The 70,370-nt window shown below is 35.2% G+C and overlaps 8 protein-coding genes and 1 long non-coding RNA gene across 12 annotated transcripts in view; 6 read left to right on the top strand and 3 right to left on the bottom strand.

Moving 5' to 3' along the window:
* Positions 1–736: 736 nt before the first annotated feature.
* On the bottom strand, positions 737–2,585 carry LOC132052343 (protein MIZU-KUSSEI 1-like). Its single transcript, XM_059443835.1, has one exon. The coding sequence runs from the start codon at positions 1,898–1,900 to the stop codon at positions 971–973; it is 930 nt and encodes a 309-aa protein (XP_059299818.1). The 5' UTR covers positions 1,901–2,585; the 3' UTR covers positions 737–970.
* A 996-nt stretch (positions 2,586–3,581) lies between these two features.
* LOC132052344 (protein Dr1 homolog) lies at positions 3,582–7,641 on the bottom strand. Of its 2 annotated transcripts, none has more exons than XM_059443837.1 (6): positions 7,335–7,641; positions 6,858–6,919; positions 5,282–5,371; positions 4,835–4,929; positions 4,216–4,284; positions 3,582–3,942 (listed from the first exon to the last, which is right to left on the bottom strand). In XM_059443837.1, the coding sequence occupies exons 2-6, from the start codon at positions 6,910–6,912 to the stop codon at positions 3,775–3,777; spliced, it is 477 nt and encodes a 158-aa protein (XP_059299820.1). In that variant the 5' UTR covers positions 6,913–6,919; positions 7,335–7,641; the 3' UTR covers positions 3,582–3,774. The 2 variants fall into 2 exon arrangements, with proteins under 2 accessions (XP_059299820.1, XP_059299819.1); XM_059443836.1 differs by having other exon boundaries at positions 7,330–7,641.
* A 4,429-nt stretch (positions 7,642–12,070) lies between these two features.
* Positions 12,071–14,402, top strand: LOC132052345 (uncharacterized). The gene is made up of 2 exons (XR_009413977.1): positions 12,071–12,221; positions 13,936–14,402. It is a non-coding gene; the product is annotated as an uncharacterized LOC132052345 (long non-coding RNA).
* A 7,557-nt stretch (positions 14,403–21,959) lies between these two features.
* On the bottom strand, positions 21,960–24,208 carry LOC132054603 (tetraspanin-8-like). The gene is made up of 2 exons (XM_059446578.1): positions 23,401–24,208; positions 21,960–22,453 (listed from the first exon to the last, which is right to left on the bottom strand). Exons 1-2 carry the CDS (start codon positions 23,896–23,898, stop codon positions 22,145–22,147), a joined length of 807 nt encoding a protein of 268 aa, XP_059302561.1. The 5' UTR covers positions 23,899–24,208; the 3' UTR covers positions 21,960–22,144.
* Positions 24,209–26,431: 2,223 nt separating this feature from the next.
* Positions 26,432–31,552, top strand: LOC132052346 (uncharacterized). 2 transcript variants are annotated; one of them, XM_059443840.1, is made up of 6 exons: positions 26,434–26,673; positions 27,323–27,465; positions 28,404–28,547; positions 28,663–28,848; positions 29,070–29,194; positions 30,870–31,552. In XM_059443840.1, exons 1-6 carry the CDS (start codon positions 26,469–26,471, stop codon positions 31,093–31,095), a joined length of 1,029 nt encoding a protein of 342 aa, XP_059299823.1. In that variant the 5' UTR covers positions 26,434–26,468; the 3' UTR covers positions 31,096–31,552. The 2 variants fall into 2 exon arrangements, with proteins under 2 accessions (XP_059299824.1, XP_059299823.1); XM_059443841.1 differs by lacking the exon at positions 27,323–27,465 and having other exon boundaries at positions 26,432–26,673.
* An 11,707-nt stretch (positions 31,553–43,259) lies between these two features.
* LOC132054604 (protein SOB FIVE-LIKE 4-like) lies at positions 43,260–44,313 on the top strand. Its single transcript, XM_059446579.1, has one exon. It carries the CDS (start codon positions 43,589–43,591, stop codon positions 44,066–44,068), a length of 480 nt encoding a protein of 159 aa, XP_059302562.1. The 5' UTR covers positions 43,260–43,588; the 3' UTR covers positions 44,069–44,313.
* An 8,030-nt stretch (positions 44,314–52,343) lies between these two features.
* LOC132052347 (uncharacterized) lies at positions 52,344–60,688 on the top strand. 2 transcript variants are annotated; one of them, XM_059443843.1, is made up of 6 exons: positions 52,344–54,929; positions 55,724–55,896; positions 56,557–56,611; positions 56,718–56,791; positions 60,205–60,247; positions 60,357–60,688. In XM_059443843.1, exons 2-6 carry the CDS (start codon positions 55,728–55,730, stop codon positions 60,430–60,432), a joined length of 417 nt encoding a protein of 138 aa, XP_059299826.1. In that variant the 5' UTR covers positions 52,344–54,929; positions 55,724–55,727; the 3' UTR covers positions 60,433–60,688. The 2 variants fall into 2 exon arrangements, with proteins under 2 accessions (XP_059299826.1, XP_059299825.1); XM_059443842.1 differs by lacking the exon at positions 52,344–54,929 and having other exon boundaries at positions 55,271–55,896.
* A 3,067-nt stretch (positions 60,689–63,755) lies between these two features.
* On the top strand, positions 63,756–65,013 carry LOC132054605 (uncharacterized). The gene is made up of 4 exons (XM_059446580.1): positions 63,756–63,811; positions 64,052–64,188; positions 64,319–64,377; positions 64,519–65,013. Exons 1-4 carry the CDS (start codon positions 63,807–63,809, stop codon positions 64,807–64,809), a joined length of 492 nt encoding a protein of 163 aa, XP_059302563.1. The 5' UTR covers positions 63,756–63,806; the 3' UTR covers positions 64,810–65,013.
* A 3,134-nt stretch (positions 65,014–68,147) lies between these two features.
* Positions 68,148–70,370, top strand: part of LOC132052348 (uncharacterized) — a 5,607-nt gene continuing 3,384 nt past the window's right edge. The window contains exon 1 of the mRNA XM_059443844.1: positions 68,148–68,617. Coding sequence (XP_059299827.1) covers positions 68,237–68,617 — 381 coding nt within the window. The 5' untranslated portion in view covers positions 68,148–68,236. The remainder of the gene's footprint in view (positions 68,618–70,370) is intronic.

The following is a 70,370-nucleotide window of genomic DNA, read 5'->3' on the forward strand; positions in this document are numbered from 1 at the left end:
CCGGTTCAGATTAAAAATACAATAGGTTCATTATTAAAATTTTTAAAGGTTGAACCTATAGACTACAGAATTTAAATCTTGGATTTGCCTCTGATATCTACTACCTCCTACAAACACAAATACTGTTATAATATGAACGAGATGTTATCAAGATTTATCAGTTCTTAGTGGTGTGCAGTGACAGAAAACAACAATTAGGATCAGAATGTGCTGCAGAGGACTTCCCACAATCACAAACTTGGCCATGCCAAATAGTAATGTGGGAAGATAAGCAAGCAGTAGGGTAATACACACTTTGGTGAACATACAAGTTTATGAAGCCAAGCACAGTGACATCAACTGAGAATTAAGAATACAAACACAATGATGAATGAACAAGTAGGCACTTGTCATTTTGGGATATTATGCTTGGTGAACTGAAGTATAATATGGTTATATCAGTAATATATATCTCCCATTCCACCCAAGAAAGAAAAAAGAAATACATCAACCAGTCCCCATTCTCCTACCGGATATTCTTCTGCAAACAGAAACAAAAAGTAAGGACATAACATGGCTATATCTCCATGTATTTGGCTTAAGAAAAACTCCATATTAACAACATACGTCTCAATCCCCAACAACTTGGGGTCGGCTATATGTATCCTCCTAGCTATATCGCTTCATTTAAGTCCGTCTAAGTCGGACTACAAATTAACAGAAAAGAAAAAGGAAACAAATTTATATAAGACTCAAAGTGGTCGAGCCTACGCATGGCTACTTAATTAAAGGGGCTGATCTAGTAGTATAACTGTGGATCCATTTGAGCCCATTACTTTCTGCCTAGACCTGGATTTGTCTGCTTAAAATCCACTGAAATTGCTGAAAATATTGAACGACGAACCCATAACTCAAACAAGATGATGGTTCAGTGGTTGAAACCCGAGTCGTGAGCCCATAAAATTAAAATCCTGGACCTGTCTTTGCTTAATTAGACTCTGAGCAAGTAGATACTAAGTTCAGCAGCTCCATCACAATCAGGGTTCATCATGTAGAATGCCTCTGAATCTCTAGACCCCACAACTCTCTCAAACTTAGCCCTCATGTACATCATATCCCCTGAATCACCTTCACCACTCTCTTCTGAATTCCCTGGCAAAACACCAGCACCCGTAGAGATAGGCTCCACAGCTTTCAGAATCTGCAATTCTTTCGGACCACATTCCCTTGTTGTTGCAAAGCCACACTTCTTGCCATTGCAACAAGTCCTCCACAGAGGCTCATCTATGAGTCTAGTTGATTTCTTCTCGTCTGCCTTGTCACATTCCAATGCAATCCTAACCAAGCCCGATTCCATTTCGTGGACTAATCCACTTATGGGAGCTGCTAGTTCTACCAAGAAGGCTGGTTGTGAATTGGGATCTTTCTGAAATGCAAAATGTACATGCCCATGCTTGTGTCCGAAAAGGGTACCTATAACTTTGGTTCCTAAGCCTTGTTGGGAATTTCCTCTGTTTCTACCAAGTGATGTTAGTACTGATTTCAGCCTGGCCACTGCTTTCCTCTTTGCTGAAGCTGATTCTTGATTTATCTTCTTGTCCTGTGTCTTGTCTTCATGAGTAGTGTTTAAGGAAGAAGATTTGGAGGTTGAGAGTTCTGGAAGTTTCAAAGTAGATAACTTTATGTTGTCTGATTTTCCATCTTCAGTGTTGTTTGTGTTTGAGACTTCTGGGGGTTTCAAAGGAGACAACTTTGTGTTGTCTGTTTTTCTATCTTCAGTGTTGGTTGTGTTTGAGGAGGCTTTAAGGGATGGATCTTTTGCTACTTCTTCTTCTTGTTCTTCATTGCTGACTTTAGTTGTCCAGTTGAACTGTTTCTTGGAGGACAAATCTTGGAAACTCTTTGCCATGCTTGTCTTCATGTGAGAAAGTAAAGCAAAGTAGGCCGCACCTTTAAAGTGTTGTTGGGTAGGAGAATGATTTTTTTTTTTTTTTTTTTGCTAATTTGTTTTGCTTCTAGTAGTACACTGTCAGAGTTCAAGAACCTGATAAATAGATAAGATAAGCTAACCCCCCAACTATCATGGGAACTGGGAGTAAGGACAGGTTTGAGGTAAGAAATACTCCCAGAATAATGTTTTGAATAAAAGGAATCTCAAACATAGGATAGTGTTATTTCACTTTCTTGTGGGGTATATGGTGTGAAAAACAATGGCTTTGACTGGGTCTTTCTTGTCTCAACCCAAACACAGATGAAAAAAAGGGAGGTGGTCACAAAGTTGCTGAGAACCAAAGAACCATTGATATTTAATTACAGTAGACATCCTCAACATAACATTCTGCTTGATGTCTTTTATGATGACACTGCAAATTATACCCAGAGGACCAGATCCAATGATGATGTTGGGCTTAGTTCAACAATCACTTAGATTCTCTACTCAAGACACAATTATTTGTAATATATAAACAAAGCCACAAAGCTGACCATGAAAATTCAGTCTCTCTCTTTCTTATCCTCTTTCATTGAAAAAGTGATCATGGGCCTAAAGTAAACAGAAGAGCCATTTTCCATTCAAATTTCCGGAAAGGGAAATAAAGGAATTGTACCAGCAACAAATAGTGGTGATCTGGTGGATCCAAGTAAACAAGGAATGCCCATTTAAGCAAATTTACAATGACCCCTATAGCCGTAGCCACTAAGCTCAGTCATCATTCTTTCCCACTAGCTCAGTGTTATGGCCATTTTTTATTTGGGTAAAATACAACTTTCCTCCCAGTGGTTTGAGTGTCAAGACTATTTTTAATTTGGGCAAATTGGAAAGAGACACATCCAAATAAATCCATCACATTGGTTCCTCCACAAGTGTGAGTAGAGCTGTCAATATGGGCTTGGCCAGCGAGGCCGGCCCAACTCAACCCTTTATTTAAGTAGAGTTAGGCTAAAATTTCTTTGGCCCATATAGAAATAAGGCTCAAAAGCCCAGCTTCTCTTAGCCCGCCGGCCTCAAGGATTGAGCTGAGGCCAGCCCTTGAGGTCAGAAAAAAATAATAAATTAATTAATTTAAAAAAAAATATAAGTAAATTAAATAAAAAAATAAAAAGTAATGAGAAAAAAGAATATACTTACTACAAAGTAGTAATTAGAAAATGGAGTAATACTTTTTAGTCTTAGAATTTATATTATAGTTAATTTCTTTTGAATGTGATCTAAATTAGTGATTAAAAATAATAATTTATATTTGTTCTTTTGAATTTTTTCTTCTATGATATGAATTAACGCAAGAATGGGTGATGGAAGATTCTATTTTACAAAAATTTTATGTTCAAATTATGCCAAAATTCACTTAGAAAATGTTATTTCGAAAGACAAAAAAATTTAAAGGGCTTGCCTCACAGCCCTAACCGATTAGGCTGGGTTCAGGTAACCCAATTTTGCAAGCCCTTCCATTAAAAGGGCCGGCCCATCCTAACCCATTTAATTCTTTAGCCCTTTAGGGTTGGGCTGGGCCAGCCCATTTTGACACCTCTAGGTGTGAGCTAATGGCCATTGTAGTGACAATGACAACTTTAGGACAAACACAGACAAGAGACTTTAGAGGAAATTCTGAAGCAAATTCTTACTTATTTACAGAATATATGAACATAATGCATCCGAGTACAAACTGAACTAGAGCCCTCACAAGCAGACACATGCACCAGGGGCCTTTTGTACACAATACAAGAGAGATCCTGCTACTAAAACAGACTAAAGATGCTAGTAAAGATGCTTTTTTCCTACAGAACAACAGAGTGAAGTTAGCTATTCAAGGTTTGCTCCGCTTCTGAATCTTGCTGCTTGGGGGGACCTGTCACACCGCCATTCATCCTTGCACGCGCCTCAGCAAACATCCTCTGTTGCTCAGCTAATGCTTCTTCTTCAGTCATTTCAGCTCCATTACTGCACTTTCCAGCTCTTACAGTGTCCTATAGTAGAAAAATACAGCATGAGGCAGTACAGATAGAAATTATCGCACTTTGAAATCACTTCAGATGGTTTAGCTACATGTTGTGGAGACAAGAGGAGGAGAAACTGACTAGGAGGAAAAAAAAATGAAAAGAAACCGGTAAGATGAGACCTCTATGAGAAATAGAAAGAGATGGTAGCTCAATGGATGATACATATTCAACAGCGAAGCTGATATAACAGGTCATCCAGATGTTACACTAAAGTAAGACGACAAAGAAAAGAGAACTTACCATGGTCTCTAGCTTGTGTTGTTCATATGCAGCATATACTTCTTCAATATACTCCCCAAAACCAAGAACCTGCGAGATCATCACTTAATATAAACTGCCATTGGCAAACACAATGCAAGAAATTTATTTTCCATTCACAATTCAAAGCAAGGATATCATATAAAATTCACTAGCAGATAATATCAATAGGTTAACATGGAAAGGACAATACATGATTCAAATGTCTGGTTGGTATTTATTAAGGTAGGAAAAAAAAAAGATTTCTCGATGATCAGTGATGAAAATAAATTGTTTTCCTGTTATATAACATAGTTTAAAGCTGGTTCCTTGAGACGCAGACATCAGTCAAAATCATAAAGAGTATTTGCATTGGTCATTGATAACACCTGACATCACTTCTGGGGCATTAGAGAACAGACTTCATAGTCAAGAAGCAAATAGTTTGTTATCCTTATGGGCCTAGCTTTAGCTTAGAGGAAAACTAGAGTATGAACTGACCTTTTCATTTTGGAGTAAACTGATAAATCGTACAGTATGAATTGCCAGCAGAGAATTGGAAAACAGAACTAACTTGAAGCAGATAAACATAGAAGCAATATTACAGGATCAGATCAAGCACCTGTAAAGCCTTGAGTACATGTTCTGGTGCAATTGTTCGTTTCTCTTCTCTATTACAAACTTCATTGGATTCTGATGAGATAAGATTAATGAACTCTGCAGGACACACAAAAGTCACAAATACTTAGTTAATGAGAAAGAGGGACGAACCATAAGAAATTAATTTAAATAATAATGAAGCTAATTTAAGTACTCGTGTCTAGTAGAAGGCTAGAAGCTATAATTTTTCTATTTACTTAATATAATTAGAAAGATGATATTCAACTATCCATAGAGGGAGAACAGGAACAGACGATAGATTAACCATGTTCAAATAGCAAAGACACATCACCAGCCAGAACATCTATGGAAATAGCAGCTCAGCACCAATACTGAACAATAATCATAGTCGTCATGATAACTTAGCTGAAGTCAAAAAATTAAATTGGACGAATAAAAATCAACTCACCTACACAACATTCAATCAGAAGATCCTGAGTATCTCGGGCTACACGAACATCTGGTGGCAACATTTCTTTAATAATTTTTGTCATTGTTGCTGAGAAGAGATACAATGGTCAGTATAGCCAATCAAATAGCAAATTTGCTAAAACAAAATGAGCTTCAGAGCTTCAAATAGCAAATTTCAATGTCATTGTTCAGTATTGGAATCATCAAGCTCATCATTCTATGTCACAGATCTTTTCTCAATAAGAAGCAGCTTTTTTTTTTTTTTTTAATCGCTGATGAGATGGACTGATGTTACTCTGGCTATTGATATGCAATGTGATGGGAACTTAAGAAATTTCACACCAAATATCCTACTATGTAAACTTTAGACAGCACAGCGAATCAAGCTATTAGCTAACTGAAATTGATTTTAAAATTTAGGAGGTTGTGCACTGCTCGCTCAAACATTTTTTTTCGACTTAAAAACTCAACCGTGAGACAAGACAATTGACGACCACCCCGCTAATTAGGGCATCTTTTGGACAACCGATGAGGAAAAAAATACTGCATCCTGCAAATGAAGCCACATCAGGGATGGTGACTAACACACCTTGTCCTGGCTAATATATAAGAAAAGCTTTAATATTTTTTAAAGAATAATAAATTAAGCTAAAATACAATTTTCAACACTAAATATCATAAGAAACTCGTTCAATTTGGTGCAAAGCAATCCAAACAATAATTAAGTCTAGATATGTTGGCTACAAATTAATACTTTCAAGTGCCAGCCATCACTTGTTTTTTATGACAAGGGAACCTGCAGCGGTAAACCGCACTAGACAAGCCCTGTGCGACGAGCTTGACTGAGAAATCATGCAGGGAGTTTTGAACCTAATACCCCCCATTTTGGGAGATCCCCCGCTCAACCAACTCAGCCACCCTTACAGGTAAGTGTCAACCATCACCTAGAAGAGATATTTTCACATTTTCATTACTCCAATCACTCAAAAATCGATTTTTACCCTCTTCAAACATTTAAAAAACGCATCTTCTCCAATTCTGGAGAAAAGGTCCCCCTCCCTTGCCTCATGAAAAAGTTCCAAAAGCATGCCACTTAATTGACATTTAATTACCCTAAACTCTACCTCAGAAGTAATTAATCATCACTCTAAGCTTATTATCTGTTCATCCCCTAAAAAATCTCGTAGCTAGGTCAACTAAATAAGAAAGGAGTAACAAGAGGAAAATACACCCCAAAGAAAAAAGGAAAAATTTCAGAAATATACAAGTTGGTCACTATACAAACATATTCAGACATCTACAGACATATACACACATATACAGACACTTATACCAACATATACAAACATATAAGAAGGCAGAGAGAGAGCGCGAGAGAGAGAGAAAAGTTTGGGTCATTTTTTGTAAGAATTAAAAAAATGGGTCAATTTTGGTAGCATTGTTGCCCCAATTAACATACAGTGTAATTTTCTCAAGAAAAAAACTGCAACACAAATTAATAATCCGAAATTTGCAGTACACGAACGGCAAGACAACATAGTACAAAGGAAAACGAGGCAAGGATAAGAAGAAACCTTTGGGAAGTGAAGCATCTTCCTTTGTTTTACCAACTATGTCCATAGCTTCCATTTTAACCCTTCAAAAAAACAAAATTATCAGGAATTCAAATTCAACAATCAAAAGCTTAGACATGTAAACAAAATTAAAAATAACAAATTCGGACATAGAATCTTTAAGTCTGTTGAAAAATAATTTACATAATAGTATAAGTCACAATAATTAACAATTTAAAATAGGTTCCCTTTAAAATATTTAAAGGACATACAAATAAATCGGGTCAAAGTTTTCTTATTTGACTCTCGAGATCACATAAATTGGGACGGAGGGAGGGAGTAATTAACATATAAAAAAGAAAGATCTAGAGCTTTGAAAAAACAAAATTAACAAATTCTTAAAAATAAGATCATAAATCCTTCAATTTTGCAGGAAAAACAAAAAGGAAAAGATCTAGAGCTACGAAGATAGAACAAATAAAATTATACTGACCTTACGAGGAGAAAATCGAGAATCTAGAAAATTGAAGGGGCGAAATTGGAATTAAACAAACTTAGGGGCAATTCAGCCGATTGGAAAAGATAGAAAAGATACGGAAGTAGGTGATCGGAGTCGCAAACGGTGGTTGTTCATGGTGCATATAGAACAAGGGAAGTGGTCTAGGGCTAATTTTCTGCAAAGCGCGTTGAACAGATGGATTCACCACGCGCATATAGTGACGTGTGGCTCACGAAGGAATAGGTCGTGAATGTTAAGTGAGGAGTGGTTTGCACGTAGAGGTTAAGAGTGTGGGAATGTGTGAGAAGATAAATATAGTAATATATTATGTTGTTGTTATATAGTACGTCAAAATTCGTCTTTTAAGGCAAGTGATGTGATTTGATGAATTGGCAATGGGAGCGAAAGGAACGGAAGGGAGAGTTACCGATTCTAATGGATCTGCTAATTGAGGCCTAACTCCGGAGGGGAAAGGGCCATTCGCACAAATGGGCCTACTTCGGATTGGTCTTTAATTTTTGGGCAATTCGCAGGAACGTCCTTATTTTAGGATGGTTTTTAATTTTTGTCGCTCAATAAAATCTTTAACTTTTGTTCTTTGCTAAAAATTCTTTAGTTTCGAATTTGAATCTCTGCTCAGTCAAAAATAAAAAAAATTATAAGATAGAGTTTGAATTCGCAAGGCATAATTTTGCCTTCAAAACTCTGCCTGCAGGGAGAGTTTTGCACCAAAATTCTGCCTGCAGGTAGACTTTTGCATGCAAAAATCTACCTTGCGAATCCAAACCTGTCCATTTTTTTTTTAACTGAGATGGGATTCGAATCCAGAACCTTGAGGTATTAGGCGAAGGGCAAAAATTAAAGACCACCAATTTGAGGGGCAAAAATTAACGACCAGTGCTTTTGAAGGGCAATCCGTGAAAAAAAAAAAAAAATTGGCCCTCAAATTTGTGGTCTTTAACTTTTTCCCTTCATTACTTTTGGTGTGGTATAATTTAGATTTTGAAAGACATAATTTACGTTTAACTTCAACATATGAATCATAATATTACACAAATCATGTCGGACAAGATAAAACTTTCAAAACTCAACATAATCTGAAAAATACTACAGAACTTATGCGCATAACTTAATTCTTACAAAATTTGTTAAGCGAGGCAAAATTTAAATTTCCGAAGATAAAATTGATACAAAAATTATGCTTTGTGAAGTAGGTTTGGATATTTTTATTAAATAAGTAGCAGGGACAAAAACTACAGAGCACATATATGAGGGATAAAAATTAAAGACCAGTGTGTTTGAAGGCCAATCCACGCAAAAAAATGATGCACAAAATCCGACATATTTGCCTTATCTATTACGTTCAAACTTTAAATAATTTGAAAACAAGCAAACTCAACAAAAAATGTAGTCCGAAACCTGGCGAACGACTTTACTATAGTATAGGTCGGATGTTTCCATGAGCAGTAAGCAGCAGATCTCCCCTTATTTTGGGAAAGCTGGTGGCCGCGTGTGAATTCTTTCAAGGCAAAGGGCGGCCTGATTCGACATTGTTGTTTACTCTGATCCGGTCGAGGTGGTTTTCGTTTACCAGCACGTAGGTGGTCTAAATTCCTATGACCTCAACATTTATGTTAAATTAGCCTATTCATGTGTGTACTAATTGAAGTATTTTAAGAGATTAGGAAATGAACTAAAGTATTCATGCTTTCTCAGTAGGAGGAAAAAAAATGCAAAAATCCTCTTTTACCTATAACATAATTTTAGGGCTGGCAAAAATGGCCCAAGCCCATTTGACCCGCCCAATCCGCCCTACATCTCACAGTTTGGGCTGAGCATAATTTTCTGACGGGCTGATTTGGGCTTAGCCCATCTTGACCCGCGAAATAAAGTAGCCCAAACGTAACCCGTGAAGTAGCCCAAATACAACCCGTGACAAATTTTAACCGTTGCTGTGTCGTGAACAATATTGATTGATTAGTAAGCAAATTAGGCCAGCAAAATGGAAGTCATCATTGTTTATTCTATTTGAAGCCCTTTTTTAAGTGAAAAACAAAACAAAAAAATGATTGAATAAAGTAATATGTCAATTGTCCAAAAACAAAGCGTTTGTCCACGTATCAACCTTGTATCATTGTGTGAGAACTTGTACAATTGTGAAGACACTTCTATTGCATTCTTTTAACTTAAATGGTAACATAAAGTAAAACCTATATATACCTATTTTTCTTTCCTTAAAAATGAAATCAAAGGCAAAAATGTCCGACACAAAAGAGTGAAGAACACAAATATTTCCAAAGGCAGTAAATGTTCTGGTTAAGAATACTTGAGTATTCATTAAATTGCAAGAAAATGAAAAAGAAAAGAAAAATTCTATTTAATACATTTTTTCATTCAGATGTTAGTAATAAAACACTCAGTTTAAAAAAAAAAAATTGAATGCTCTCTTAGTTGAAGTGACAATGTAAGTACCACTGCAATCTGGTAAAATCAGATAATTTATATGATTATGGTGAATTTCTGGGTTTAATTTATAAGAAAAGAAAAAAATGAAAAGAAAATATCCTGAAAAAATCGCAATTCATGTTTTGGTGACGCAATTTTTTGAGAATAAGTTATAAGATTTACAAACTAGTTAAATAAATAGTTTGAAAAATCGTAAATGAGAAGATAGAATTTGTATTATTGATTAGTAATAAATAAGGTTGATGAGGATGTTTATTAATATCTTCGAAAGAAAAAAATGTTGGGCCAAGTTGGGCGGGTTGAGTTATAACCCATTATTTAGCCTATGTTGACCCAACCCATCTTACCCAAACAACTTTGGGTAGGGTTGGGCGTTGACTCATTTTTTTATTCAACCCATCTTGACCCGCCCAATTTCAGCCCAAACCGCCCATTTGCCACCTCTAATAATTTAACAGAAGTCTTGTTAGAATGTTTATCAAGTAAAGAAAAAATTATATGAAAAAACCATAATATTAAACTATTTTTAAATTTTTATGTGTCTCCAAATTCACACAATTCAATAACAAATAAAAAACAAAATAATAAATGTATCTTAGATGGCAAATCATTTTGAAAGGAATTTTTTTTTTACTTTTCTTTTAGTTTAATATTTATTGAAAATTTGAAATTGACACTTTAGATCCGCAAAGATCGTATCTTGTAAATTAAAATTCTTTCTTTCTTTTTATCTTTCGTTTTGTATTTTTAATGACTTACAATTAGATTTCTTAATTAAATAATGAGAATTAACCAATTTATCTTTTATCGGTCTTTTTTTTTTCATCGCAATATGTTTCTCTCAATTATTCTATTCTTGGCTATGAATAATCATTGACTTTTTCTTATCAAAATATTGGATATTTTGATAGATTTTTTCGTTTGAAAATTGGAAAACATTTATTATTTAAAGCGGTTGTTTCAATTATTCATTACAAGGAGACACTAGATTTCAAATTTGACCAATTTAGATATCAGAAAATAGTATTCTGAATTTATTTATTCAGAGTGAATTATTAGCTTATTAGTTATTTCTGTATTTTTTCTAGATTCGAAGGCTAACCACAAAATCACAAAAAAGAAATCATAAGTTCAATACTATGTGTAAAACTAATAATAAGATAAATAGCTATGAGATGTACATAAGATGTGTAGTACTCCCTCCGGATAAAAAAGAGTGTCCACTTAGCCATTTACACACCTCTTAAGAATTAAGAAAATACTAACTCCTAGACAAAAATAGGTAATTTGACTAAATTGCCCCTAATTAAATAGACATTGAGATTTGATCACATAGCACTTAATAGGGGCAAATCTGAAAAAATAAGGTTAATTCTTTCTTGATTTGATAAGTGAACACTCTTTTTGACCCAAAAAAAAAAAAAGACTAAGTAGACACTTTTTTTTATCCGGAGGGATTACAAAATAACTATGAGAAAAATAAGATAAATACTAATCTAAAAGAGTCCTAACAAGTGAAAGGAGAAATAAAGATAAATGCTAATCTAAGAGTCCTAATTAATGGTAATGATTGAGAAATGAATCACTTTGTATTAGGTTAATATTGATTTTTTGGTTCGATAAAATAAAATAGAAAAAACAATTAAAAGAAATATGGGCCACTAAAAGCATAGACTAAACTGTATATTTGAGAAAACCATAAAGTCATCACTTTCTTTGCTTCCTCCCATTTTTGGTTTTAAATATCAAATCTCACATACATATATAATCTTGTAGACAGAAGCGAATTCAGGATTTCAAAAGAATAAGTTCACTTTGAAATTTTGTTAAAAAAAGCGCAAAAATGCATTTAGTAGGGTTCAATCCCACAACCTTAAGGATTAAACCCAACATTTAACCAGTACTTCACTCAGTCTAGTTTGACCATGTGTTCCTTCAGTTAATAGTAAATATATTTTAAGGATTATATACATAATATACAAAGTTTAGTCGAGTGACCATGTATGTGTTCACGTGACCCATTTTTGATGCATACATTCACCCACATTTAATTTGATAAAACTACTTAAATGTAGCTAGTTTAAAATCAACAACTTGTAACACCAGTTCGTATGATAATCTTTTTTTTGTTTCCCCATATATCATTTTCGCCTCTGCCAATCCACTGGACTAATTACCCTTTCTGAAACAAAATATCAAATATATGATTAGCTGACGCATTTAATATGGAGGGCTAAAGAAGTAAATTAGTAATCGACCTATAGTCACCGCAGGTTTGTCTATATTTACCAGACAGCTGCTCTCCCCAAGATTACACACAATGCCGCACGGTAGCAAAATAGAGAGAAGTGGGTCACAGTTTCATCTGCACTTATCCTCTGGTTTTATGTCCTCTCTCTAGTCAACTTTCAGTATTTTCGGTAGATTTTTGCTACTAAATCTATACATAAGTACATAGCATATATATACTGTATGTATTAATATTTACTAAGGTCTATGTACAATCTACCTTCACCATACTCCACTTGTGAGATTATACTGGATATGTTGTTATTGTTGTTACATTCACAAACTTCTATTCTGAGTTTGGTGAGATCTGTGTATACATATTATACTAGTATGATTTATGAGCAATGTCCGGCAGATTGTATTTTGAATATGTGGAAATCAGATCTGTGATGACACGGCATACCTGAGAACTTTGATTATCTGGAGAAGTTTCTCGTGGATGTTGTTAGAGACGGATTCTAGATTTAAACTTTATGGGTTACATCTTTAATGTTTTTATGATTGAACTACCTACTATTTGTTGTAACTTTAATGAATTTTTATATATAAATTTATAAAGTCACTAGACTCAGATGAATCCGGTGATATAAGGCTTCATACACCTCTAGATATTGTTTGAGTATTTGATGCATCATTTTGCATTGTACATATATTGCCTTGTTTTCATCATCATCATCATCGTCTGTTTGGTTTTTGTGTTTGTGGTTGAGGACACTGGAGGCAGCGGTTCATCGATCTGTTCCCTGAACGCTGATATGACAGCAAGAGAATCGGTCGATAAACCTCTGCATCCAGCGCTTAACCCCAGTAATTGGTCTATTAATCCTCCTTCTCCAAAGTGTTGGAAGTATTTCCTATCATGTTTTTTTTTTCTCGCTTTCTTGTCAAAATGTGAAGTACTAGAATATTTTTGTGAATCTGATGCTTTGGGCTGTCTTTTCTTGAATAATCTTGCCCTTAATTTGTACACTGCTATAACACTTGCTTTACATATTCAGGTTAACTCTCATGGTACTTGTTCTGATTGACATGGGAATTTTCCTATTTTTCTTTCTTTGTATTTGTTGAATTTTCCTGTCAATCAAATTAATTCAGCTCTTTGATTCTATTTGCTTGGTACTTCCAATAATTAGCCCAATTGGTTATGTATGAAATTTCAGATGACAAATACAAAAATCAAATCCCTTTCACTATCCCTATTAGTTAGTCAAAAGAGTTATTCACTCTCTAGTGAGAAAAGTTGCAGTCAAAAGGAAGTTTTGAAAGTGGAAACATGTTCTCCAGTCATTACCTTAGGGAAGTAGCTCTCTTAGGCAAAGAAAGTTGTCAAGAAGTACCAGCTTGCCAGAGAATCTATGCAACACTTTTAGGCATCTGGCAGTACCTTTTGCCAAGCTACTAACCTAATCAAATTTTTTAATACATATTCTTTCTCAAAGATGTAGCATACTTTCATTTAGTTTGTACTAGAAAAAGTGTCACATGCTTATAATTAGAAGTAATTTAACTTCAAAATTCTCGTTTTAATCTTTATGAGATAATGTATATTCACCCAAATATCTAAAGCTTATTTCAATTTTTGTTTAAAAATTAAATTTCATGCCTCGTGAAATAGTGACTCAAATTGAGACGGAGTAGGTCAGATTCTTTTTTTTTTTTTTTTTTTCATAGAAACGATATGTAATGATTAAATACTAGTCATTCGTACAAAGCAGGAGGAAGCCTCATTGACAACCCATGTTGGGAAGTCAGACTTCATGAAGTAGTGATAAAGAAAACGCAGCTGATTCTATGGCTACATGTGTTAGCACGCCTACTTATATAGATAAAGGTTACATTTTTCAGGTGAAGTCTGAGATGCCAGCCATCCTCACAAATAGTAATCACATCCCAAGAAGTAGCTATTCTCCTATTTAGCACCGTCGATGAGTCTGACAATATTTGAATGTTCTTCCATCCTTGCTTCATCGCAATTTGGATTGTTTTCCGAATTGCTAACGCTTCAGCTATCACGGCTTTTCCAACAAAAGGAAGTGGACTACCATGGGCATGAAGCACCTGACCATTAGCCTTCAAAGCTACCACTCACTTTCCGAGTATTTGGAACCAAGTTGCATCAACATAAAGCAACATACTTTCTGAAGGAAAGGTCAGTGAAGTTGGGCTAGTCACAACATGTCACTCTTGACGCATAGGGCTTGCACTATTTATTTCACCTGTAAACTCCTTAAAATCGGATAAAGCTTTTGATAAAATTTCAGTATCACTCCACTATAAGGAACTAAATAAATAGTCTTTTCTAGCTTTCCAAATCATCCATAAAATAGATACTGACAATTGCAACAAAATATTTGTTTTTGGATATTTTTTAGTATCAGAATATAGTTTATGGCACCATGCAGGAAAATCTGAAATGGTGTGCAAGTCAGGCCAATGATCATGACTGCTTTTCCACACCTTAACAGATCTTGAACATTTTAAAAACATGTGCTCTAAAGTTTCAGGTTCCATAGCACAAACAGGGCAAGTCGAATCTACGGTCCTGAATCTTTTTGCAATAATATTTCTAACAGGTAAAGTATTTAAGACACATTTTCTTAAAAAGTGTTTCAATTTTTTTTTAATCTTTAAGGACCAGAGATGATTCCAGAGGGATTTAGGAAAACATTGAGAACTACTTTCTGATCGACTAGCCAAATTTCTGTCATTTGGTAAGACTAATTTTGCAAGATGATTACTAGATTTCACTTCATAGTTATCAGAATTTGTAAAGTGCCAAAGAGGTCTGTCATTACTTCCCCTCAGATATATGGGAATGGCTAGAATTGTATTGACATCATCCTCATTAAATAAAGGCCAAACCCATCGGTAGACATCTGTGGTCGTCCACTTCTTTCACTTGAGCACCTAAAGTGGACCTTGTTTCATTTAGACACCCCAGGTGGGCAATACCTGTTCCAGTTAGACAATTTTTGCACCAGATTTTTTAAATCCCAAGCGCGTGTATATCAGTTGTATCCTAAGTGGATTAAGTGACCAATTACATTGTGCCAGCTCATTTAAATTTTGCCAACTCAATTAATAATGTGCCAACTCATTTGCCAACTCAATTAATGATGTGCCAACTCATATGCCAACTCATTTTAATTGGCCACATCACTGCACACACGGGCAAATCAACTAAAGACCAAATTAGGGCTCAAAATTACCCATTTCCATATGCACACTTCAGATGCAAACGATCAGGCGATTTCTACGAAAATCGAGGTAAAGTTTTCGTCGATTTCGTTCAATATCTTCTCCATTTTCAGTTAATTCTTAGTTAATAATCACTCATAAGGTATTATTTTCATTTATTTGCAGATTTTAGTCTGAAAATCGACCCTTTGGACTTTGTTCGTTTCAACTTCATTTGCGACATTGGAGAAATTTAAGGTTCTACTGAACTTTTCTCGTGTTTGTATGCTATATTGTGTTTAAATTAGGGTGTTTTGGTACGAAACTGGTTGTTATCACTTTATTTGTTTACTAGGGTTTATTTGGGAATTTCAGTGTCAAAGTTAGGGTTTTTTTGGGTATTTCGTATTGCTTGTGTGTTGTGGGTTGTTGGGGAATAAAATGGACGACTATATTTTTACTTGTTTTCACCATGGGGGTACAGTTGTGGAAGACCCTGTAGTGGGTCCCACGTACAAAGGGGAATTAGAGGTCTTTGGTGCTGCTATCGATAAAGACCATTTTAGTCTTGTTGAGTTGGAAGCATACACTAAAGATCTTGGGTACACAAATGTCCTTGGATTCTACTGCAAAAAGGTTGATGATAGTGCCTTTGTTCAGCTTACTTCTGATAGACAATTACTAGGGCTTGTGAATGATTTAAAACATGGTGATGAGTTTGATGTGTTTGTGGTCCATGGCATTGATGAAGTGGATGAGTTGCCACAACCAATTGGTTTGTTGGTAGGGCCAGAGGGTGATGACTGTATTAATGACCCATGTGGCACTGATGAAGCTAGGGCAACACATGTGGGTGGAAGGGGTATAAATATTGATGTAAATGTTCCAGATGGGGCTGAAACATTTCCAAAGGAGGCTGAAACACCTCCAAAGGAGGCTGAAACATTTCCAACTCCAAATGTGGGTGAAACAGATCCAAATAGGGGTGAAACGGTCCTAATGGGGGTGAAACAGATCCAAATGGGGGTGAAACAAATTTGAATGGGGTGAAACGGTCGAGAATGGTCTTTGAAACGGATACGAATGGGGAAACGACAAATGGGGATCAATCGGATGTTGCTAGTAGTTAGAATCGATTTTTCGGATCTTGATGATTCGGATGTTGATGAAGAATTGAGAAACCTTAGAGCTGAAAGAGGAGTAAAAGGAACCCCGATCCTAGAAAGAAAAAAAATAACACGGAGGAAATACCATTAGGTGGTTTGGTGTTGATAGAGCTTTGAAGATATTGGTAGAAATAAGTACGCATAGGTATGTGGGAAGATTAGGTAGAGATGAGGATTATATTGACGGTTCGGATTGTGGTAGTGATGACGGTAATGATGAGTTAGATGCGTCTTGTAAGGGGTGTTGATACCGGCAAGAAGGAAGAGCACGAAAAGGTCGGGTATGATCCGGCTTGTGTAGTTGCTATTTTTGAACTTGGTATGGTTTTTGAAAATGAAAAAGTATTTAGGAAAGCATTGGCTGATTATACAATAGAATACAAAGCTAGTCTTAAGTTAAGGCCTAATCCACCTGGTAAAGTAAGGGCTCAGTGTAAGGGTAACAAACAGTGCAAGTGGTTGTGTTATGCTGCAACAAATAGAGATTACGAGTGACTTTATGATTAAGAGCTACCATCACGTACACAAGTGTACAACTTCTAACAAGAACAAAATGTGCAACACCAAATGGCTTCTGCTAGATTTAAGGATGAAATAATTAAGCGACCATCTTTGAGAATATGGGAAATACAAGACATGTGCGGGGATAAGTTAGGACTTTATGTTGGTAGGACAATTTGCTACGAGCTAAAATGCGGATACTAAGAGAGTCTATGGGTGATTGGAATTTAGAGTTTGCAAGATTGTGTGACTATTACGATATGATAAAACGGACAAATCCTGGTAGTTGTTTGGGTGAGGATGGACGAGAGAAAGTTGTCCGGGGAAGAATTTGTTTATGTACTTCTATGTCTGCTTGGATGCATTGAAGAAGGGGTGGATAGAAGGTTGTAGGAGAATAATAGGTTTTGATGGGTGTTTTCTAAAGGGTGCTTGTAAAGGTGAGCGCTAGTAGCGGTTGGCAAGAATGGAAACAATCGGATGTTTCCCCTACAGGCGGTTGTTGACTCGGAAACTAAGCATAGTTGGAGTTTTTTCATTAATTACTTGAAAGAGGATCTACGGTTGATGCTTGGAGAAGGTCTTCTTGTGATGGTAGACATGCAAAAGGTAATGTACATAGTAACTTGTTTAATTTCTCACTTGTTTCTTCTTGTTAAGTGTTTATTTAATAATTTCTTTTCTTTGAAGGGTTTTCATCTTTCTTTGTAGAAGAATTGTTACCCGATCGAGCATAGGAGATGTGCAAGACACATACGGTCCGATTGGCATCAAGAATGGAAGGGTGAAGAGAGAAGAAAACAATTTTGGAGATGTTCTAAGGCCGGTTTTGAAGTGAAATTCGGTCGAGAGCTTGATAAAATGAGCAAACTTGATAAAGATATTTGTCTTGATTTATTGCATTATCCGGAAAAATCATGGGTGAGGGCATACTTTAAAGAGCATTCTAAGTGTGATGTTGTTGAGAATAACATGTGTGAAACCTTGATTCATGGATCTTGTCTTGTAGACACAAATCAATTATAACTATGTTGGAGGAAATTAGGAGAAAGATAATGACTAGACAATGTGATATGATTAAGTTTGCCAACACTTGAATATCTGAGATTTCACCTATGGCTAGACTTACCTTAGAGGATAATAAGGAAATGGCTAGGGGTGCAAGGTTCTTTGGAATGCGATGTTGGATTTGAGATTGGAGAGAGTGAGTATAGGCATACGATTAACATGAGTACTAAGAGTTATAGTTGTAGAACTTGCAATCGAGAGGAATTCCATGCCCAGACATCTTTGTTTGTGCATACTACCACGTAGAACTAGAGCACGAACACTTTGTGGAGCATTGGTATAAGAAGGATACATTCTTAAAGGCATATAGTCATTTCATCCAACCAATTCCAAATATGAAGATGTGGCCTGAAACAAACAATCCAAAGATTGAGCCTCCTGCACCTAAACCAACGCCTGGCAGGCCGAAGAAGAAAAAAACAAAAGGCAAAGATGAACCAAAAAAGATGAGGTATGGAAAGGTGTGCAGAAAAGGGGGGAAAATAACTTGTTCAAAGTGTCATCAACAAGGACATAACAAGAAATATTGCAAGGTAAAATAGTTTTCTTTGAGTTGGTTAACTTGTTTATCATGTATTTTTGGGTTTTTAAGTTGGTTTCTTGCCTTTAAATATGCGAGGTTGTGCCAGTGCGAGAAGCACTAGCCAAAGTTTACAAAACCTGTGAGCACCTAACCAAAGCGCACCTACGAAGCTTCGCCGCCCTACGCCTTTAGCGACGTTTGTGATGATACAACTAGAGTTAGGAGGGTGAATCAATCAAAAAGAGTTAGAAGCTCAAGCGGCCCACCCCCCCCTACGGTACAAGTATTCCTATTACAAGAGGAATAACAAGTCAACTACCTCTGAGAGAAGACAAGTTCTTTGGACGAGAAGAGAGCCGAGGTTGCAGGCGGAGAGGAACACAAGTAGGGGACACGAGAGGCGGTGATGTTGGATTTGGCATATACACAAGTACAAGTGGAACTCAAATACTAAATGTAAGTCAATTCTAACTTTGGTCTCTAAAACACAACTACGTGTAACAAAAGCTGACTATGCTTCATTTTTTGCTAAAATGCGATTAGAACATCAACCAAAGGATTCTAGAAAGCGGTTCGACTTACAAGGATGCAAGTCCAACGGCATAGACCTTGGTTATAAAGCTAGAGGATTGAGATGGAAAAACAAGGAAGGCCATCAACTGGCCCCCAGGTTGAAGCGAGATGGCAAACAAGAAGAAGAAGAAGAAGCTGGCGGTATTAGGATAGGATGTAGTATTTAATTGGCAATGTAATATGGCACCAAACAATTTCTCTCTTTGGATGGTTATTTTGGCAATCTGATACTTGTATGTAGCAGTAAACAATTTGCAGTATTTTAATGTTTGCTTTTGGCTACTTGTATGCTAACTTTGAGCTCATTCTTGAGCATGTTAATATATTAGCTACTATTTGGGGTTACTTTGTGCCCATTATATACCTGTTGTTGGTGTTTAAACAGTTCTGCTAATGTAATTATAGCTGCTGTTGGTGTTAAATAACATTGACCTACCTGTTGTTGGCAATAATATGTAGCATAAACTTATTGGAAGCAGGCCAGGTTTTTATGCAACTGTGTGAGCTCAAAACAGAGCATTGTTGGCAAATACAGTATAGACAAAACAACATTTCATTTCATTTCATTCAAAATCTTTGGTTTACATGGTATTTGTTGGCCAAAGTTAAGCCATGCCAAAATACAAAATTGTCACAACAATGCAGTAACCAAATTACATTCCAAGAATCCTAACAATATTACAACTACACAACTTAGCAAAAGGTAAGTACTTAAGGTGCACGTATTGTACTGCTCCATCTAACAATTTGGCTTGATTTTCCATATCCCGAGCATCACAAAACCAGCAACAATGGCAGCAACAATGAGCATATTTCTTGCTCGAATTCTTTTCTCTTCAAAAGCCTTCACTTTCTTCAACAAACCCCACATCACCCTATTTGCTTGCGCAGGGTGCCTATCTTCCATCCAAAAGAAATAATCACAACCACCCATTTTCTACAAAACCAATTTTCAACCCACTAATTAATCATCTAATAAATAATTAAATAAGGAATGAATGAAGATATAAGTTTACCTTTGGTATTTTACAACATAAAAATGCGACCTAGGTTTAATTGGGTCCAAGAAGTCTTGATAATGCTTCACTACCACATCTACAATATCGGGCATGTTCATCAAAAAACTCCATGAAAGAGTCGGATAAGCTCGACATAATAGTAACAACAACGGAAGAACGAACGTGATGAACCAGAAAATATTAGCAAGAAGCAGAAAATATTAGCTTGAATTTGAGGGAAAAAATTGATCGTGAAAAGGGGCTAAAATTAGGGCTAAATTGGATTTAATTTTGAAGTGGGGAAGATGATATATATAAAAGGGGAAGTAATAATACCGTTGGCTGCCACATAGGATTAAAAAAAAAAAGGTTACACGCGCGTGTTTTTGATAACACGCGACACACCGCCAACGGTGCAAAAATTGTCTAACTGGAACAGGTATTGCACACCTGGGGTGTCTAAATGAAACAAGGTCCACTTTAGGTGCTCAAGTGAAAGAAGTGGACGATCACAGATGTCTACCGATGGGTTTGGCCTTAAATAAAATATTCAGAAGATGTGTGTTTCAAGATTTAGTATTATCATGTATCAAATCTGAAACATTTAAGTTTTGTGCAACACTACTAATCATACTAAACGGATAAAAAGAACTTTCTCTAGGCAATCATGGGTCCTTCCACACTCTAATTGATGTACCATTTGAGATATTTCATCTAACACCTTTAAGTAATAGATCACGCGCCCATAAAATGGGGTCTTGATCACTTTCAAGATAGAGATGAGTGTGCTCACAGTTCCTCTGCAATCCACTCAAACATAGAGTAACTTACAAAATGGATAAAGCATTTACTTTAGTACTTTCTTTCGTTGAAAATAAGTGTCTACTTACCTTTTTTATTTTGATTTAAAATAAGTACACTTACATAATCAGAAAGGAATTAACTTTGTTTTTGTAGATTTGTTCTTCTTTACTCAGGACAATTAATAATCAAGAGTCTTATTAATTAAGAATAGTTTAGTCTAAATACCTATTTTTTTTCTAGGAGCTGGTATTTTCTTAAGAATATGTTAAAGGCTAAGTGAATACTTATTTGAAATAGGAGGGAATACTTATTAGACTTCTAGCTTTCAAAGACTTTTCGTAAGCAATTGAAAACCTCTGCTTTTGGAATTCCCATACTATAATTGCATAGCTTGTGTAATGACAGAGACAGACAATTGTTTCATTATTGCAAAATTGAAACTTACTGAGTATGAAGATATTATTCACGAGCATAAGATTTTGGTTTCAAAAGGAGCCTAATTTGATGCCTGATCCCCAAAATACAGCACGCGGAGTTCATGCCATTGATTAAAAAGGTGACTATGATAATAACAATAATAATGAACATTGAACATTAAGCAATCAATGATTCCATTAATTGAATGTAGCTTATAGTGACAAAAAAGTATCCATCTTAAGTGGCTTCCAGATGGTGAGTTACTAACTGTCTACAAACATATGCGAGACGATAATTATTAGGGAATGGTAGCAAATTAGCAATTGTCAAAGTGATGTTGATTATTAGTAATTATTATTAGTATGATGGTGATTGATGAATACAGGCGGAGACACCTCACATCAAAATGGTGTCACGCTTGATTGGAGACAAAAAATAAATGTAGAATAAATTGACTCTTTTTTTTTTTTTTTGGTCTCTAATTGCTACTTGGTTCCCTGTCAAGCGCCTCTAATGTTACACTTTGATATTTTTTTGAATCCCTCAAAAGACTAGATTCAATTAATAGTGAAACGCCAGAACCTAATACATAACTTATCCTGTTCAGGAAATATTTATTGGCTGAGAGAAGACTTAGTATCATCAGTACAAAAGTGAAGATTGAATAACATTCCTAAATTGACAAATCAATACAAATTGGAATTTACAAAATGTTTAACAAAGTGGTACTCAAGTCCTTCTCACAAATTAACAAAAATGCAGCATTAATATCATAGTTAGCCAAGCCAAATAATAATTAAGCTCCTTCTTATCACTTAGAAAATAAATTATGGGTAGGGTTTGTAGGAGTATCCCTTTGATCTGTTGTTCCTCAAAGCACAGCAACCAACAGAGTAAATGATGATGATAAAAACAAATATACAAAAGTTTAAAAGTGCCATTTTGTTCCAATTTTTCTGGATAGTATCAATGTATGAGGCCTTGCATGATTGACAATTGAAGCAGAGCTCGTTCTGTGTATTGCTCCAAGTCTTGCAGTCACTGTCTGGCACGGCTGGTCCTGCTTTCGGCATAGTCCAGTATGTTGCATTTGTGAACTCAAAGCCGCAGTAAGTAGGTGGTTTACAGCAACTCGACTGCACCAAGAAAAACAATTAGCATGCATGTTTAAAGTTAGTGGTAGCAAAAGGTAACCCCCATAAAATCTATTCAAGTTTAAACGAGTTGAGTTATGACTTATTTATTGAATTGATCTAATTGGTTGAACGCGAAATGACCCATTAAACTATTGGGTCAAATCACGTTGATTTCCGCTAATGTCTCCTTTTTAGGCGTTCGTTTAGATTTTGTCTCCATTTTTAAAAGTTGTGTAAATTTAGGTTTCAGGAAATTATCCTTCTGAAAAACGTTAGACTCAGAACTAATTTTGCTCATATATTTCTCAACCTTACAATAAAATATTAGACTACAAAATTTAAAAATCATGGTCTTATTCTTACATTTTCTCAGAAAACTTTTAGTTTGTTTAAAAGAAATTTCTTTCGACCGGTCTAAAATTTTCATAAGTTGCAAGAGAAATTAAAAAAAGGTCATTTACTAAACAATTTGTCGAAAAAAAAAGGGATAACTCGTGAGAATTTCTGGTCAAAACAGGTCAAACAGTGTTGCCAAAAGGTTGAAATGCAATCTGAACTAAAAATTACAAAATCAAATTTGGAGATTGAAAATATATTAATGTAAAAGAACTTAGGTTTTGTTTCTTATAAATTTAAAAGAAATTAAGCTTCTTATTTCCCTCTTTCAAAAATAAAAATAAAAAGGAGGGGAAGTTAGGTCATGTTGGACGGATTGAATTATGATTCGTTATTTGGTTCATCTAGAATTAATCATTGAATTATGATTCGTTATTTGGTTCATCTAGAATTAATCTATCTTGAATCGAATAAACTTTAAATAATTTGGGTCATGACATCGTGACCCTCGATTTTGACCCATCCAAATTCAATCTAATTAGCCTGGTGACCAATAGAGTAGCACCCAACACAGAGAAAACAAATGAAAGGGTAAAGACAAAAAATAAAACCTGAGCAGTGGAGAGGCTATATTTGTAAAAATCAGCGGATTTGCCACGAGGAATCATTTGACAATATTTGAAAGTAGCCATACAACTCTTAATTTCTGCCCAATGTTTTTCATCCACAACATGTTTCTCCAACCAATTCTGCCAATCTCCAAATTTAGCTTCATTTCCTCCTTTACCAGACAAAGCCTTTCCCACTCCCTTATTAGTAACCAAAATGGTGAAAACAGATAAACAAATCATCCCCACAATTAACAAAAACAGAAAAAACAAATATATCCACAAGAAAAATGAGGTCCTACAACAAGATCCAATTAATCCCATTAATGAAAGCACTAAAAGTGACCCCCCAAATATTATTAAAGGCATGTATAATGATTTTTGACAGAGGCTTTTGCCTTCATCTGCTTTAAACCAAAGGCCAAATCCTAAGGCCATAATTGCAACCATAAAGGTTAACACGTTCACAAATGAGATCAAGAAGTTGCTTACACGAACCATTTTTTTTTTTTTTTTTTTTTTTTTTACGTTTCTTTATGTATATGGGAAAAAATGATAGTAATGTGAATAGTATGAAAGATCAGATTCCTAAGGGTTGAGAAAGAATCAACCCCAGAAATCTGATCAGTCTATGTTCTTTGTTATTTATTTCTCTTTTTGTTATTTTTTGGTTTGTGTATTGTTGGGTAGCTGTGGAGGATGTCAAATAATGTGCAGAAAAAGGTGGAAAATGAAAGAAGCCTGTCTGGTTGAAATGATTTTACTTTTTACTGTTTCATTTCATTAGTAAAGAGTCCACGGTTAATTAATCAAAGCGTGTGCATTGCGATGTTTTTAATTTTTTCAGTTACTTCTCATGTTAATTAATGCAATATAGTACATGGGTGGTTTATGAATTTGATAGATTTCCTCGTACAGGGAACTGCCACATAAGATAGTTTGTTTAAAAGAAGAAATGTCATTGGCTGAATCACATAGTTTTAGAAAAACTTCAACGGTTACGCTTTTTTTGTTTTGGTATAAACGAAAAAAACACATAAGTGTGGAAGTAGCAGAGCTATGATTTTTATTAAGAAAATTTAAAATACTATAATTTATGTAACATGTAGTTCTATTTATATATTAGTAAAAAAATAGTTCTGGCAAGCAAGAAGGAAACAGCAGCTGCTATGTATGGAGCTCTAATTTACCATAACTAGCAAGCAAGAAACTGGAAACAGTTTAGGCAAATAAATGTAAATATAGAGTTTTTGATTACACAGATCAAAAAGGAATTAAAGGAGAGATTAGAATTGGTTATAGGTTCTAGGAAGGCCAAGCATTGCCAAGGTTTGATTCATAGGTTATGTACTTAGTTTACATACAGTATGTTTTTTGTTTTGGCTTTCGCTGGGTCTGGAGCTCTTAACATCTTTCCTAGGAAGTGGTTTAGACTTCTGGATCCTCTTTAGTTTGTAAATACTTTGTTTTGGCATGGTCAAAATTCACAGTTTATTGCCAAAAAAAATATATATATATATAACAAAAATTCTGCTCCTCAGTTGAAGAGTGACTTGATAAAAGAACTAAACACAATTCAAAACAGATATTCACTTCTGAGTTCTGAGGCACGAGTAAGTCTCTATGTAACATTGATCACGTCAGATGGAGACATCTCATGGTAGAGTGTTCTACATATTTGTTTTTAGTATTTTATTTGAAGTTAACCTTGGAAGAAAATTATTTGCCGTTGTGAAATTGGTATTTTGTTTTGTTTTGTTTTTATTTGGGAAAAATGTTAGGGATTTTTGCGCTGATTTTCTCATCAAATTTGAGTTTTACTTTTCTTTTGAAGGAAAGTCAAAGCATTATCATAATTGCTTTTACTTTTCCTAAAAGAAAAATATGATTCTCTTCCATATTGGACATTCCTTTGTCACGGAGGAAAAGATTTGGATATCTATAAATTAAAGACCTTCTTCCCACAACTAGAACACAATAGCATCCACAATGTAGGGTTCAAAGTTTTGTTTAGGGGGAGATTTTTCTCTCTACAATTTTTATAGTTTTTTTATATTAGTTTTTCAATATGTAGATCACTTGATCAAATTAATATTATAATATTATGTCTTTTTAGTATATTTTTCTATGTTGTCTGATTTATCGTCGTTCAAGGTTTGCAATTATTAGCTTCTGCATAACGTCCTGATTATTTTCGACCCCAACAAGTGATATCCGAGCCAATGTTAAACGAGATAAATACAGGTTCAAGGCGGGTTCAAATCAAGAGCAACCAATTTGGCGATAATGAAGAGTTTTGTCAAAAAAGAAGAAGAAGAGGTTTATGATGTTCCATTTGCGCCCTTTTTCTCTTCTTTTCTTATTTGGAAAAACATTAAGATTTAAGGGTACCTTTGGTACAAGGAAAGTATTTTTCATGAAAAATGTTTTTCAGGAAAATAAACGTTTACTTATTTTCTTGTGTTTGGTGGCAAAAATATTATCCTAAAAATATTTGCATATAATCTAGATAAATATTATGGTGCGTGGTGATGGGCTTGGGTGGGGGACTTGGGGTTGGGGTTCTGAGTTCAAGAGTGAAGAGGAACAATCAATGTAGAATGCCCTTGTTTTTCCTGTTTTCACGTGAAGTCATTTTTAAGAAAATTTTTTTCCGAAGAATATGTATTTTTTAAAATTTTGACGAATATTTATACATGTATTAGCTATTCCACTTTTTGCTTTGCATAAAATAATATATAGATTTCCTTATAATTAATACATATATTAATTATGTGGATTTCTAAATTATAACCAAATATTATACTAATTTTATACATAAATTACTCAATTCATAACTAGCTACCAAACACAATATTACTCATATACAATTTTAATACATAAATAATTTACGACAAAAAATACATGTTAAAAACTGCCATACGTTCAAGTCAACAAGTAAGTGAAGAAAACGGTACGCATACATGCGCACCCAAAAGTATGGAAAAACTGAAAAATTGTATACTCCTAAACTAAACAAATAAAAAAAGAAGAACAAACAAAACTTGTTTGGATGAGAGTAGAAGGAGAAAATGGGATGCTCGTTGTCAGGTTTGAATGGCTTATACGACGCCGTTAATGGTGGAGGTGATGTTTGGATCAATGATAACCGCTTCAAGATCATTCGCCAGCTTGGTGAAGGTGGTTTTGCTTATGTTTTCCTTGTTAAAGAAGTACTTTCTGACCCTTCTAATCCTGGTGTTTCCAAGAAATGCAACGACCCTTCTCACATCTCAGGTACTCAATCCATTACCTGATTCAGCGTTCCATTTTTTTGCCATCTTTTTCTCATTCTTGTCATCTGAAAATTGGGTGAGTTATGATTTTTTGGTTGGGCATATTAATTTATAATTACACGGGTAAGTTCAATATCAGATATTGATATGAGTCTTATGTATTGTTTTCGTTTACTTGCGCTGAGTGGTCTGAAAATTGTGAAAAGCTAGGGTAGTTTGGGTTTTTAATTCGGGTCCAATCCGACCCGCTAGCTTTTCTAGGAATACTGAGACTTTTCTTGCACCAGAGTGATGATGTTTCCATAGAGTGGTCATTCTTGAAAATTGAATCTTTGATGCATAGGCTGATAATAAAGGATTATAACTCCAGAATGCGCTTATTCTCTGAGCAATTGGATGTTTAACTCCTATAGCTCGGCAGTTCTGCAATATTTTTAGGTCAAGTCAGTAGACCATATTTTCGTTACTTATGAGCCTGGTCCAACCTGATCGTAAATTTTTTCTTTTGGAAAATAGTGCATGTTATAAGCTTTGTCTGTTGTATATTGTTTGCGTGATCTGTTATTCTATATTGAATTATTGAAAGTTTGTCATTTTTCCATGGATTTGGTAATTTTTTGATGTTCAAAGTTCACTGTTTGAATGTGTAGACGATGGAACTTATGCCATGAAAAAAGTTCTTATTCAGAATAGTGAACAACTGGAGATGGTGAGGGAGGAGATCCGTGTTTCATCTCTATTTAGTCATCCCAACCTGCTTCCTCTACTTGATCATGCTATCATTTCGGTCAAGGTAATTGCTGCAAGCGCCTTAGGTTTGTTTTAATTTGCCCATGGAATGAAAGATCTGCACTTCTCTCTAATCACTCTGATTATCTGTGGGCTTCAAACAATTAGGTTGTGGTAGTATTATGTTGAGATTGCACTATCATGCGTAGCAGGTGATGCATGGTATAATTGTTTATCATTGGTACTGAATCCTATCATAAGAAGTTGTTGCTCCTACACTTTGCTTTTAGATGAGGGTGGAAAACGGTGTTATTAAAGACCATCGCTTCGTCGCTTAAAAAGATGAGGCTATACGAAGCGAGGGGTTATTGCATCATGGGCGTAGCCATGCGCTTCAAACTATGACACACAAATTTATCCTAACCAGAGGCGATTTGATTGAATCTCAACTTTGAGGAGTTGGATTAACATTAACATTATTGTAAAATGGATGCTAAAATTAGTTTTTTAGATTGCAATTTGATTGTTATTGTGCTAAATGTGCATATGTTTGGTATTTCTGTTTTTAATTTTCCATGACTTGTGCGCTTCACTTAAACAAGTGTACTTCATTTCTCACTTCTTGCGTTTAGCCCCATGGACTTTATTGCTTTTTTGCTTTTGAAAACACTGGGAACACTAAACAAAAAGTAGCTTGAACATTCATGCAAGTTGTCAAAAGAAGTGTTCTCCTGTATCTCGTTTCTTTTGCAGAAGGGTGGGGGGTGGGGTATGTACTTGAGGAGTCCTACATGTTTAGAAGTATTTAAATATTAATCTTTGAACTCTTTCTGCTTTTTGGGCACGATACTCATGTTTGACAAGCTTCCGTTGTCATTTACGAAAATTGAAAAGACACGCCATAACTGCGATGACTGATGAATGATGCCGCTTTGTGTTTTCCTAGTTGCTTTCACATCTTAAGCCATTGGATTTTATCTAAATAACTTATTTATTGGATAGGTCTCACAGGATCAGTCTTTGAAGCATGAAGCTTATTTATTATTTCCAGTGCATTTGGATGGGACATTACTGGATAATGCCAAGGCGATGAAAGCTAAGAAAGACTTCTTTTCCACTTCAGATGTGCTTCAAATATTTCGTCAGGTGAACAAGAAATAGTATATTCAGCAAAGTAGGCGCATTTTTCACGGTTTTCTGAGATACAACTGTGACGCCAATAAATGCTTTGTTGAAACTTGAAAGAAAAGTTTTTGTGCAGCTTTGTGCAGGACTCAAGCATATGCATAGCTTGGATCCCCCCTATGCACATAACGATGTCAAACCTGGTAATGTCCTTTTAACACATAGAAAAGGACAGCCACCACTTGCAATGTTAATGGATTTTGGAAGTGCACGTCCTGCAAGAAGGCAAATTCGCTCTCGTTCAGAGGCCCTACAATTACAGGTATTTCTTGGTTCTGATTCTTCTATTATGTTATGCTATTTGTATGCCTGTAGACTTCTCATGTTTGCTTCTTCGAACCTTGCCAAAGTGATTTTGCAAATTTCAATTAGTTGTAACGGGTGTTATCTTCATTATTGAATTCTATTTCTTTATATCTCATACCTAACCCATTTTATTGCAATTTCTTGATCTGCTTTCAATTTTTGGCACTGGTTATGTAGGAATGGGCAGCTGAGCATGTGTCAGCACCTTTCCGAGCACCTGAATTATGGGATTGCCCAAGCCAATGTGACATTGATGAAAGGACTGATATCTGGTCATTAGGTTGCACTTTGTATGCAATAATGTAAGACTTCTATATACTCTTGTGCAGATAGTTGTAGCTTTTCTTGTGAACAGAAAAATAAAATTATTCTCTTGTTTATGTAGCTGTTAGTTGCATCAAGATTGTCCAATAATTTTTTGTTGATGTGATTAAGACTATTGGCCTGTTTAGATCCACCATGCAATTTCCGGCATTTGACATGCATTCTGTGAATTTAGTAATTAGGTGCTTGTACCGAGGCATGGTACTGGTATGGTCTTGTGGGGAGTTGACCTGTTTAATAGAATAGTTAATCTGTAGTTTTGGGCTAAGTTATTTGGACTCTTCACTTTTGATGCCGCACCCATGTCGACACGACGTGGGTGTGGGATCTGTACCCGATTTGGTCAAATGATTTTGGGTACTTTGACCAAAATCGATAGAGGAATTTGAGACAGGCAAAGATTCCTGAAATCAACACAAAAGCTAGGGCTATTGCAATAGCCATGTTACACCTCTATATCATTTGCAATAGCCATGTTACACCAAAAAATAGTAAGGAGATACATCTATACTTAATAACAATTACAGATTCAAACTTGCTCTCAAAAATCCGTGCATTCTTTTCCGTCGAAATAGTCCACTCTATTTTGGGCATACTTGTATAACTCTATTTTTTAAAATATTTGAATTATTATTAGCCGAATCCCAGCACCCGTGTCCATACCTGGATCCGTACCCCCGAATCTTAAAATGAAGATCATGAAGGATCCAACCTCTAGATCCGCACCCGTATCGGACAGCCGCACCCGAGTCCGAGCAACTTAGGTTTTGGGAGGTCTAGTGAACAGCCAGGCTGGCTTAACAAGCATTATATGGGGAAATCAAACATAAAATAACACTTTCTGTTGTACAAATAAGTTGGTAACATTGGTGCCCGACCAGCTTGTGCTTAGACTACTCCACTGGGAGCCTCTTATAGGCAACAATTACAGGTGCCTGCTAATCATGCCCTCCCAAGATGGAGCAGATATGTTCACATAGAGTGTGATAGATCGGATTCGAACCTGGGACCTCCTGGTCAACACCCTATGCCTTGACCACTCAGTCATCCCGTGGTCATCCCTCGGAGACTAGATAGCTGTCTGTCTTACGAGCAGATGGTTAGGGTTGAATTTATATATGTCATGAGTCTCGATTTTATCATGCTAGTACTTCTCAGGCATCGTTTTACTGATATACGAGCCTTGATCATTAGACAAGGACGTGCCATAGGAGTAGCCCATTACCTTCAGGTGGAATTGCCACAACTTGGGCGTTCTTCTTAGCAAGAATTATTGCGGTAGGATAATGGCTAGGAGGATTCAAAAAGCCAATTTTTATCAGCAACCAAGGGTGTGGTCTAGTGGTCAATAAATTGGGAGGAAATGCATAAGGTCTCAGGTTCAAATCCTACCGGAGGCCAAAAGACACTATGTAGTTTCTTTCCATCTATCTAAGCCTTGGTGGATAGAGTTACCTGATACCTGTGCTGGGGGAAGGTAACCGGTGAAACACTAGAGGTGCAGCCCCACCTGAACGCGAGATACTTGGTGCACCAGGCTGTCCTTTTTAATATATGATTTGTCTGCATACATATTTAACTATGAAATTGATTTTGATGTGGTCACTCCCAATAAAAAGTAATCATATTTACACTTCGTGTATTTAACTGCAGGTATGGCGTATCTCCTTTCGAGCATGCACTTGGGGAATCTGGTGGAAGTTTGCAGCTGGCCATTGTAAATGCACAAATAAAGTGGCCAACTGGGCCTAATCCTCCATATCCAGAGGCCCTACACCAGTTTGTAACATGGATGCTTCAGCCTCAAGCAATAGTTCGACCTCGAATAGATGATATCCTAATTCATGTTGACAAATTGATCTCAAAGTTTTCCCATTAAAAGGACGAGAGGAGAGATGTTGGGTTAGTTTACATATGCGCGATCCATATATCTTTGCATGTTATGTAATATACCATTCACCTCTTTCCTATCAAAATGTGATAGAAGAAGCAATAGTTCTCTGTTATTTAGTGATAGAAGAAGCAATATACGTGTGGCTCGAGTTTTATGGAAGTTTTCTGTTCATTTACAAGTAAATCTTGAATTCGGTATCTCTTTCCCTATGTAGAAGGATCTTACACCGTAGTTGCATAGTCAGATTGCTGTTGATAGTCTATTTAACCAACCTTTTGAGGTTAGACTTTTCCAATGTATGAATACAGGCAGATCTCAGAGTCTAAGTACTTGATTAGGCTGTGGTTTTCTTATTTTTATCAATATTCTGGGGTTCGTAATTTTTTTTTTTTTTTTTTAAAAAGGCCTTCAGGCCGTTGAATCTCAAAGCTTTTCGCTCTAATGGTTTTCATCCTATTAATCTTAGTGAAAGCTAATTTAGATGTCCAATTTAGATCATCCAATTTAAGTATGGACGTGTTGGAAGATTACGGGTCAAATTGAACACAATCATTGTTCAATAAAATTGCCAATAACCAAGAGCTCTGAAGATTTAATGGATGAATTTCCAGATTGACTCTTTGAATTGTTGATCTTCTTCCACTTTAAGCATCCCTTTTATGTCTGTTCTTAGTGTGCTGATTTTCAATCATCACCCCTTTAGCCGATCCCTGTGCGTAGCAGGAGCTTAGTGTATCAAACTGCCCTTTTTCTTTATGCCTTGTATGGCCTTCATCAGGGGTAAAACTCCAGATATCAGTTCTCAGATATCAGAAAAACAAAGAAATAGGGAATTTTGATTTTTGTAACATTATTAATGTGCTGAAGAAAGGGGAAGAAGTGAACAAACACCGGAGAAATACAAAAATCCTGGAGCAAGGTTCTTTTAACTGAAGCAACTATCTGCTAAAGCTTTCCATCTTAAGATTCTTTCCAATTCAATGAAGAATGAACTTGGTTACATTTTTTTGTGTGTATAAAATGAATTAAAAAACATTCAGGAAGAGCACAGTATAACGAAGCGGATGATGATTAAGCAAATTGAAGCAGACATTGTGGAGGAAAATTCTTAAAATTCTTATTCGCAATCATACTCTCAGAATGATTAACAACTAAATTCATATGCTTTTTTCTTGAAATGTGAAATCTTGAACTTGTCCTCTCATATTGGAAGCTTTGTCTTAGATTCATTTGAGGCTAAGTGGATTGATGGAAACAACCGTAAGTATGTTAGGAAAGTCTGCAACTACCTATAAAAAAATTAAAAAAGAACACTACGTATTAGAGAAGTCGGCAACTTAGTCAATGTTATAAGAGAAAAGAGTCAAATTTACCCCTGTCCTTTGAACGAAGGGGCAAATTTGCCCCTAATACTTTAAACTTTTCACCTCTATTCCCACCGTTATCAAACTTTGCAAAAATATCCCCAGCCCTAACGGCATGCGGCGGGCCGGGTGGCTTGCCATGTCGAGTACTTTTGGGTCGGCATGCCACGTGGAAAGTATTTTTTTATTTTAAAAAAAGTATTGTATAATTCTTTTTTAAAACGTATGTTTTTTATAGGATTTGTAATGTTATATTTTGTAAATAGAAAACTATCGTCACGTTTCGTAAATATTTCTCCTTAATATGTACATATACGTACTTTATCCTTCCGAAAATTCAATATCTCCTCATAGGGAATTCAATTATTTATCAAATATTTCTTTATTAGGCATTAATTTTTTTCCCTACATTTTAATTCATTCTACTGTAAAAATGAAGAAAACATAGTAAATTTGTACAGAAAAATCATGGTATAGAGAAGACAAAATGATGATAGGTCCCTATAAAAAACATACTTTTTAAAAAGAATTATACAAATATTTTTTTTAATAAAATATTTTTTATTTCTTTAAAGAATCAATTTTTTTATTTTTTAAAAAATAATTTTTTTAAAAATATTTTCCACATGGCATCTTGTTCAAGCCGCCTGTGGTGACATGGCAAGCCACCTGGGCAGCGATAAAATCCAAGATGCTGTTAGGCGGGGATATTTTTACAAAGTTTAATAACGGTAGGGTGAAAAATTTAAAGTATTAGGGGTAAATTTGCCCCTTAGTTCAAAGTACAGGGGTAAATTTGACCCTTTTTCCATGTTATAAAGGACCAGCAGCAAACAGGAGGCTTACGTTCAAATATAGGCCAGACAGGTTTCATTTTTTTGCGCAGATTGACCTTCATTTGGGGTGGTCTTTAATTTTTGCCCTTCAAATTGGTGGTCTTTAAGTTTTGCCCTTCGCCTAATATCCCGAGGTTGTAGGTTCGAACCCCAGCTCAGTAAAAAAAAAAATAAAAAAAAATCGCAAGGCAGAATTTTACAAAATTTTGCTACAAATTCTGCCTTAAAGCCAAAATTCTGCGCAGAATTTGCAAAACTTTGTCTTGCGAATTTTTTTAAAATTTTGACTGAGCGGGGGTTCGAACCCCAAACTAAGAAATTTTTAGCGAAGGACAAAAGTTAAAAACTACCAATTTGAGAGACAGAAATTAAAGACCACCCCCCGCGAAGGCCATTCCTGCAAATTGCCCGACGGGTTTTATGACATGCATCTCAAATTCACCTCAGGGCAAGAGGAGATTATCCAGTTGTCAATTTCTTACATGATATGACTACATACATATAAATTCCATATTCTGAGACCTTCCCTCTTTGATTCGTTTCAAATTTGTCCCTGATCATCACTAGATGCTATAATGTCCATTCTTTCCACGAAGACATTCTTTGGCATATTAAAACAGTGAGGCATAATTCACATTCCCTAAGTAGATTACTAGCAATTTAAGCGTGCCTTGTTCGTAAATCATAACTGTGGGTGACACCAAAGCAATAGCCCTGGAGAAGCTTGAGCAGCAGATTCTGGGGTTTCCCTTGTGGATTTTGAAATTTTAAACAGTAACTATATTTTAAATACAGGGCCGAAAAGTGGCTATTTGTGATTTTCCGGATATATACGTTATGAACCATGAAAAATAGCATAAATATTAAGTTTAGGATCCATAATTCTTAAAACCTTAAACCTATAACGTTTAAATCTCGGATACACCTCGGCTGGCAGGGAAACCCTTCCTACCTAAAAATTCGTGTGTTATTTTAGCATACTGATGAACAAGTGTGTTTAGGACTGAAGGTTAATGGGAATGTTTTATCTACCTTATGCTAGTATGCTTTCTAGTTAGTATTTGGCACTGTTAAAACCATTGCCACTCACTAGTAATGTGATTCTTCTTGCTATTGATTGTTTTGCAATCTCCATTTCTGCATTGATTGAACGTGTGAGCGTAATATTCAGATTCTGCTCTCCATCTAGTTATATATGGTCAACAAAATTCATTCTCGTATGCAAAGTGAAGTCTATTCAGATTCATCCAGAAGCTACAAGGCAGCTCGGTGCACTAAGCTCCCGCTATACCGGGGTCCAGGAAAGGACCGGATCACCTGGGCAGCCAGTCAGCATACCGGATCACAAAACTGGCATCCGGAAGCTACAGTTTTACTTTTTATTCTTTTTCCTTCTTTTTTCAACTCCTGAATGTGATAAATGAATTTTCAATTCTAGGGATCTAAGCACACTGCTTGAATTTTTAATATAGCCCCTAATGGCCTAATCGATTACGGATAAGTTTCATGGAAGTATAAAGGAAGAGAACAAGAATAATTTATTTAGTACGTTTAATATTTTCCCCAAGATTTAAACAAATATACGTGATATTTGGAACCAGGTGAAGGAATAAAGAGAGAGCAAGTAGCAAGGCTACTGAAAATTCTCAGGATTAGAAAACGTAACGAGAATATTAAAATACCCACCTTTTAAACATGTAATTGAGAAGTGGCCACGTACCCAAATTCATAAATAAGATTCATCTTCTGGTCCTAGTTTGTTTCTTTATTTATATATTCCACATACAGAACCGTTGTAGGAGATACGATTCTCCAAAGAGATCAGTCCAGTTAGATATTCAAATATTCTTATGTTAACAATACATACCAAAACGTGCAAAAAAGAAAATTGTTTGATGCACTCATTTATTGTATCTAATAGGATGATATGATTCCTTGCCGTATTCCCTCTAAATCACAATATTTAATTGGGTACTTTGTCTATAAAAGCAGATAATTCATCCAGATTCATTCATAAACCAAACAAATTACACTGTAAAGAGAAATGCAGCCAGGTGCAGAATGGGAGACAGTGAAGTTTATAAAAACTTCCGCTGAATTATGGCAATGGAATTCACCAATTCCATACTTATATTGTGCTCTTGGGTTTATTTGCGCTGCCATTGCTTTTGCATTATTCTATCGGTTACAAATTCGACAAAATTCTATTTCAGTATCCGAGCCCTTATTTCTGGAGGTAGATGAGGAAAATAAAAGGCATCAAATACGTGCACTAGATGCAGAGCCTAAATTTGTGGTAGTGTTTTCTGGAAATGATAAATTACCCTTGTATCTTGCAAAGCCTACGTATACTCTTTCTTCAAATTCTTCCCGACAATTTTAGTTTAGCAACTCCTCATCTTTTGTTCTTTCTTTTTCTCCTTATTGTAACACGCTTTCTGTTTTCTGTGAGAGAAAACAAACTTAATTTTAATGTCGCAACACGCACTCCCTTATGTGTGGTTTTTTTTTTTTTTTTTTCTTTTTCATGGCCAAACACGTAATATTTTTTTTTTTTTTTTTTTTTGTGTGGTAGTGAGATTTGAAACCAAGGCCTCTTGTTTGTTCCGATACTTAGACTATGTGATCGTTTTCATTTAAAAAGTCTAAGCCCCATGTTAGCGAGAACACAATTTTAATTACCTATAATATTATAATTATGGCGTACCATTTATTGTTTTTTTTCCTTTTATGGTGTGCCTAGATTGCCGAACTTCTCACCTCATTTATACATGTTCTGGTGCACTAACCACTTAGAACTAAGGACTACCATCTATTGTTCAATAATAAAAGGTTATCCGTATCCGGTGTTTACACTAAATTCTACTCTATAGGTCCAAAATAATTGAGGTTTTATTATCAGCACATGAATTAAGGAATTCACTTACTCCTAAAAATGAAGAGGTGTATTGACTAAAATATCCTTAATTAAGACGGACTTTGAAACTATGACAAACATTAAATTTGGTCATTGAATTAAGAATGTGTCAAGAATAAATTGGAAAAAGAAAAAAATAACTTCTTGATAGGCTAAAGCCTGAACTTATTTCCACTGAATTATGGTTGAATTTATTTCTAGGTTAAAGCCTGACTAATTCATTTTGTTTCACTGTAAAAAAATTTAATTGAATCGTGGTAACCCTGTATCATCCAATGCACGTTTTGGGAACAGATTAAAGCCCACGTAAATAGATAACTGTTGCCTAATCAAGAAAAAAGTAAAAACAAATAAACATATTTGCTCTATGGTGCGTATGTTTCTGACCCACTTTTTGTAAACTACTATCAACACCTACCCCCAGAATCTCCATATATCTCCCCACTCTTAGCATTTTCTGTTTCTGCTGCTGCCATCTTTCTACTACATTGTATCGTCATGTACTTTGATATTTCATTGTTACTTTGATGTTTCTATTCGTGTCTTGATTAGTAAAAATAATTTCTGCTGTCAATTACTACTAATTCGAAGATCTCCGTTATACATTTAGCCTGTTGCACGACAAGTTCAAGATGTCTTGATTTCATTTTCTGAAGACTCTGAAGTACTAACTTGGATGAGCTTTTAACATTATATTCACTAGCATATTATCTTTGGGGCAAATGATTTTTGCTGTCGTGAGTGGTAGGAATAGCTGCTAACTTTATAAGAGATCCAAAAGATAGAGACTAACTTATATCACCAAATGGAGGAAGTAGTTCCATTATCATGCCAGACACTATTAGAAATAAAGGTTTTTTCCACCGTCATTCAGTGAGAAATTTGTACTATAAAATATGATTTTCCTACCTCAATCACATCGAACAATTTCACTGGGAAAACGCATGGTGGGAAACACGTTCCTATTGAAACGGTGGGAAACTTCATAATTTTTTCATGTGAAAACACTACTATTTAGGTTTTTCCCACCGACATTCAGTGGGAAATAGCCACTGAACATTTTTCTGTGAGAAATTCAATGGGAAAATAGTGATTTTTTAGTAGTGAGAGGCAGTAACACATTTCTGCTAGAAATTTTCATTCAATGAGTGCTCCAAAGAACTGTGGGCTGCAGTGTGACACGGGTGATGTGGATTCTTCTTTGGCATTCCTTAAGAAGAGTGGAGGGAATATCAATTTTAGGAACGCCTTTGCCTTACACCCCTTCATATCGCAACCTGGATAAATCACATTGCAAAATAGTTAAGAGGCTACTACTGTTGCAGACCCTAATGTTAGGGTGTGTTAGTCTTCTGATCCTTTAGATAAGCACTTTTTCTTGGACCTAGGAACATGTCTAATTAACCATGAAGCATGAGCCGACTTATTAAATGACATCACAGCAGCAAAGAACGTAAATGAAGCAACTTGGTTATTCAGTTTGTTCTTAATTGTTGTGTTCTTTTGTATTTTTTTTTTAGCCACATCAGCCATCTATGGTTTAGTCATTACTATTGTTAGCCGTCCGTATATTTAGGCACACTTCCGAACTTTATTGTACTGCAAATTGAATGCAGCCCATGTTTTTGTAATACAAAATTGATTTACAGCTAAAACTTGAATCAACTGAAAAATATGCGACTATTGATAAAGCCTTGGACTTATCAATTGAAACTTTTTAAACTCTGTTTATTACTCTAAGGCCTTATAAATTGATTGAAAATATATGTTTTTTTGTCAAGCCGGCAATGCTTTGAAGTATTGAATAAACACCAATAGAAGTCACTGCTATCTTAAGAATCGACGTCACTCAAAACACCCCAATTTCTCAACCTCGCAATGGCTTTAACTGTTGGCAAGCGCATTATTATTTATTCAATTTGGCAACAGGATCATCAAATGGTCGCATTAACCACTGTTGAAAAGGGTAGTAATCTCCATCACCAACAAAAAATTGAAGTACAGCCACTCCATTTATCTGCAAAGATTGTGAATTTAATTGGTTCTTGAATATTCATTTTGGAATCAGTGTTGTGCTCTGCTTCTGTAGTAGTAGTGCGAAAATGTTATATGCATATGCATTGAGGTTTCTTCAAATTTCTATCAGTAGTTGGACAGATGAGCTTAACGAAATGAGATGCTAAGATCATTTGAGAATTTAACTGTACTTCGGAGGAGATTCGTTTTAGATTGTTTGTTTCACGAGGAGAAGAAAAGAAAAGTTATGTGGCTTAATAATTCACTGTTCCTAAACGTTATGTTATTTATTTTCCAATGTTAAGTAGTGTGCCATCTACTAAAAGGGATATACAGAGTTAATGAAAGGGGGTACGACATCAACAAAGATTGTTGCTTAGCATGTCTGTTTTGCAAATTAGTGAGCATTAATGATGGATTGTTTTGTTGATGGTCATCATTATTCATGTTCATTAGCGTACAGGGAGAAGAATTATGTTGACCATTTGTGGCTAAAACAACTGTGATGATTTTCCTGGACAACAAGTACAATTAATAGTACCTTCTACTTTTTACTTTGATTCATCAAAAAACAAAGACAAGATTATTTTAAGCTGTTAGCATTTACACAAAACGAAAAAGGGGAACACGTTAACAATGTACTTCTTTCGTCATTTGGTCTATGTCAGAATAAGTTTCGACTTGAATTTATGTTGCTATACATGGTCGTTTGGTAGAAGGTATAAGCTGGGATATCCCAACACTAATTTTTATATCATATTTGGTAGAAGATATAAATTTATTCTGGGATAAATTTATACGTTGTACCAAATATGGTACAAAAATTAGTCTTTGGGATATCCCACTTATCTTTGGGATTATTTTATACCATCTTTTAGATGGTATAAAATAATCTCAATAGATGGGATAAATTAGTCCGGAATTATAATCCCGGGATAATTTCGACTATCTACCAAACGACCCCTAAGTACTTCCATATGTTAGAATTGTTACGGTAATTTTAATGTACCAAAGTATTGTTTAAGAGGAAGTGTTGTTAGGTTCTCACCGCAACTCGTACTTAACTTATAGTGATTACTTCTATCACCGTGTTGTGCATCGCGCGGGTATTTATACTAGTTAATTTTAATGTCGCAACACGCACTCCCTTATGTGTGTTTTTTTTTCTTTTTCATGGCCAAACACGTAATTTTTTTTTCTTTTTCATGGCCAAACACGTAATTTTTTGTTTTTTTTTGTTTTTGTTTTTGTGTGGTAGTGAGATTTGAAACCCAAGGCCTCTTGTTTGTTCTGATACTAGACTATGTGATCGTTTCATTTAAAAGTCTAAACTGTTAGCGAGAACACAATTTTAATTACCTATAATATTATAATTATGGCGTACCATTTATTGTTTTTTTTCCTTCTATGGTGTGCCTGGATTGCCGAACTTCTCACCTCATTTATACATGTTCTGGTGCACTAACCACTTAGAACTAAGGACTACCATCTATTGTTCAATAATAAAAAGTTATCCGTATCCGGTGTTTACACTAAATTCTACTCTCTCGGTCCAAAATAATTGAGGTTTTAGACTTAGGCACATAAATTAAGGAATTCACTTACTCCTAAAAATGAAGAGGTGTATTGACTAAAATATCCTTAATTAAGAGGGACTTTGAAACTATGACAAACATTAAATTTGGTCATTGAATTAAGAATGTGTCAAGAATAAATTGGAAAAAGAAAAGAATAACTTCTTGATAGACTAAAGCCTGAACGATTTTGGACCAACTTTTAGTGGCTAAATCCTCAATTATTTTGAACCAGAGGGAGTACTATTTTATTCAAGTGCGGGAAAGTTTTTACCCTGTCCAAGTGAGTTAGAATCAAGGAGTTCAAATTGCATGTGACAATATTTACTATGGAGGGAAAGTTCCATGAGAAAAAGGCAGCAACTTCATAAAATCTCTAATCACATAAGAGCCCATTTGGATTGGCTTATAAGTTGCTTTATGTTTTTTTTTAGGCTTTTTTTGAGTGTTTACTACCCAAATTTTAAAGTTATTTTGTACTTAAAATAAGTTCAACAAATTAATTGCCCTGATTTGGGCTAGTTTTATCTAAAAAAAGCCTTATGAAAATTGCTTTTACTTTTATGTTCGCTTTTTTTTTTAAGCCCATCCAAACAGGCTCAAAGCTGTTCACCGAACAACTTTAAGTTATATGGGAGGAACCATAATTGTATAATGCCCCATCAGAATGTGGGTGGACCTAATAATAAAGTTTACTTTTCTGATAATAACATGAACATGGGGCTTTATATTTATTCCTCCCTTTGCAATGCGAAAGACAGATTTGGCGTATCTAAGTTTGACTTGAACACTTATAAAACATTATCTTATTGTTTGTTCCCTCATCCCTCTTATACTTCACACCACATTTAAATCAAAGGGCAAAAAGTGAACTGGCCTGTTTAGATTGAAATCTTTCCAGCCTTGGGATATTTGTCTTATGGCCAAAAAGAATTTGCAGCACATTTTTACTTCACATGGAGCCCAAGAAAAGTCTAATTCAAGAGATTATCACTCAAAAGGACAAGAAACAAGAATAATAGATGGGCCTAAGTTGTCTGGCAATTTACTTATTATAAGCCAATGTCTAGGATTTACTAGTGAGGAACAACTAAAAAGGGGTTTAGAGGCAGGGTATGCCCCATCCCATTTTTTCCCTAAATCTTAAGTCCCTTTTGCTCTTTCCCCTTGATATCAAGAAAAATGACACCTCAAAAAAAGCCAAAAAACTAGGTCTTCCCCACGTAACATGAATAGCAACAAAAGAGATTTTGATAATAAGTAGTAGTACTAATGTTTTTAAATTATAGATCTAACCATTTGTCCAGATCACCATCCAAGATTGCCATCTGTCAATACCACAACTGGAAATAGATTATCAGTAACATGTACTTGCATGTAATTAAAAGGAAAAGTAAAAAGGTTTTAGAAGTATAATTGTGGTGCATGGCATGAACAATGTTTTGGGAAAATTACAGAAGAAAAGTCCAAAGAAAATAGAAATAATAAATTAATAAAGAAAGAAATAAGTTGATTAACTATCAACTGGTATGGTGGGATCCCTCCAATCTTAACTAGAGGTTTTGTTCAAAGGCGAAGCCACGATTGAAATTTATGACCTCTGAACTTGTTACTAACCCCATACCTCATTTTAGTTATTGGGTTCGCAATTAAAAATTAATATATATATACACAAATATAGGGTCTAAGTAAAGTTATTTAGTTCGTCCGAACCCGCTCGGCTTGAACCTGGATATGAAAACTCCTAGTATGGAGCTCTTCCTCTTCTAACGTGCCATTCACAGCGCGAATCAAGATTAATTGAGTTAGTAAAATTTTGATACCGAATGATTATGAGCCCGTTTGGCTATAAGCTGTTTTCAGCTTTTCTGAGTGTTTGACTGGCCAGCTTATAAGCCATTTTGTTCTTAAAATAAGCCCAAAATAATAAGTTGGATCGTTTAGCTTAACTTAAAAAAAATAACTTATAAGCTGCTTTTTCTAAGCCCATCCATATAGGCTATATATCAAAAAGAAAAAGAAAGAAGTTAACTATATTTGTCCCCTTGGCACAAATCTTCACTGCTTGCTGAGAAGAGTAGTAATAGAAGACAACTCCAGTTGGCTTCTCCTAGATTTGTAGTTGGCTTCTCCTAGATTTTCACAGAAGAAAAGCTGAATTTTCATTTACTCGCATGCCTTTTGTTTAATTTGACATGACATTAGAAATCAAGCAGTGAAAAATAAATGAGGCTTGTGGGGAGTATACATTATTCTCACTAGCACATAAAGGCTGTGCACCTCCTCTGTATTTTGCATTCAAAGTATACAGTTTCTTATTAATGAGTCATATTCAGAATTCACAGTAATAAAGATTTATATCTCCTCTTCACCTATTAAACCCCATGACCCTAAGATAGAGCAGCCCCAATTCTGTCCTTTCATATTTACTCTTAAGGTAAATTTAGGGCCTTTTTTTCCCTTTATGCATTCTTATCCAAAACTTGGTCATTCGACTAATTTGAATTCGTGCAGTGTATGTCACAACACTTGCAATGAGTTTCTCCATTTTCAAGGCTTCAACTCGGAACATCTTGTTTATATCCATTCCACCACGCTTGTTGTGGTGTGTTTCGTGCCTTTTTTTTATTTATGCATTTTTATTCGAAACCTATCGAGCCGACCAATCTTAATTCGTACAGTGTTACCCACCAAAGAGGAAACGCTTCTTACTAGGAGTTGCTTCATTTTCACTGTTCGAAACTAAAACATTTAATTAAAGATAAAAGGATCACATCTGTCCCACCGTTCCTTTTGTTGGGCTAAACGATTCAAAGATACTCTCAACATGATGTGATATTGTCCGCTTTGGGCCAAGCCCGCACGGTTTTATTCAACTCCTTATAAGTAGCTCCTTTTTTTTTTTCCAGCTACCAATGTGATACTTTGTTCGCACACCCAACAATCTCCCCTTCAAACTAAGTTCCACATGTCTCATTATCATACCACGGGTCAGAGATTCAACATGTCTGTGTGCCACTCATATCGTCAGAGTATTTACGGTCACCGAATCCCAAAGGTTGTGAATGCGTTTTCAAAACTACGGGTAAAGGTCGTAAACCGCCCATGGACGGGCAAAGGCACTAAGCCGGGCCCCACGCCACACTCCGCCATCTTCATACTCGTCCCGCCAAACCATTGGCTCTGATACCAGTTGTTGGGCTAAACGGTCCAAAGACACTCTCAACGTGATGTGATATTGTCCGCTTTGGGCCAAGCCCGCACGGTTTTCTCCAAAAAGTCTCACATCATTAAGAGTATTCAACTCCTTATAAGTAGCTCCTTTTTTTTTCCAGCTACCAATGTGATATTTTGTTCGCACACCTACCACCTTTTAATAAGACAGGTTTCTCTATCATTATCTTTGACAGCTTCTACCTGTCCCTGTGGGTGATGTAAAGTCGGGAAATAATGGCTATGTACATATGTCCAGGTGGTAAAATTTAATTCCAGCTATTGAAAAAAGGGAGAACAAAAATTAAATACGGGGGTTTGGTGTTGCTTTCAAAAGTATAAGTCTGGCACGTTCTTTTCTTTGTGGGAGAGTTGTATTGGTCTGCGCAGAAAAAAAACACATGTTATTAATATTTGTTTTCACCCCAATATCTTTTGCCTTTTTTCAACATCACAAACTCCAGTACTATTCTGTCTTTTAGCTCATCTAATGCACTGATCTTCATTCTTTGAAATTGTTATTACCATTTTCTCACTTAGTCTGTTTCTGGCGAATTGATGGATTCTAATTCCCAATTCTTTGGAGAAGCTGAAGAATGTAACAGCAGTGAATCTGGCTGGACAATGTACATTGGTTCTCCTTCCAATGGTGAGGGTGATGGTGACCTGGAATACAATGGGGATTTTGATGAATTTGAAGATCATAATAACAAAGAAGCGATTAATCGAGACGATGATGAGGATGGTGACACTGATGATTCAATGGCTTCTGATGCATCTTCAGGGCCAAGTCACTTTTCAAGAAATGGGAAGAGTGGTGGTGTAGCTATGGTTCATTACAAGAATCCAAAGGAAAAGGGTAAGGCAAAAGATTGCAGCTTTACTAATAATAAAGCCAAAAATTCAGTGAAGAATGGGTACAAGAATGATCAAGGTAAGGTGAAAGAGTCTATGTTTGCTACAAAAGGAACTAAAGGTGCCTCCAATGGTGGTGGTAATAAGGTTAGGAAGAGTATTTGGATGGGCAAAGGGAAGTAAAAGTTAGTACCTCTAACTTAGTAATTCTCACTTTAGATAGTATTAGTACTACTACAATGTATCTTTCTTTGATTTCTTCTTTGTTAGAGCATGCAAAAATTATCAGGATATTTTCAAGTACTAGCAATAAGCACATTCTTTTTTATTTTGCTGTCCTTATGCTGGTACAAACATCCGATGTAAAAGCGTCAATCATCAAACATGTATTCAGTTGGCTTTAAAGAAGTGCATTAATATTATCATCCACACAATTGACTCTATAATTCAAAATGTGCCATGTTACTGTCGTAAAATGCATAGAGCTTAAACTTTATGCATTGAATGTAGAAATATATTTATTTAATCTGGTCACTTATTAGGTGATTGCAGATAAATCTCTATGATAACCATTGATTGTTAACTTGATAAGAAAATGACAACTAATGTGCCACCGTAAATTTGTCTATAGTGTAATTTTCCTACACTGTCAACGACTTAACGTATATATAACTTAAATTCAAACACTCAACTCTAAAAGCTAGATCAAGAGGTGAGAATTGTCCAAGAGGCTATAAGAAGACAGATTGTCACCCACCCACCGACGTAGGATTGCTAACACCCCTACATGCCTAGGCCTGAAAACTAGCGCGTGGACACATATATTATATGGGGATTCAATATTATTGGGTGAAACAAGAAGCGGATGGGCATAGCTGTGATACCATGATAAAAAATGAACCTCGGATACAACTTTAATTCCGAAAGCTAACAGTGTAAGACCAAAGACAAATTGTCATACAATCCACCAATGTGGTACTACTAACAGTCCCAACTCCCACAAAAGAAAAAACTGATGCCTATAGAGAAGAGACTGGCTTATTCTTTGTAAATGTTCCTTATGCCTTCCTACTTGTGAATGTCCTTCTATATATGACGCCCTTGATCAACTTAACTGTACCATTTGAGACGAATATGAAGCTAACATTACTACGAATCTGAAACTAACATTACTACGTACTGATGTCCTCCTATTTATTTTAACACTATATGCTTATAATCAAGAGTCAATTTGACTAATTTTAAGCTAAAACATTTTACTTTTTAAGTTCACATTTATATATTCCGAATTTTGAACGGAAAATCCTAGGAGTACTATAACTTGCACTTCTCTAATACAAAAATGATAAAAACTATATTTCAAAATTCTAGTCAAAGTTTATTTGACTCATGGGGAATTTGGAAAAAGTGAAGAGGGGAGTATGACATCAATACAACTTCTAGGTTAGCTGAACCTTGCTCAATAAATACATGGGAAACCTTAATATCTAAGCAAGATTTTGTCTGAATTTTCATTAACATGTTCAACGTCACTAGTTGAAAATTTTCAACAATTCAACAGACAAGAGCTATAAAAGGTCTTAATCCTAAAGTACATAATAGTCGGTGAAAATCTAGTCAACGGCGCATGCAAAATGAAGTAAAGGAGGTTAAATAAAATATTCCACAATGTTTATTCTTCGTTAAGCTATAATATATAGAGACGGAGTCAGAATTTGAAGTTTATGAGTTCAGAATTTTAGTTCTTTTACAATACTAGGTACTAAATTAATAATTTGTACAGAAGTCACTGGATTTAAATGATTTGACTCAAAGTTAATGTGTTTGACTGAACCCGTAATGTATACACTAGCTCCACCCTTGATAATGCATGAGCGGATAAGTGGTTCAAGTGAAAGACTAAGGCACCAAAAAAAAGCAACCAATTAATACACAGTGCTAGCTAGCTCGTGAACATCACGCATGGCGCATGTATGTGAATTGAATGTAAAAGTAAATACTAAGGCTTCTCTAAATTCGAGTTACAAAATGCTCCCAACCTGTCAACAGCTGGAAAACGTGATTGTCACTGTTGCAGCAAAGGATAAGGTACATACTAACTTCCTCATCTGCAAACAGAGGCAGATAGATATATAGTGCCTATATAATCTTTAGCATAGATCATAAAATGTACTCGTATATGTTAATATAAAAATTTCTGGAAAGTAGTATAAACATTAAGTTTAGAACACATAGTTTTAAACAATTCAAAACTTTAAACTCATTAAATTGAAATTTTGAATCTTCTTCCCCCCGTCTGCAAACATGATTTTTAAGTGCTTTCCACCAAACATATCAATTGCTTTTAGTTTCAGCACTTCGATTTATCAAAACACGTAACTTCTTATTCAAAAAATTCAGTTCCGACCCTTAATTAAAGTGTTTTTCACCACTTGATGCTCAAAAGCTACGTAAATTCAGCTAATCCATAAGGACTTTAATTGGCTCTTCTTTTGTATATTATATAAATTAACCGTACCATATAAATGCTGCTTCTTCTTCTTTTTAATTGATCCTCTTTTGAACGTTCTTTAGATGTAAGATAACAAAAGTGACATGCATGATTAGTTGTTGATTCATTGATTACTCTTTTAAACTCATTTTCCTCGTCACAGTGACAAGAATGCAAAAGGGTTAACCAAGGAGAAAAAGGAAATAAAGAATTATAGTGTGATTAGTGTCACGGACAACTGTCAATAGTCAATCAGGTTTGTAAAGTGCTAATTCTTAAAGGTACTAGCAATTCTTAAAGGTTTCGATAATTCCAGTGAAAAAAATCGAGAGCTTGCATTAGTGTAGGAAGCAGCGGAACTTGTCAAGAATACACAAAGATTGAAGCTGGAAGGATCAGTGACTGCATCATTCACTACCCATGTCATCATGTGACACAGTCACACAGATCTCAACTATTCATCCACAAAAGTAATATCTGAGCTAAATTCAGCTACCACTCGACTATTTTATAGGACATTTTTAATCTAATTTCGCCAACATATGTATAGGCAAATCTGCCTACCAGAGTTTAGAAAGATAATTTTTTTATTATTAAACTTTCTTTTTTTCTCCGTTAAATTAAAATTGAACATTTGTCTGTGATATTTTATCATTTCACTTCGTTGGTTCTTTGGATCTCACCACTTCGTTGGTCACTGGATCACACCCTTTGACATAAACTAACCAAATACTATTCGACAAAATTAGGGGAAAAGGTAAATGCCTGCATGAGAGATCGTTCTACTCGGTTAAAGCAGGTTAAATCTTGGCTCGATGAAGCTCCAGCTCAATTAAACGACCTCGGCTCAGGTTGCTTGCTTTACTCATGTATGATTACTTTAAAACGCAATCACCTATTAAACTTAGTTTCTACGTAAATTCATAATATATTAATTAAGTAATTAATAATTACCACTGATAAACATGTTATTTTGCACTTTTTGAATTAAGTTGATGTAATTAAACTTTTAATATACATCATTAAAGTCAATTTTGTTGTTGCTTTATCTTGCTTTAAAGTTTTATTTTATGTTCAATATTAAGTTAACCTCATCTAAACTAATAATATATATATATATATATATATATATATATATATATATATATATATATATATATATATATATATATATATATATATATATATATATATATCAATTAATTTATTCTTATAAACTAATCTTTTTCTAATAGTCAACGTAAAAACTAAGCATAAAAGAGTCGATTGAGACAGCTCGACTATACTCTAACATAGTTTGGCTGAACTCGGCTCGAGCTCAGCTTTGTATTTTAATAAGCTAGGCTGAGCTAGCTCTATTTGGAAGTAACGCGGCATGATATAATAGTAAACTTGGTTGGACTCGACGCGCTCAGTTTGAGCCCTAGACAGGACGTTACTGCTCATCGGAATTCCATTCCCAGCCCAGACGTTGTTGGGATCTAGACTTCGTAGACGTTTGGCCATGAAAACCAAATATTTTTCACTTTATTTGAAATTTTAAAGTTGGAGTTGAAGATGAAGTTGTATTTGATTATAGTTTTCAGAAAGAATATTTGTTCTTTGAATGTATTGGAAGTGGAAAAAGCGAAAACAGAGTTTTAGTTATTTTTCAAATTATTTGAAATTTTCATGGCCAAATCTTTGAATTTTAAAAAAAGTGAAATTTTTTTACCAAAAAAAGTGAAAAATTCTCATGGCCGAACGGGTCCAAATTTGAGAAGAAATTGCACGGTTTGCCCTATTGGGTGTGCGAACAAAGTACCACATTGATAGCTGAAAAGAAAAAAGAGCTACTTATAAGGTGTTGGATACTCTTAATGGTGTGAGGCCTTTTGGGGAAAACCGTGCGAGCTTGGCCCAAAATGGACAATATCACACCATGTTAAGTGTATCTTTAGACCGTTTATTCCAACAACGGGTATCAGAGCCAGTGGTTTAATAGGACGAGTATGAAGATGACGGAGTGTGGTGTAGGGCCCGACTTAGCGCTATTGCCCGTCTATGGGCCGGTTTACGACCTTTACCCATATCTTTAAAGACACATACACAGCTTTTTGGTTTCGGTGACTGTGAATACTCTGACGATGTGGGTGACACATAGACATGTTGAATCTCCGACCGTGAATTATGGTAATGAGTCATGTGGAACTTAGTTCGAGAGGGAAATTGTTGCGTGTGTGAACAAAATATCACATTAGTAGCTGAAAAGAAAAAAGAGCTACTAATAAGGTGTTGGATACTCTTAATGGTGTCGGGCCTTTTGGAGAAAACCGTGCGGGGTTGGCCCAAAGTGAACAATATCACATCATGTTAAGTATATCTTTGGACCGTTTAGCCCAATATGCCCTTCAATTAGTCTGACTTTTAGTTTGTGCCCTTCAAAATCAAACTAATGTCTATCGGGCAGGCATAACTTGTGAAATATTATCATGGTGCAACAATATAAACCTATTATCATGCCCCGAACCTGGACCTGGACGTAACACGGCGCTCGGTGCCTGACTGCATGTGACCGAGCGAACTAACTGGCTGGTTGAATAAACATGTGATATCAAAACGTACTGAATGCGGAAATAAAACTAACACATCTTTGATCTACTAAAGTCTGAATGAAATGAATCATAAGTGCGAAAACACTGATATAAGTCTGAAACATAAACTGTAGCCCAACATTGCTAACATAAAAGCCTGCGACTCAAACTGACCGCGACTATAGTCTATGAAGCCTCTAGAGAGTTCTGAAATATTGACTGTTTACTGGGACAAAGTCTTGCCTCACTGAGTGAAATAATGTAAAGACTGAAAATATGATAACACCCCAAAAGGAACTGGGCTCACCAAGCAGCTGATACGAGAATTCTAGCGAGCAGATTCATCGTCCTGTAAATCTGTACCTGCATCATGAAATGCAGGCCCCCGGGCAAAAGAGACGTCAGTATATTTGAATTGTACTGGTATGTAAAACAACTGAAAGAAAGAAGCCGTAAGATCGAAACGGCTGGGCGATAAATCTGAAGTGAACAAAAGAAGTAAGGATATGAATACTTCTTCTTCTGAATGAAGAATTACCTATTTAACTGAGATCAAAATCTGCGGCCTCAGGCCTAATATATGTGCAAAAATCTGTGGCCTTGGGCCCAAGTATACGTATACATAACTGTGGCCTTAGGCCTAAAACACAGTTGTTCAACATAAAACAATTTACATAAAAGAACTGACAATCATGCTAAAAAGTACAACACTGACATACTGAGCAATGACTAACTGAGACATGTATTCGTGAACTGATTATGAGACTTAAAGCTTTAACTATTTATAAACGTGTTGAGTATTCTAGATTGAGACTCATGGTTATCAAACACAAGTCTATATTGATTACGTACTGAGTTCACAATATTCAAAATGATAATCATGATCAACTACGAAACTATATCCTCAAAGGATAGAAATTCAGAACTTTTCATGAACTAGGGCATAATCTCTATTTTTGATGTAATTCGTAATAATCATGAAGAACGAGGCGTGGGGAAGATTAATAACATTCCCACATATAGATAGTTAGAATTACATACCTGTAATCGCTCTAATCTAACGAATTAAACTGCTTCTCTGACGAATAACACCAAAACTCTAGCTTTGAATCGCTTGAGAAAGATTTACCTTAGAAATCCTATGTTTTGGTTGAAGAATCATGTTACTAATCATGAATTAATGTTAGAATTGCTTAGGAATTGTTAGAGAGATCTTACCTTGACGTTGGAGGATGAGGAGAGGAGAGGAGAGAAACAGTTGCTTAGGGCTTTAGGACGAAGTTGGAACGTTAAAAATGACATAAAATCGTCTAAGGGTCGCTTTTATAGGCCTGGGGAGAAGTACCAGCGAGCTCACCCTCTCTCCAGGGCGAGCTCAAACCTCGCTCTGGCCCTCGCTCAGTGAGCTCCCAGCTCGCATTGGCGCCTGTCAAGCGCGCTTCAGTAAAATGGACATAAAATTTTGTACAAAGATCCGTTTAGGCTCCACAATATGTCGTTGGAAAGGTATTTCAAAGGGCTACAACTTTGATGTTTTAAGTTTTCTCAAATTCCTAATAGATTTTCACGAAATTACGATGGAAGACAGACCTTCTATAAACTTGGTCGATTCTATCAAATCTTATGTACCTCACTATTCCGTCTGGATTCCAAAACAACGATTTACCCAAACCAATCCCGATGGGACTTGATATGGATAAAATGTCACGTTAACACTCATTTAACACATTCACACCTAATACGAATTTACAGAGTGTTAATACTTATGCCCGGAGAAAAAATTGTTTGTTATGAGGTACAAAAATTAACGACCAGCACAAAATAGGGACATAAATGCAAATGGTCGAACTTTGAACATTAGAGCCCAATCTTTAACTTATTAGTTATAAAAAAAAAAAAGAAGGCCGATATATTGGTTATTTTCACTTTTACCCCTCTCCAATTTTGGTTTTCTCTCCGGCGAATACATACGTGGGAATCATACCTTGTCAACAGTACTACTCCGACGCCATTATACTCACATAATCTTTTGAAATCAACCCACAAAAAAAAAAAAGATTCACCATTGCAAACCACACGTGTCATTGGCCTTAGAATAGAACACAATTATGCAAACAACATATTGTTCAGTGGGAGCTAATATTTAGTCCTTTGTAGTATTGAGTGCAACCATTGGAGATTTCAATGGTCCGCCTCAAGATGATCAGGTTTCTCTCGCTTACCCTGCAAGTCTTTATTAATACTATGTCGTTTCCCTCTCTGTAATTTTACTCTTTCCGCATTTGTTTACTAAATTGTTAAACTTAACCTACATATTCTATTACTATTAGTGAACATATAAAACAAATGGAATTTTTTTAGTTTGAAAGAGAAACAAACTACTATATCAAACATTAAAATTTAAACGGTTTGACGAATATGAAATACTATACTAATTAGTTTTGACCCATTTCAATATAGAAAGTGTATCATATAAATTAGGATGGAGGGTGTACATGTTAAACTGTTTGTCCTCTTATTTTTCTATATTGTATTAGTATAAGTGAACATATAACCTTTAGGAAGAAAGAGAAAAATATTAGTATATCAAACTTTAAAATTTAGACGTTTGTTCTTATAAGCTTATCTATTTTTTTATTTATTTTTGATGACATGGGAACCGCGTGCCGCTAACGCTTGAGGCTTGTACGGGAAGTAAAACCTCTGTCTGATAGGCTAACCATAAACTACACAATTGCTAGCCAATTTTTGGTTCCAAAGTATTCACAAAAGCTGTCAGCTTGCTAGTTTCACGTTGTCAACGGTATTGTTGATAGTTGTGTTGTTCAAGTAGCTGCCAAGTTGGAAAATATGATTGGGACTTGTCAGTTTAATATCGTTAATTCATTTTATATTGGGAGTGAGTATCAGAAAATTGTTAAAGTAGTATAAAAATGAAATACTACCAGATGTTTTAAGCCATTTAAAAATAGAAAGTGTCATATAAATTGGGATGGAGGGTATACACGTTAAGCCGTTTGTCTTCATATTTTTCTATATTCGCTTTACTTGTTTTTTCTATAGGAGGTCTCGAGCGTCACTGTTCTTGAAGATTACAAGGAAAGTGTGGTTAGCGATCCTCTTGAGTGAGCGCATAGTTAGGTTTTATGTTTTTTTTTTTAACTGCTGTGATACTCCGTGTTTATTATGTGCAGAGGCAGATGTAGCCTTTTGGTACGGGGTTCATCTGAACCCATTACTTTTGGCGTGGTGCATAAATTATTGTATAAAAATCCACTGAAATTGCAATAAATAGTATTTATGAATCCATAATTTTAAAGATATATTAGGTTCAATGCTAAGAACTTCATAAAACATAAATCCTTGATCCGCATCCTTGATCCGCCTCTGATTATGTGATCGTCCAGTGCAATGTTTTTATGTCACTTCTTTGTTGTGATTTGTTGTCTGCATGGGTCTTAATGAAGAGATTAATTGGTTACTTTATGCTTTTTGTATGAAATAAATTGGTGTTACTTTTGCGAGATTCTCTTGCTACTGCTTTGTTTGGGGTTGTGGAATTAAAGGACAATTAGAAACAAAGTCTGCTTGAAGAACAGAGTGTCTATTGAATAGAGTTACTTTTTTACCTACTAGAAAAATTCCTTCTTTCTAATGAAGTCACATCTTTCCGTACTTGAACTCCAGTCAAGTAGTTTAGATCATAAGCTATCTGCTTAGACAAAATCCAAACTTCGAAATGTTAAATCAAGAACAAAGAAAGTTTCCAGGCGAGTATGCATCGCCTCTTAGGTATTCTTTGTGAATCTTTTGGAGCCCATTCAAAATTGCTTTTGGCTTAGGAAGAAAGCTTTAGCACATTGTTGGGATCATGTGCCACAATCAGACATAAACATGTATTGTAATAGTTAATAATTCTGTAGCAATTGGAAGTTAAATCTATTGGAAATGTTAGTTATGTGTTACAGTTACTCCAAAATCTAAATGGTGACGCATACATACTAAGGGAACATTTTGTGATTTGGGATTAAAGTGCTTGGTGAATTGGTGAATCCTTAAAATAGAAGTTCTCAGGACACAATCACGGTTATTTGGTATTAGAGCAATTGCACGAGAGTAGTAGAAGAGAGCTGTACGTGGATGGAATTTTGGAAAGTGCCTCTTGTAGCAAAGCTGGGAAGCACAAAGATATTTCCTCTGTTTTACAGTTGAAATAATAAATAAAGTGTAGAACCATTCCATATGTCTTAACATTTACCTATTTGCTATTTACTTTTCTGTTTAATTCTTATATGGAAATTTTCTACTATCATTGTTATACTCTATGCCTCATAAAAATATAAATAATTATGAGTTGGTTTTGAGGCTTTAGGGTTCGGGCATGTGAAGAGGAGATGCATGGATGCCCCAGTGCGGAGGTGTGAGAGGTTGGCTATGGATGGTTTAGGAGAGGTAGAGGTAGGGCGAAAAAGTATCTGGGAGAGGTGATTAGACACGATATGGCGCAATTTCAGCCTACCGAGGACATGACCTTAGATAGGGGGTTGTGGAGGAGACGGATTAGGGTAGAAGGTTAGTAGGTAGTAGAGCGTTGTCTCGCTTATCCTTCCATACTATTAGTTGTAGCATTACTCCCGTAGTTTCTTGTCCTTCGATTTTTGTCACTATCCATTGTTTCTTGTACTTCTATTACCATATATTTGTTGTAGCTACTATTCCTCAGAATGCTTTGACATGCTTTCTATAGTATTTTGTCATGGCTTTTTCGCTTCCGCTATTTCTTTTTCGACTTGCTTTGAAATGTTTTTCCTTGAGCCGAGGGCTATTGGAAACAACCTCTCTACCTCCCAAGGTAGGGGTAAGGTCTGCGTACACTCTACCCTCTTAGACCCCACTTGTGGGATTACACTGGGTATGTTGTTGTTGTTGTTGGTTTTGAGGCTTTAGGTTCTCAACCACTTGAAAGACTTGGGTTTAAGCTTGTAAGCTAGAATGAACCCAACAAATTTTCTTGGCTAGTGGATGGTGGTCTCAAGTTTTCATAGTGGCTGTTAGAATGTGCTTTCAGCCAGAAGTGTAATTCATCACCGGTTGATAAAATCCTACGATCAGGTATAACAAGGAGATAAAAGTTTTGACAGGGGAATAATGTTATACTGCTCCAATTTTGGAATATTTACAGAATGAAATTAAACGTGTATGTTTGGTGAGGAAACAAGAATCAGCAAGTTGTTTGGGCTACTAGCTATAACCAGATTGTTACAATTACTGTTTGTTGATACAATCTTGTATAAGTTGTTCTATCTCCTGGTAAATACACTTTTGTATGACAATATTTAATAAGTCGCCATTAATTTGTATCATCATATAAGTGTTTCTGTTTTATCATCCTTAGTAGGATTTTGTTCATCCTATAAATAAATAAAAAAGAATTTATCTTCTCCGTTCTGGCAGCTGCAGAGTTCTTTACTTAATGAAGAGTGTTTTTTCGTCATTTCTAGTTGATACTATCTGTGATCTTATGACCTCTTCTTTAAACAGTTCAATAACGGTCCTCCAGCTCCAACGTATGTGACCTGGTCAATTTATTGTCATTTGAATTTCCTCTTAGATCCGTCTTGCTCCTCGTTTCCTGACTATGCTATGGTAGCGCAGAGTTTGAATTTCTCTGGACTGGGCTCTTGGTGGGCTCAGTGAGAAGGGAATCTTTGTTTGGGCCCTTCAGTTGGAAAGTCTGAACTGCTGAGCTAGCTTCAGTACTCAAAATTCTCTAGAAAACCCATATTTGTTGTTCCAAATGCTCAGACATTCATATTCTTTCCTACTTTATTTCCACGATCTCTGTAAGATTGGAATTTACTAATATAACCCGACTTGCTAATATCCATATATATATATATATATATATATAAGGATAGAGGGTTAAGACATTAGGTTTCACTTCATTGTTCGTGTCGCCACACTCTTGCAAGATACCTAGGTTAGTACCAGCTTTCAGTTTTATGAACTGATTTAAGTCCTTTTTTGGTCTTTATTAAATGTGTGTGTGAAGTTTTTATCTTCCTGATTGATCTCGTTCTCTTCTATTTTTTTTTCCTGTATATTTTTGCTGCTACATTTGTGATTCTAGATTAGTTCTGTAGCTTTGTCTTCCTTGTGTAGGTTTCATGTATTTTATCCATTTTGGCCTATCCCCTTTAGGTCTTCGCCTGGTTTTTCAAGTTAAAGCTTTGCGATCTCAAATTTTATCTCATATAATAAAGGCCTCTTAGCAATTCTGGAGATAATGTATAACAATGTTAACCAATTCCTCCCCCTCTTCCGATGGGTTGGACTGGAGGTAAGCTAATAAGAATGTCGCCGAAAGATGAAAGCATAAAAGGGAATTAAATTTCTAAGTCTTTCCAAAAAGGAAGGGTCAATTGGTACTGCTGATTTGGTGTCCAGTTGCATTAGATAAGCTCGTGACAGCAATTTGCCTGCTGGGAACATGATGGTGTATTCAGGTAATAGAGACATTGATTAATTATCTTTCATTGTTCAAATTTGCTTCCGTGGGCCATGAGAAGATGTAAAATTGATACTTATCTGTCCTGACAAAGAGAAACTTCTGGTATGCATTAATCACCTCTTGTCAGTTTCCTGTTATGTTACAATTCTTTAATATCAAGCTACAGCACTCATCTTAAGTTGTTCTAATACAAGTCTTCTACATGTCTGATCATATTATGAATTCAAGAGAGGTCCTAACTTCTTTTTTGTCTCATCATGTAGCCACATGGAGAAGCAACAGATTGAGAAGTTGGAGAGGGAAAGTATTGAGAAGTTGGCGAAGGAAAGTATTGAGAAGTTGGAGAGGGAACAGGCTGAGAAGTTTCAGAGGTATGCAGTTGAGGGCAGAAGATATTTAATGTCCAAGTACTTCTCAGACAAGACGATATTTGGAGGTAAATACTTCTTTAGAACGCGGTTAGCCTGTCTTTTATAAGTATTAGAACAGAAGGGTTATCTTTTTGTTGATGTGCACTGTGGGTTGATAATTGCATTTGTATGTCAATACACATGATGGTTAAGGGACGTTAGGAAGTGCATGCTTAACACTTGGGATCTGTTTTACAGCCTTGCAACAGTAATAAAGTAATCACCTAAGGCCTGTATAGTAAACCTCTTTCTGATTGAGAATCTACATGTATTGATAAGTAATGGCTTTTCCAACAGTTTGGTGAGTCTACTACCTCTATTTTGTTGCTATAATGTTGCTAATTTTAGTTCATTTCAGGTTGGCATTGATAGGCTAACAATTACATTTGCTATTTTGCTGTCCCTTTTTCTTTCCGTCGTTTCTGCATGGGTTACATTTCTTTTGAGCCGAGGGTCTATCGGAAGCAACCTCTCTATCCCATAAAGGTAGAGGTAAGGTCTGCGTACATCTTACCCCCCCCCCCCCAAGGACCCCACTTGTGGGATTACACTGGGTATGTTGGTGTTGTAGTATTGATAGGCTAACAATTGTTTTCTGTTAGAAGTCAGTCTTACCTTTTCCTTCCTTAATAGCAGCAGTAATTCATTACTTTGTCATGATTGAGTATGCTGTTAATTGTTTACAGGAAACATATTTGAAGTAAAAATGACCAAAGATGGAGAAACCACAAAAATGAGCAGGTATATGTGAAAATAGTTTTAATCTGGCACATTTTGTGTTGCCTCACTAGCTGTTTTTGGCAGTCCCTTTTCTTCTTTTTGTTTTAACTTTCTTCCCCCACCTCAGGTTTCCTGGTTACCAGTCGTATGCAGACCCTGCTAATTTTGGTGACGGTAGCAGTAGCAAGTCAATTTCTACAGGTGAAACTCCATTACATAGTGCCAAGAGGAAGCAACATCCAAAATACTACTAATATTTATCTTAGAATTTCTTTCCTTTTATTTTGCTGTTCTCTTAATAAGTAGTCTTAGAGACGCCTATATTAACATGTAATGAAACTTAACTTTTTCCTCGAAATTTCATTTCATCCTTGCCGATTGCACAACTAGCATCGTTATTTTCTTAAGGGAAAAGGGCCAAAAATATTCCTAAACTATTTGAAATAGGTCAGCTTTACCCTCTGTTACATTTTTGGCTCAAAAATGCCCTCCATCTAGCCAAATAGCTCAAAATTACTCTTCCTACTAACGGTTGCTCCAAAACAGAAAAAATTGGCCAATTTTGCCCTTGAACTATGCCAAAACAATTCAGCACAATGTAGACGTTGGAATGTCATTAAAATAATTTTATCTCTAAAAACTTAAAAAGGGAGGAAAGAAGAAACAATAAGGCCGTACATCTCCAAAGATATTAAAGGACACAAATAAGGAGAAAATCATAAATTTTATAACGAAGACACAGCTAAAAAAGAAAAAAACCACTTTGTCAAATGAGATCTAAAGTAAACAAATTACTCGAATATTGATGGCTCGAAGATGAAGACAGCTAAACACACTCATAAAATAAAATTTAATATTATATGACTGAAAATCTGAAATGTATATTTTTTGTTCTAAGTAAACTAATACATATCTATTTCCTTCCGAAGAGTGTAAACATTTTATTTCACATAGCAAATTTGGTTAAGTAAATAAAAATTGGGGAAATAACTCATATATACGGTCCATACATTTAATTTGCGTACCAATGTAGCCCATTGTATCATCGATGTATAAATAATATATATGTTCTGTATAGCTATGTGGTCCATACATCTAGTTGTAGCCGATGTAGCCCACTGTATCAATGGTGTATAGGTAATGTATTTGTTCTGTATAGTTATATATAAACATTAAATATACTATGTATATATAATGTATATGCTTTGTATAGTCATTTATAAACACACGAAACCAACTAAAGTTACAGCTGAATATCGTCAGTGTATATACAATGTATCTGCCTAAAAGAATAAAAACTTTCATAATCATTTTAAGTACTTCTAGAACAACAATATTTTGAAAGTTTTTTTTTTACCAAAAGAGAGATCAATAGCATAATGGGTTCTGACCAAAACAAAAAGCCAAAAATCGGAACCTCTTAGTCACTGTGTTGACCTCAGAAGTAATAACTCTAGGTAAAAGTTAAAGCTGTGCCATAGATCTACGAAGGGATCCTTTTGAAAATATGAAGAGGAAAATTTGAGCTGTAGGTGATGGAGATGACGAGAGAATAGAATTTTGGGAGGGAGGGAAGGAGAAAGAGAGAGTATAAAATAGATGTATGAAAATGAAAGATGTTCTTTTTCATCATTTTGATCACTTCTATTCGTCTTTCTCTCCAACGATTATATGTCTCTCAATCTGCTTGAAAATTCAAAACCTATTAGCAGAATAACCCTAAAGGGTTCCTACATGCAGATGATGATTTTCAATTGCTCATCCATGAAGAAACCAAAAATGGAAGATGAAAGTGCCCTTGATTTCAAAATTCAAGAAAAACCGGCAAAAGGCTTTAATTTGCCGAGTTTTGGGAGATTAGGCAATACACTCAGCATGTACTAGATTTTTTGTTGTATTATAGTAACGGTTAAAAGTTTCAGATTACAGTAATCCTTGATATCATTATCTTCTTAAATCCTTACGGAATTACTTAGAAAAGTTAAAATGAAGTAAAAAAAAAAAAAAAAAAAAAGATGAAAGATGATAAAAAGGAAGTTTACGTGGGAGAGATAGAGAAGGATGAGAGTGGGAATCGAGGTTTTGTAACTATTCGGGTAATAAAATAAGAGTTGGGCTTAAATTAGTTAACTAGATGACTGACATGTATCACACGGTAACTATCATCTTTTTTTTTTTTTTATACTTCGTCGAAACTTTTCTAAGTAATTTCGTTAACATTTAAGAAGATAAAGATATCGAGGATTACTGTAATCTAGAACTTTTAACCGTTACTGTAATACAATAAAAAATCTAGTGTGTGGACAAGCTGTATTACCTAATCTGTCAAAATTCGGCAAATTAAAGCCTTCTGCCGGTTTTCCTTGAATTGAATTGTGAAAAAATAGCAAATTTTGAAATCAAGGGCAATTTTATCTTCCATTTTTGGTTTCTTCATGGATGAGCAATTGAAAATCATCATCTGCATATGGGAACCCTTTAGGGTTATTCTGCCCGTTGGTTTTGAATTTTCAAGCGAATTGAGAGACATGCAATCGTCAGAGAGAAAGACGAATAGAAGTGATGAAAAGGATCATCTTTCATTCTCATACATCTATTTTATATTCTCCCTCCCTCCCAAAATTATATTCTTTCGTCATCTCTATCGTTAATCGCTCAAATTTTCCTCTTCATTTTTCAAAAAGGATCCCTTCGTAGATCTATGGCACAGCCTTAATTTTACCTAGAGTTTTCACTTGTGAGGATAACACAGTGACTAAGAGGTTCCGATCGTGGTTTTTTTATTTTGGTCAAAACCCCTTAAGCTATTGATCTCTCTTTTGGTAAAAAAAAGAAATTTCAAATTATTGTTGTTTTGGAAGTACTTTAAATGATTATGAAAGCTTTTATTCTTTTAGGCAGATACATCATATATATAATGATGATATTCAGCTACAATTTGAGTTGGTTTCGTGTGTTTATACATGATTTTACAAAACATATACGTTATATATAAAGACTATATTTAATCTTTATACATAGCTATACAAACATATTCATTATCTATACACCGATGATATAATGGGCTATATCAACTGCAAACTAGATGCGTGGGCTGTATGTATGAGTTATTTCCCAAAAACAAACTTGTGTGCTTCCATTCAAAGGGCAATGAAAGAGATAAACAGACTGTATGTTTTTATTTGGGCCTTACTAAACTGGAGGGAATCAAATAAAAATTGACAAAACTACGTGGTATGACTTGTCTTTTTTGCTGGTCCAGTATTATTTCCGTCATTTTCCTGTATTTTTATTCTAGCATTCGCATATATCTTATTCTATACAGCTTTGGATTGCTTATTCTCATCTCTAGCACTATCTGATTGTTTCTTTTACTGCGTCATCCTATTATCTTGCTGCTATTACTGCTTACTATTACTGTTTATTATTACTGATGGATTTTCATCTCTCCTTGAGCCTGGGGTCTATTGGAAACAACCTTCCTACCCGTCAAAAGGTAGGGGTAAGGTCTGCTTACACTCTACCCTCCCAGACCCCACCTGGTGGGATTATAATGAGTATGTTGTTGTTGTACGTGGTATGACTTGATTGAGTTTGCTGTCAATTGTTTTCAGGTGTCAAAAAGACTAAAGATGGAGAAACCACAAAAGTGAGCAGGTATATGAGAAAATATATTGCATGTTTTAATCTGGCAGATTTTGTATTGCCTCACTAGCTATATTTTGATGGCCTTTTTCTATTTTTTTTCTTTATTAATGTGTCTCAGGTTTCCTGTCTACCAGTCTCATGCAGACCCTGCTAATTCTGATGATGATAGCAGCAGCGAGTCAATGTCCTTTTAAGCACATTACCTAGTATATGGGACAATGTTGTCTTCTAATTGAATTCAGTAAGAGGATCCAAGCAATCCAACAAACATTTGAAATTATGAAAGTCATTCAAAGGGTTTAGGGATTATAAGTTTCATGCTTCGTCCTCAAGCTTTGATCAGTTTATTGAACAGTTGTTTTTGGCCAGAATCAATAGTCCATCAACTACTCCATTTTGTGCCGACGTATTAGTCATACTTATTTGTGACCCCCTTTCTTCTTCTTCTTCTTCTTCTTCTTCTTCTTCTTCTCTCTCAATTGTGTCATTTGACTAGAAAACAATGACGAAATATGACGATGATAGATATACTTCATAGGTGATTTCTTCTCATAAGAGTATTTAAACTTGACGAGTAGAGTTATTTGGCAATGTACTGATGCAATTGACTTAAAAAATAGAAAAGGTACAACATGAATCATGTGATTGACCGTTTTGTTTTTAATTTGAGTTTTGTTGGTTTCATGTGTCCCATGTCTAGAAAAAGGCAAACAAGTCTTCCACTTTTCGAAAACCCAAGAATTTGAAATAGCAACAAGTTTACAGCCCACCGAGTTGGCGGGGCCAAAACTCAAAATTGCAAGACATCCCAAGTAGAATCCCAAAACTCTCAGTATAGTAGCTTCAGTTTCCGTACACTCAATTCCAGAGAAATACATAGCAACTGATAGTTGTGGACTTGGAAGATATGTCCATTTTCAGTCTCCCAACTTTGGCCATTAAATACTAGACTATTACTCTGTAGTTTAAATACTACTCCCTCCGTTTCAAACTTTGTCTTACTTTCCTTTTTAGTCCGTTTAAAAAAGAATGTCTCTTTCCTTTTTTGGTAACTCTTTCATTCCAACTTTTCACATGACCTGTTTAAAACCACAAGAGTAAAGAACACTTTGGTACATATCTTTAGTGAACAACTGCAAGATTCAAATGTCTTCTCTACTTTCCCAAACTTCGTGCCAAGTCAAAACCAGATAAACATTTTGAAATGGAGGAAATACTAAATTTCAGTATTTGCAAGTACAAGTAAAATATTAAAATATTGATTTGAGTTTGAGGAGTAGGTAACAAAGTGAAATATTAGTTTTCATTCACAAATCTTCAATTTTGAGAAACTATTTTGTATGAACTGAAGTTCATGTATAAATGTATTTGACTTCAACTTTTGAATGCTCTTTATTAATTCCAACACTCTTTTTCAGCTTCAGCAAGATACTAGTATATTATCCAAACACCTATTAATTTGTTTGAGGATCATTTCGTTTAACCATTCTATGAAGGAAATACAGAACTGTTACACCCAGTGTTTCAAATGAAGTATGCTAATATAGTAAATTCAGTAACTTTGAAAATACTAGGCAGCCTTTGCATTTGTGTTTTTATTGAGCTAGGAAATTAATGAGACCATGAAGTTAGTTTCAGAAAACCAATTTAATTCCTCTCCCGACAAGAAGCAAATTTCACAATTTGATGTCGACGCTTTTGTCTGTTTAATTTAATGTACTTTAGGGCATAGTCCACAAAGTACCACATTCGACTAATTTCAAGACTTCATCATCCTCGGTAAAAGTATTTCAGCTGTAAATTCTGACTCCTTTAGCCACATTTCATGGTGATCGCCAATAATTATTAATTTAATTAAGCTTCAAAATTAATCACCAAGTGATAAAATGAAAAAAGTGAAAGACCGAGCCCTCGTGTTGTGGACTTGTTTGTTAAATCCTAAACTGCAATACTATTAGAAGGGTTATTTTATCAATTAGAGTAACATGATATAGATTGAGTAATTCTATGCAGTTTAACACTTGCCCATGTTCTTCTCCTTCTCCTCCTTTACCAATGTTTTGATTTCCCTCCCCAGTCCACCCCCTGGCTGACTCCTTCAAAATTATGTCCGTTAATCACCATGCTTGCTTTACCTAATATATTAAGTATATTTTAGAGTGAAAAATATGTATTAGAGTTTAAGTTTTATGCACAAACGGTGGAAAAATATTTACACAATCAGATAATTTAAAAAATAATTTCAGGTAACTTTATTTGATTGAGAAACTAGAATTAAATGATAACAAGTTAAATGACATCGAAAATATTTTAAGGATTATTACACTATTGGAGGAAATATCATACTAAACATTCTTTTGGCTTTGAAAAAGGGCTACGTGAGAGAGTCCGCTTATCATGTTCTAATAACAAAAGTCACATGCTTAATATACAATGATCGGACGTAGTTCTTTGACTGGGATTGACCATTTTACCAAGAACGTATACATGTGCTAAATCATAAATTTTATATTCTTGAAATATACCTGCTTTCATTTTATCTTGCAGCGTACTGCTTTAATTATCATTTTTCTTAGTCTCTATAACTTAAATGTGCCGATGAATAGTCAATGTAAAGCATAATTATCGCTATTCTAGCTGGTAATCTTTGGATTCTTTTATTTTAGCGGAATAAATAGAATTTCTAGCTATCTATAGTTATTTATGTATGTTTTTCACGAAAAATTACTAAAAAGGTTCGACAGCAGTTGAATGATAATTGAAAGAATTTTACTAATTTTATATACACAATCAATGTGTAGAAATTAAACGCTAAAATCTAAATTAAGAACTTGTTTTGCCTCTACGCAATCCTATCCAACAGACGAAGTGAGCTAGATATATAGGTTGCATGCATGGCAGCAGACAATAGGAAAACAGTAGTAGTATCTGCCCTTCCATGCAATTGTAGCTCTTTTTACCTAACATTGGGAATTCTAATTAATCCTGAAAAATCTGTTGGAAATATTAGTAATTATACTTAAATGTTTTAGTTAGCTAGGTTCATTTGTCTTTTCAGTTATTACTTGTGCATGACTATAATTAGTGTGCATGCTTCCTGTTTATGTCACAACTCCGTCATCTTTGTGACATATGATATTTGAAGAGTCTAATTTCATTACAACAAGTTAAGTGGTATTAGGTCGAAATCACCAACCTAGTTTTCTTACAAGGATTATTTTTTAAGGCAAAAGTGGAAGATATACACAATAACGCGTATGCAAAAAAGGATGCTGAAAAAGAAAATTATCAAAAGCAATTGAAGAATGTATAAAGACATTTAAGGGGAATGTTGAAAATGTTAATCGAACTTAAGTGTTGAAGTATTTAGGTTCATTTGTCTTCTAAGTTATCCTATTTGTATTATGTAAGTATGACTTTTATGTTACCAAATTCACAGTGGATGTGAATGCATTTAATTAGTGTCTATAGAACTGTTTCTTGCCTTGGCACCTATAAAAATCGCCTTGTAATGTGTTGTTTCGTAGTTTTCTATAGTAATTAGTTATCTCCATTTTCTATCCAGCTTATGAGGTTAGTTTATATTTTGCAATAAAACCATCCTCTGTCTCTTTTAACTATTACTAGCACTATGAATATTGATCTATTTCTAATCAGTCTTTGAATTTCCCCAGGTGCTTCTTGTACCCGAAACCTTTTTTTAATCAAGAAAAATTTAGTTGTAGTGAACCCAAGATTTGACTAAGTTTCGGACTTTGGGCTTTCTATAAATCTCCAAGTTTCTTTTCATGTGTTTCCTCTTCTTTTTTGCAGACTGATAGACAAACATACTCTTAACAAAAGAAAAAGGCCAAGAATGTTGTCCTTAAGTTTTAACAGCTTTATGCTTGTTGTGGTTTTCATTTTGCTATCCGTCAAAGATACTGTTGCTCATACTACTCATGACCAAGGTACTAATCATCCCTTTTGTTTTCCCAATTCAATATTTCTATATAATATCTTAATTCAATAAAAAGTTTCCTTCTTGAGAAATTTCAATATATAGCTCTTTAATATATACACACTCCCTTCTGCATGCAGTTGAACAAAAATTTGGGGTCAATGAAGCTGGAAATCGCATTGCCAAGTCAGGAGAGAAGGTAAAAATGTGCCCTTGTTGTTGTCAATCCTTTAATTCACTATAATTCGTCACATTTCAAGATTAATTATACTCGTGAGACCTTGTTTTTGCAAATGAGAGTGTGAAAAACTGAATTAAGGGGTTGTAATTGAAATTCCAGGAATTAGTTTCTTATGGTCATGTCCCAGCATCTATTGAAGTAATTGCAGCCAGTGGCAGAATTGGAGGAAGAAAAAGATTGGAAAGCATCATGACTAAGGAAGATTCCAAGAATTCAGTTGCAAGTGCAACATTTTCTGTTGGAAATTTTAACCATAAAGGGAAGGGGAAGTTAAGAATGCAAAGTAAATTGAGTACTACTGGCAGAAGTGTGCAGGTCAATAGAGGTAGTTTATTGGCTTTCAGTGCTGATTATCACATGCCAAAAACACACCCTCCACAGAATAACTGAGCTTTTACACAAGTTTTGAATTATTTGGCCTTTCATCATAATATATATTGTTGTGGCTGGTGAGAGAGGGAAAACTGTTTTTCCCATTCTCTTAGTTTCTATTTGATTTACTTTAGTTAGATGCTCTTGTGAAAAGGGATTATATACTTGTATGTATCCAATCGAAAATCTAGCAAAGGTCTATAGAATTTTCATATTTTCATATTTGCTAACTATCTCAAATTGATGGTATTTAATGACTAAATATCTCATATCTGCTAACTATCTCAACAAATGGTCTGCAATTCTGCATCATGTGAATTTTTGTAACCTAAAATTTTTTGGCCAAAATCAAATTGCATTGCATGGTTAACTTAATTTCTTGATGTTGCAATGTACTGTATTCTCTCTTAACAAGAAGACATTCACATGTGACATAGTAAACGTGACCTGTTCATTTTAAATTGGGAAAAATACTTATATTACCTCTTAAATTTATCTCGAAAAGTCATTTACAACTCTTAACTTTATGGCGTCTCTTTATCCCCTATTCTTATCGCAATTGTAACCAATATCCGCCTGAATGGTAATGTGGCAAAGTACAGTCATTTTCTTGAAAGCTTATAAAAGACACAAAGAGCTTTGTTTGGATGCTTAAAAAAGCGAACTTATATAAAAAAAAAAATAAGTTGGGGTTCAACTTATTTTTTTGGCTTATAAGTCGTTTTTAAGTTAAGCCAGCGGCGGCCCAATTATTTTTTTGGACTTATTTTAAGCACAAAATGGCTTATAAACTGGCCAGCCAAACACTCAAAAAGCTGAAAACAGCTTCAACAACTTATAAACTAAGCCAAACGGGCTCAAAATTAAGTTAAAGCAACTAAATAAGAATATGAGGTAAATGAAGGCACTAAAGTGTAAGGAATGAAGAACATAAGTATTGGGTTCACATGACTCCAGCCTTTTCGACAAAATAAGAAATATATGTGAAAATCACTAAAAAAAATATATTATAAATTCAAATTATGAACTCATGTTCTCAAAAGTGTAATGGGATTGATGGGAAGAATCTAAAGATTGAACCCACTGAAAATAAATTTTGAATCCGTTTGTGCGTAAAATTAAAGTGTAAATTACTTTTTGAGATAAGTTTCCGGGAAAATTTATATATTTTCCTTTTCAGTGTTACTATTAATAAATATTAGCATAACGAGCTTCGATTTCCTTTGCGTATTCTATCCCCCCCCCCCCCCCCCCTTCTTGTTTCAGATGCATTAGTATCTAATTTTTTTGAATGATTTTTCATTAGCCTCGGAATTCTTCCAAACCCACTCACAGCTCTGCTAGAGCTGGTATATATAGTTAAAAAAAACAGAAAGTTTACCTTATATGTACATGTCAGTGTTATTTAACTGATTAGGGTAATTTCATCTTAATCCTATTCTGTGTTCCATATTAGATTTGCTATATATGGATAAACTTCACTACATAAAAGTTACTAATTCTAGAAAAGGGACTCACACAATTTGGACTCACACAATTTTATTCCACCTTTGGGTCATTTGCGCTTTTGTCCCTCTTTTGTGCTAGTCTTTAATTTTTGTCCCTCAAGCCAAACAATTTCTCCGCCGAACATAAATCTATATTTTTGCATTATAGTATCCCACAAGTTATGTTATGCGCCTTAAAAAACTGATGCCCCACTAACCATAAATTCGATTTTGAAAGACAAAAATTAAAGACCCACCCATTTGAAGAAAAACCGTGCAATATCTTCAAAAAGTTGTGGTTGGGCTTGGGCCCTTTCTGCATGTTTTACTTCTTTTTTTTCGCGCGGATTGTCCTTCATTTGGGATGATCTTTAATTTTTGTCCTTCAAATTAGTGGTTTTTAAGTTTTACCCCTTACCTAACACCCCGAGGTTGTGGGTTCGAACCCCAGCTCAGTAAAAAAGGAAAAAAAAAATTGTAAGACAGATTTTTGCAAATCTATCCGTCGAAATTCTACCTTCCGCACAGATAGAATTTTTATCCATACAAATTCTGCCTGAAGGGAAAAATTTAAAGACCAGTATTTTGAGGGATAAAAGTTAAAGACCACCCCGAGCGAAGGCCAATCTTGCAAGTTGCCCGTTTTACTTAGATTCGAAGCCATGGGCCCAAAACTCTCTTCCATCAAGTGAAAAGGATGAGAAAAGGACATAAATGGTCTCTTAACTATGAAAGTAGGTTCAAAATAGTCCCTTAACGGTTTTGGTCCTTTAAGTTTGCCATAAGTTAACAAAAATGGTCCCTTAACTATGAGGGTTGGTTAAAAATAGTCCCTTAAGTATGCACTTAACGGTTTTGGTCCTTAGTTTAACAAAAGTTAACAGTTTTAGTCTCCGACAAACTATTCATCGAACTCTGTTTGTTAGATTTGACGAGAACTGTAAAAAAAAGGAAAAAATTAGCGAGAACTCACATCTAAAGGTATACATTATTAAAGAAACGGTCAAATACCTTGGGACGAAATCGACGGACATCAGTTGGTTATAGGAAAAAAACCTACAGACTTGATAATGTCAGAAAGTAGTGTCTCGAAACACAAAGACCGACGGGCTCTATCGATTAAAATAGAGGGAATCCATCGGCTAAATAAAATACACTAGACTTTACAAATAAATTAAAAATAGCAGAAACTAAAAAAGTTGTCACTACAAAAAAACAAGCGAAAAAACGACGGACGGAAACCGATGGATAAAATCGAGGGACATAATTTTTTTTAATTTTTATTGTTTTTTACGAAAATCAACGGAAGTCCATCGGTTATTTTTGAGGAAAAATGCGCTAAAACTATTTTTTTTCAAAAAAGAATCACTACACTGGAAGTATTTATTTTTCTTGAGTTTTCAGTAAAAACGAATCTAGTGTATTTTACTTAGCGAATGGACTCCCTCGATTTAAATCGACAAAGTCCGTCGATCTTTGTGTTCCGAGACATTATTTTCTGACATTATCAAGTCTGTAGTTTTTTCCTATAACCGACTAACGTCCTTCGATTTTGTCCCGAGTTATTTGACCGATCTAGAGTTCTCGCTAATTTTTTCATTTTTTTCATAGTTCTAGTCAAATCTAACAAGCAGAGTTCGATGAATATTTTGTCGAGACTAAAACTGTTAACTTTTGGCGAACTTAAAGGACCAAAACTGTTAAGTGCATACTTAAGGGACTATTTTTAACCAACCCTCATATTTAAGGGACCATTTTTGTTAACTTGTGACAAACTTAAAGGACCAAAACCGTTAAGTACATAGTTAAGGGACTATTTTGAACCTACTATCATAGTTCAGGGACTATTTTTGTCCTTTTCTCTGAAAAGGATCATTATCCATATTCTTGTTACGCTGAACAAACCAACTAACGACGGAAACAATTCCAGCGGTTCCAACACTCCAAAAATCTCAGACATGGAGTCCGACCCGGAAGATACCGGAGCTCCAGAAACCCATCCAAACAAACGGGTCAAAACCCTAGCCATAAATTCACCCGAATCCACCTCATCCGACAAAGGCAAATCAAAGCTCGAACTTTCTGATTCGGATTCGGGTTCGGGTTCGGAATCGGATTGTTGTGGAATTTGTTTGACTGAAACTGGACATGGAACCACAATTATACGAGGTTTTATCGATTGTTGCGACCATTACTTCTGTTTTGTGTGTATCATTGAGTGGTCTAAGGTTGAGTCCAAATGTCCTATGTGTAAACGCCGTTTCTCCACCATCCGTCGCCCGATAAAACTTCCCGTTTTTCCTGCCGAACGTGTTGTTAATGTTCCTGTTCGCGATCAGGTTCTTTACTCTTTCTTTTAATTAGTCTTTAATTTTATGTTGAATGTTTGATTGCTGAATTTGCTCTTTTTGGTGCAAGATTGTCTTTTTGGACTCCTGTGAGCTCAATTTTATACCTTAATTTGACTCATTTATGTAGTAAAACCATTAAGGCTCAAGGTTGTGGGTTGAAAAACCACAGAGGTCTCAGGTCCAATTCCCAACGAGGCCTTGGTGGACAGAGTTACTCGGTACCTGTGTTGGTGGGAGGTAGCAGGTATCGTGTGTAACTACGGTTACAAAAAGAGTACGTTAAGGCGATTGTCAATCTATGTTTAAATAAAACTAAAATCTGCCATTAATGCCGATGATTATAGTCGACTTGTGAATAACGTCTACAGATAAAAGGGAAAAGATAAAGAGGTTTGCATTAGGATAACATGTGTTTGTAGATATCCTTTTTAATGATGTATTAGGGCTCGTTCTTGCTGATTTTTCAACTCAGAAATTGGCAGACTATTTCTGTTTGTTAGTTATACTATGTAATTTAGTGATTTGATGAAAAGCTGATGTTCATTTGCTGTATGAAAAGCTATCGACTTGGTCTATGGTGATTTCATTAACCTGCATTTACGCATTTATGTCTCCGAAATTATCAAACTGCTGTTTACACATTAGGATACATCGTAGATTTCTAATCAATTTATCTCGAGCCGAGGGTCTTTTGGAAACAGCCTCTCTACCTCCATAAGGTAGGGGTATGGTCTGCGTCAGGGGCAGAGCTACAGCCTAATAAGGGTGGTCAGGCGAACACTCTTCGCCGGAAAACTATATTGTGTATATAGGTAAAATATTATGCTATATATGATTATAAATCACGTTTTGGACACCCTTGAAACATCTAGACGAGATAGTCCAGCGGTATAGTGTGTTCTGGAAAATCATGGAGCAGTTGGGCCCGGAGGTTCGATTCCCAGCAGCTGTGCGCGCCCCTCACCTTTCCAACCTCCTATTTATTTTTAACATTTTTAAAAGAGCAACACTAATCCAACCACACCTTTCCTATTTTAGTGCTCATAAAGAAGAATACTAATATTAGAATCATGAGAGTGGAAAAGGAATAAATTGATTCTTTAATATAAGGATAATTAATTACTTTCTATATCTATTTTCTATTACACATAAGCACAGTGGCGTACGCAGGATTTCTGTAAGCGGTGTCGATATTTAAAGAAGTGAAATATAAATACATAACTATAGTGACGTCATATTTTAGAACAATAAATTCAAGTTGAATTACAAATTAAAATATCAATTCAGATGAACCTTATATAATTCCATAGATTCAACCCAACCCACCTAAAGAAAACAATGAATGTTTTTAAGAAATTCCAACTAGAAAGAAAAAAATGAAAAAAAAAATATTAAAAGAACTCACATTTGAAAGAGCAACAGACAACACCAAAAATTGTAAAGCAACTTTAATCTCCAATTGCAAATTTAAAAGAAAAGTGAGTAGTTTTTTCAAAGTTAGGATTTTAAGTTGCTTGAGTAATCCTATTCCACAATAATATTAAATTATTTATTGACTACTACAATAATATACTCCTTGTTAGGTAAAGAGTCGCAGGTTTTAGCTCGGTTTAGATATTGCTGATTAGGTAAAGAGTCAAAGTAAGAAATAAATCTCATATTGGCAACATTTTGAACAGAATAAAGTTGGCTCAGTTGGATAGAGCTTGGCTCTTTTGAGCAAGGCGTCAAGAATTCAAAT

This window comes from Lycium ferocissimum, chromosome 4, assembly GCF_029784015.1.
Source record: "Lycium ferocissimum isolate CSIRO_LF1 chromosome 4, AGI_CSIRO_Lferr_CH_V1, whole genome shotgun sequence".
NCBI classification, from domain to species: domain Eukaryota; kingdom Viridiplantae; phylum Streptophyta; class Magnoliopsida; order Solanales; family Solanaceae; genus Lycium; species Lycium ferocissimum.

What these genes read in the sequence shown, in the direction of transcription:
- LOC132052347 (XM_059443843.1), top strand. Translation starts at nt 55,728, where the DNA reads ATGGAGAAGCAACAGATTGAGAAGTTGGAGAGGGAAAGTATTGAGAAG. An exon ending in AGACAAGACGATATTTGGAG is followed by an intron (nt 55,897 to 56,556) that starts GTAAATACTTCT and finishes AATTGTTTACAG; the next exon opens with GAAACATATTTGAAGTAAAA. An exon ending in GAAACCACAAAAGTGAGCAG is followed by an intron (nt 60,248 to 60,356) that starts GTATATGAGAAA and finishes AATGTGTCTCAG; the next exon opens with GTTTCCTGTCTACCAGTCTC.
- LOC132054603 (XM_059446578.1), bottom strand. Translation starts at nt 23,898, where the DNA reads ATGGTTCGTGTAAGCAACTTCTTGATCTCATTTGTGAACGTGTTAACC. An exon ending in ATAGCCTCTCCACTGCTCAG is followed by an intron (nt 22,454 to 23,400) that starts GTTTTATTTTTT and finishes TTCTTGGTGCAG; the next exon opens with TCGAGTTGCTGTAAACCACC.
- LOC132052346 (XM_059443840.1), top strand. Translation starts at nt 26,469, where the DNA reads ATGGGATGCTCGTTGTCAGGTTTGAATGGCTTATACGACGCCGTTAAT. An exon ending in ATGCTATCATTTCGGTCAAG is followed by an intron (nt 27,466 to 28,403) that starts GTAATTGCTGCA and finishes TTTATTGGATAG; the next exon opens with GTCTCACAGGATCAGTCTTT. An exon ending in TGCACTTTGTATGCAATAAT is followed by an intron (nt 29,195 to 30,869) that starts GTAAGACTTCTA and finishes ATTTAACTGCAG; the next exon opens with GTATGGCGTATCTCCTTTCG.
- LOC132052344 (XM_059443837.1), bottom strand. Translation starts at nt 6,912, where the DNA reads ATGGAAGCTATGGACATAGTTGGTAAAACAAAGGAAGATGCTTCACTT. An exon ending in TCTGATTGAATGTTGTGTAG is followed by an intron (nt 4,930 to 5,281) that starts GTGAGTTGATTT and finishes TGTGTCCTGCAG; the next exon opens with AGTTCATTAATCTTATCTCA. An exon ending in ATGTACTCAAGGCTTTACAG is followed by an intron (nt 4,285 to 4,834) that starts GTGCTTGATCTG and finishes ATGATCTCGCAG; the next exon opens with GTTCTTGGTTTTGGGGAGTA.
- LOC132052343 (XM_059443835.1), bottom strand. Translation starts at nt 1,900, where the DNA reads ATGAAGACAAGCATGGCAAAGAGTTTCCAAGATTTGTCCTCCAAGAAA.
- LOC132054604 (XM_059446579.1), top strand. Translation starts at nt 43,589, where the DNA reads ATGGATTCTAATTCCCAATTCTTTGGAGAAGCTGAAGAATGTAACAGC.
- LOC132054605 (XM_059446580.1), top strand. An exon ending in TCATACTACTCATGACCAAG is followed by an intron (nt 64,189 to 64,318) that starts GTACTAATCATC and finishes TTCTGCATGCAG; the next exon opens with TTGAACAAAAATTTGGGGTC. An exon ending in TTGCCAAGTCAGGAGAGAAG is followed by an intron (nt 64,378 to 64,518) that starts GTAAAAATGTGC and finishes TTGAAATTCCAG; the next exon opens with GAATTAGTTTCTTATGGTCA.